Genomic DNA, 68,676 nt, shown 5'->3' on the forward strand with positions numbered 1-68,676 from the left:
TGTACATCTATGTTTTTGCTCTAGCTCTGCTATTTGGGTTTTTTTTTCTCTCTGGGAAGTAAGCTTTTTTGCTGGGTCTCAGGGACTTGGTGGGAAGCCAGGTCCAAAGCAACACATGGTTGCAGCACAGGGCTTGCTGCCGTGCCACCTCCTGGGGTGCTGGGCCTGGGAGGACACAGGGGTCACAGAGTGGGGCACCGTGTGGGGACACAGGGATAACTGTGGCTGCCCAGGTTGGAGAAGAAAAGGTTTTGGGGTGACCTTGCAGCCCCTTCCAGTGCCAAAAAGAGGCTCCAAGGGAGCTGGAGAGGGATTTTGGACGAGGGCCTAGAGTGACAGACAGGGGGGATAGCTTCACACGGGCAGAGGGCAGGGTGACATTGGCAGTGGCCCTGAAATGGGGTGAGAAGGCTCGGGCAGCAGTTTGTCCTTTAGCCAAGGTGGCTTCTCCCGGGGAAAGCCCCAGCCAGGGCTCAGCTTGTCCCACAAGCCTGGGGCCAGGGGTGCTGAGGGGGGAGCGTCCCGCTGCCTGCGGGACATCCCAGGAAGGACACGGTCGGCTCGGCACACTCAGCACCGCGCAGCTGAAGGACACCAGGGCTTTGGGCACATTGTTGCAGCTTTATTCATCCCCAGTCCTTTAGCCAAGGCAAGCTGCACCTCTGCTGGGCTCACGGCCAGCAGCAGCGCAGTGCTCGCAGGAGGCCTCTTGGTCTTTGCTGCACGAAAGGACTCCTCAGAATGGAGGCTGTCCGAGCTGCCAGGGAGCTGACAGAGATGTCCCAGTCTCTCTCCAAGGGCTGAAGTGCTGTGACAGAAAGAAACAGAACCCAGTTAAAACCCCCCATCTGCAGAGAACCTCTGGATTCCCAACAGACCGTGCTCCCCACTCACCGCTCAGGATGTCAGCCTGACTCTCCGTGGTCTGCTCCCTCAGGCGCCGTGTGATGAGTCCTGGGCACAGAGCTCCATTAGCCCCTGCTCCCCAGCCTGCTCCCAGTATCAGGGCCCCCAGTCCTACCCTTCTCCCCCTCAGCAGGGCTGAGCCCAGGAGTCCCCAGAAGCTCAGGGCAGTGGGACTGAGCAAGGCGGCCACCAAGCCCCGCTGTGTGGGCAGGGCTGGCAGAGGGAGGCAAGGCCCTGCCTGGGGTGGCCGGGACTTGAGCAGCCCCAGGACTGCCCCTCGTTGCTGGGGCAGCAGTGGCACAGGGGCCAGGCTGCCCCAGAGGCACTGCAGGGGCTGGCACTCACCGATGAACCTGACGGCCGCCAGGCGCACGTTGGCCTGAGGGTCCTGCAGGTAGGGCAGGCTCTGGTGGATGAAGTCTTCAGCCCTGCTCCTGCTGTTCTGAAGCTGCAGAGAGAACAAGGCATGTCTCTCCAGGGCTGTCACTGGGGCAGTTGGCTGGTGCAGTGCCTCCTGCCAGCACCTCCTGGGATGGAGAGGCCTCCCCTCCTGCTGGCTACAGGGAGGGGACAGGGGCCAGCAGAAGAGCCCTTGGGGCTCTGTTCTTGAGGGCAGCAATAGGGATGCAGCTCCAGGCTCTGCCCAGCTGCAGAGCCCCCAGCCCAGACATGGGATAGGAGCAGCCCTCCCCCAGCCCGGGCCCCTCAGCTTGTCCTTACCAAGCACGCTCCAAGCTCCCACAGCCGCTCTCTCTGCAGCAGGTGCTTGAGCGTCTTCCACTTCAGCAGCTCGGCGGCAGCAAGAAGGGCTTCCCTGGAGGCCTGCAGGACAGCATGAGCTCAGAGATGGCCTGGGGGCCTGGGCAAGGAGACATCTTGGCTTTGTTCCTGGGGGGATCCCACCTTTAGGAATCTGGGATATGCCCTAGCCCAAATGTCTGGGAGCCTTTTGGGGACAACCCTGGGGGACAGGCGTGGAGGTTCAAAGGCCTGGCCTCTGACACAGCCTGTGGGGATGCCCCTGCTCAGGCCGTGGTGGTCAGGGGCTGCTGCCGAGCCCTGCAGGAGCAGGCAGGGCAGGTGCTGCACAGGGCCGTGCCAGCTTCTCTGGCCCTGCTGGCGCTGGCTCCGCACGGACCTTCCCCCGGGCTGTGCTGGGGGAGCGCTGCCCGCTGTCAGCTGCCCTTGCCCCGATGCCCAGGAGCCCTGGGGGTGTCAGCTCAGCCCTCTGTGTGTCAGGGTTCAGCCTTCAAACCTGTACCTTGGCCACGCTGGGGACCTGGTCGCTCATGCGGAAGAGGAGAGGCACCAGTGCTCGCCACACCTCCTTCCTCATCCTCTTCTCATCCCTGCCGACCACCAACTGCAGCAGCTCTGTGAGCATGCGGATGGACAGCTCTCGCAGCTCGCTGCACTCCTGGCAGGAAGCAGGAAAAGGGAGCTTTGCAAACAGCAGCTCCCTGCCCACAGTGTAGAGGGCCCTGATCATGGCTGCAGGGAGGGCAGCGGCTCCGGCCTCACATCCCAGAAGAAGCAGCACTGGGCTGCACGGCCCAGAAGCCATCCCAGGAGAGCCCAGGGGAGCAGAGCTGGCTCCAAGTGCTGCTCGCAGGGCTGGGCTGCAGGGCAGCTGTCATTGCCCAGTGCCCATCTGAGGGGCTCAGGCTCCACATCAGCCTTACCGAGTCAAAGAGGGGCAGGAGCCTCCCCACAAGCTGCACAGCGATGAAGCTGGCCTTGGTCTTCTTCAGCTGACGCAGAACGTTTCGCAAGGCCAGCAGGATCTTCATCTTGGCATCTTCGCTGCCAACTTGCAGGATCTTCATCATGCCCGGCAGGAAGAGTTCAATGTTTCTGGCCTGTAGAGAGAAGAGAATGTCCATTGGGTGAAGAGGGTCGTGCCTGAAAAGCTCCCCAGGCAGCCACCCCAGGCCCTACCATGGCAGGGAGGGCGTTTGGAGCAGTCACCCCACATTGTGAGTCCCAGGCCAGGCCAAGCCACTGCTTTCCACCCAGCCCCAGCCCCCGTTTGCCGACAGGGCTGCCCCTGACACCGCCCTGCTCACCATCTCGGCTCTCTGTGACAGCCCGACGAGCCCTTCCAGCAGCAGCCTGGCCGTCCTCACGTTTGGACAGCCCTGATGGCTCTCGAGGTCGGGCTCCTCAGCCAACTCCTCCCACTCAGCCTTCCTGGAGGATGACTGCAGGAGCAAACAGAGCCGTGAGGGGCCCGCAGAGCCTGCAGGGCTGGTGGGAGGGGACCAGGGCCTTTGGTGGTCACTCACAGCCATGGGCTGGGTGCGGGGGCCTTCTGCGGAGCAGCGGAAGCACTGTCTGTGCAGCAGGTTGGCAAAGCCCTCCAAGATCTTGGCCAGTGTCTCCGGCATGGAGGACATCAGCTCCCACAGCTCCGGCGCAGTGCTGGAAGGCAGAGCACTGTCAGCAGGGCTGCCTCAGCCACAGGGCTGTGGCCTGGAGCAGCCCCCCAGAACCTGCCCCTTGGAGCCCTGGCTGCGCGTCCCCGGGGGCCCTGCCCACGCGGGCAGGACGGGGCTGAGGGCGTGTTCCCCGTGGGGCTGGAGCACCGTGCTGGCTCTGGGCTGGCTGGGCCAGCTTTGGCTGCTGTGAAGCAGGGCTGGAAAGCGTGGGGGGATGGAGGGCCTGACTCTGCAGGCTGTCCTGCAGCGTTCCTTGGCTCTGGCAGCCAGAGAGTCTCGGGGTCCCTCTCCCCACAGGGGACAAGCCCACCCTCAAGGCCATCAGGGCCAGTACCTGTCTCCTTGAAGAGCTGCCTTGCACAGGAGGATGACCACTGTGGTGGGGTACAGGTTGGTCATCAGGTGAAGCAGTGACTCCGCTTTCTCCCGCGCTGCCTGTGTGCTGCAGTATGGCAGGCTCTCAAGGATGCTGCTGACTATCTTGGGCGCCTGCAGGGAATACAGGTGAGGATGGCACTGCCCCCGGAGTGCAGCCATGTGCTCAGTTGCCCTTCCCATTCCTCTCTGCTGCCTTGAGGTGGCTTGGGGGGGCCCAAGTCCCCTGTGCTCGGGAGGGAGGGATGCAGGGAGGAACAAGGCCCAAGAGGGCTGAAGGGCACGACAATGCAGCCACAGCCCACTTACATCTGTCAGCCAGACATCCGGGTCCTCCAAGGCCACATCCAGCAGGCTGCTGGGCACCTGCTGGTCGAGGATGCTGGCATCTCCCAATGCCTCGATGGCCACGAGGATGACATCCGTCCTCTCGTGGGACTGCAGGTATTTTCCAAAGGCCTATGGTAGCAAGGAAGGAAGACACGTCACGCTGAGTGCCCTGATGGTGCTGCTTGGCTGAGCAGCTCGAGCGGCCCTGGTCGGACGTGCCCACCACTGCTGACAGCAGTGCCCACAGCAAAGCTGGCAGCAGTGCCTGCAGTCCCTGCATGGCAGAGGATGAGCAGAGAGGGCCCTCCTGCTGGGGGAGGAGGGCTCATGGGTACAGGCTGCTGGCCCCACCGAGAACCAGGGACTTGCTGGTGGCCAGGAGCACTGGAGCTCCTGCTGGGGCTGAAGCTGCTGCTGGGCCACTGGAGTGCAGCCCTCGTGCTGTCCCTGCTCAAGGATGGCAGGAACCCTCTCCCCAGGGAGCTGAGGGCACGCCAGCTGAGGGTCCTTTGGCCCACACCAGTGCCCTGCTGGTGCCACGGACAGGAGTCCCAGCAAGGGCACAGCTCCTTACCTTGGCACAGTCCCTGGGACTCAGAGAACACAGCACGGAGGTGGTCACAGCTTTCCGGTGGACTTGGTCTGCTCTGTCCTTTAGCCTGGATTCAACTAAACACCAGGGCCAACACACAAGAGTCAGGAAGGCAGAGCAGCTTTGCCAGCAAGCTCATCAAACCTCCTGGCATCTGCTGGCAAGGGGGCAGGACAGGAACAGTCCAGGATTTTGGGAGGGTATCAGGACCAGCTTCTTGTTATAGGCACTGGAGGGACCAGCCAGGGTGGGGGATCTGCTCTTCCCCACCAGGGAAGACGTGGCTTTGGGACAGGGAAGTCAAGAGGGACTTTGGCTGTGGGGCCCACAAACCAGCGGGCTGCAAGATCCTGAAAGGAAGGGGAGGAAGGAGAGCAGCAGCAAACAGATCCTGGCCTTGAGCAGAGCGCTCAGGCTCTGCAGCAAAGGGGCAGCTGGGAAGCTCTGGGAAGCAGTTGGGAGGGGCAAAGGGGGTCAGGAAGCAGATCTCTCAGGAGATGTCTGTGTGCAGAGCAATGAAGCCCAGCACTGCTCTGCCTTTTTTACTTACAGATGAACTCAGCCAGGGCAAAAAGAGCATGGAAAGCTGCACAACTTGTCTGCTCCTCAGAGAACCGGAAAAGGATGAGACGCCCCAGCAGCTTTCCTAGGAATGGGAGCTGGATCTCCCCAGAGCAGACAGGTCCAGCAGTGCCTCTTCTGACGTTGGCATGGGCCTGGATGAGGGAGGCATGAGCAGAAGGGCTGAGGGCACAAAGGTGGTGCCAAAGCCCCCCATCCAAGAGTCTGCCCAGGGCTGGATTCCTGGGGAGATCAGGTTTTGCAGAGCCCTGCGTCCCCGTCTCTCAGAGCAGCCATGTGGGCAGCAGCCCTGGCATGGAGAGCAGCAGGGATGGGGGCATGGCCTGGCTGGAGGGGGCCTGGTCCTTACCTGCAGAGTGGAATAGTCGGACAGCACACAGACCAGCACATCGATCCTTGCCATGGCCCTCTCCCTCACAGCCTCTCTCTTGCATCTGGTGAAGTCCAGCAGCAGCTGGGACAAGAGAAGCAGCGGGTGAACCCTGGGAGCAGACTCCAACACCAGCAGCAGCACAGCTCCACTGCTGGGCCGCACTCGCCCCATCCCTCAAGGCTTCCTCTCCCCTCCAGCAAAGCCTGCAGTGGGGTGTCTGCCCCAGGTCAGGCACAAAGGTCCAGATCCAACCTCATGGCCAAGGAGGAGGGCAGGTGCCACCCTCTGCAGCCCCTGTGCTCCACAAGAGCCTGGGGCCTGCCCCTGCTTCCCCACAGGAGGTGGGCACCCTCCCTGCAGGGCACTCTGCCTGTTCAGCACTGCTCTGGGCACCACTCAGCCAGGAGTGGGCAAACCCTCCCCTCCAGGCTGAGAAACAGCTCTGGGACTCCCCCCATTTTTGCTTGTGCCAGACCTCCAAGATGCCCTGCAGCTCCTCGCTGACTCGAGAGGCAGGAAAGTTGAGCACCATTGTCCTCAGCATGCTGTCCATGGAGTTCAGGGTCTGCAAGGAACACAGAGAGCAATGGCAGTCATTCTGCTGTTCCTTCCAGCCCCAGGAGAGCCATCTGAACCCCCCGTGCCACAGGAGGAGGAGGAGGATGCCCACACTTCCCAGGAGAGACATGGGCATAGACAATCTGCAAGGGCAGAGCAGCCTGTGGCACGGGATGCAGCCAGGCCCACGGGAAGGGGACAGAGGCACGAGGGTGGGAAAGACCCTGCCCTGCCTGGGATCACTGCTCCTGTGGCAGCATGGGCTAGCCAGGGAGCAGGCCAGAGGGGCTGGAGTGCTCTGGAGCTCACCCAGCACTTACCTTGATGTAGAGGGCAAGGTCCCCTTTTGGCATCTCCTTCTCTGCAGGCAGCCAGAAGACACTTGAGAAACACGCACGGAGGAGGCTTTTGGCTTTGCCCTCCAGCGCTGTGTCCACCAAGCTGCAGGGAGAGGGCAGGACACTGGTTGCACACGGGTGCTGGGAGCAGCCCCTCGATGACTCGTGCGGGTGGCATCGGACCTCTGGGCCAGAGGGCCCACGACAGATGGGCAGGTACCTCAATTTCTCCAGAGCCAGCATGGAAAGATGCCGAAGGTCTGTGCGCAGCAGGTCCCTTGGTTCTTCTTCCAGCAGCGCCTGCAGAGCACAACCGGGATGGCACCTGCTGGCAGCTGCCAGCACCCAGGGCCTCCAGTCCCTGACCCGCACAAGCACTGTCCACACAGGCTGCCTGTGCCAGGGGGCTTTGCTCCCTTCGGCACATTGCCCAGAGTGCCCTCACCTTGATGTTCTCTGACAGCTGGTACATGTCACAGAACAGGTCCAGGCCCTGGGTCAGGCCATGCTTCAGGGCGCTTCGGCACAGCACGGAGATGCTCCGAAGAAATGTGGCCTTGTCTCTCTCCTCCTGCCAGCCGGGGGACAGAGACACAAACACGGATTGTGAGTGGGCGGACACAGCCAGCGGGACCGCAGCACTGGGGGTGCAGTGCCCTGCAGGAGAAGCAGCCCTGCCCTGCCAGCACCCCTCCAGCAGCCTGGCAGCACAGCCCCTGCCAGCAGACAGCAGCACAGCCACCCTCCAGCTGGCTGCAGTTACCTTGTTGGGGCTGGTGACAAAGGCCAGGATGGAATCAACAGCTTCCTGCTCCTCCTTGTAGATGGGCAACCAGCTGGCATCTAAGGGGGGGAAGAGCAGGGAGAGCTGCAGAGGGTCCAGCGAGAGGAGGGAGCAAAGGATATCTGCCTTCCACCCAGCTCTCTGCCCACTGCCTTGGCACAGCCTTCCCTTGCAGCTCCTGGCTGGAGGGTGCCTGGCAGAGGAGCTGCCGTGCCCGGGAAAGCCCCAGTGCCCCGGGCTGAGGAAGGCAATGGCAGACAGGCAGGAAAGGCCCAGGCTCCCACAGCACGGCTGCCTCCTGCCAGCCCAGCTGGCCCTCGCTGCCCACAGCCCAGACCCCCTCTGCCCTGTCCTTCTTTGGGAGAGGCTGTGCTGGGGCCACGCTCCAGCCCTGAGCAGTCCCAGCTTTCAGGCAACATCACGGCTGACCCCAGGACCCCCATTGTCAGCTGGCCAGGAAAGTGGGATCCCGGTGTGCTACAGGGTGTGCTGGTGGGCCCCAGCCCTGCCCAGCCCCACAGGGCCCCTCACTCACCCAGCTTCAGGGGCTGCATGGTGGTCACCTCACAGGAGGATGGAAGCTGCAGACCTGGAGAGCGGCTCTCCTGGGAAGAGCTGTCTTCCATCCAGGCCTGCTTGGGGCAGGCGGGGGGTCTCTTCTCCATCCTGTGAATCAAAGAACACAGGGGAGCCTGCCTACGGAGGGCGTCCGAATGGTGGAGTCGAACACCCTCGAGAAAAATGCCGTGGCCAAATCGCCTCAGGCAAAGCGCCTGTAGCAGTACGTTCGGATACATGTCCGGAATAAAGACAAGTGCCAAAAAATACTCAAGCACACAAAATATCTTTTATTACAGTGAGAATAATAATAATAGTAATAAACTTAGCAAGAGGAATTAAAAACTAAAAAGAAGGATACAAAGTAACTATCTTATCGGGTGGCATTAAAACAAATACTACGAACAGCATTTAATACAGTATTAACTAGTGAAAAAGGGATACCAAAAAAGGATCTTAACACAATATTATGGATAACACGATATTGGTTAGTAAAAAGGGAAACTAAAGGAAAAAAAAATACTATAAACATAAAAGGGGAATTAAAGGAACACAAAAAGGATATTAAAAAGTTTGTTCTCTCAGTTGCTTCCTATCAAAAAACTGTGCTTACCCACACAGACAGGCCAGGGCTGTCAGGATCTGCAGCAGCTGGTCGGTACCCATGCTTAGCGGGCGTCCCCGCGGAGCAACACAGTCTCGGTGGTAGGATGAGTATTGCTCAACTCAGCAGCTCCGACACCCCATTTTTATCAGTTCCACATTACACTACGTAGGGCCAGTACGCAGTATAAGGTGATGCCTGAGTGGCAGCCAAACCCCGCCTGTTCATCACCTGATAGCAACAGTCTGTGCATGCCCTGCTGTAGGGCAAGGGGCCAGCGACCCCTGCCCACATAATCTTCCTCCCATCATCATCTTTCTCACCCCTATGTATGACCTCTACCATTGTGTTTCAAGGGTAGATGTATCTATCTTGCAATATGTAGCAAAACCAAGGAAAAACTCAGCTCTGATAATAGGGGATATCAAGCTGACTTGCTAAAAAGCACAATGGACCTTACAAGCCGACTTGTTGAAAAGCACAATGGACCTTACAATTAGCTTCTGCCATAAGTTACATTGTACCATACTCTAGCTAGTTTCACATCCTAATATGACTTCGTTCTCACGCCTCTATGCTCCATTGATCATCTAATTCAAAAATATCCCCCTTACAGCGCCTCAGGCAAAAGGCCTCAGCAAAAGGCCTCAGCCAAAAGGCCAAGGCAAAGTGCCTCAGCCCAAAGGCCTCAGCAAAGTGCCTCAGCCAAAAGGCCTCAGCAAAGTGCCTCAGCCAAAAGGCCAAGGCAAAGTGTCTCAGCCCAAAGGCCGAGGCAAAGTGCCTCAGGCAAAGCGCCTCGACCAAAAGGCCTCGGCCCAAGTGCCTCAGGCAAAAACACTTTGGCAAAGCACCGCAGCCAAACTCCGCGTTCCCACGGGGCCACCAAGGGTCGTGGACAAGACGTGGACTGCAGTCGGGGGCTTCTCGCCAGCACCGCACTCCTCTCCTGTCCGGTCGCCGTCCTGACGGACACTGACCCACCGTGGGCCACGGTCGTGCTGAGCACACCTGCTGCAGTGGGTGTCACAAAGGGCCCCTCTGTGACACGCTGCTGGCCGCTAGCAACAGGTCCCAGTGCTTGTTGACATGGCACCTGCCCCCAGCAATGGGTCCCAGGGAGCCACCACGCAGGTTGGAACAGGCAGGGTGTCCCTGGGGACACAGGTCAGTCTCAGCCCTGGGCGCCCAGTTGCCCTCAGAGTGTCTCCAGGCCCCACTTTGCTCTCATGTCTCCTCGGGACAACTCAAGAAGCTCCATGTTCAGACAGCCCTGCGTGCCCCCAGGACATCCCTTTCCTGTGCCCACACTGCAGAGCCTGGCCTCAGAGCCCTTCAGTCACAGTAAATGCACAACGTTTGCTCAAGCTTAACAGAAACCATGGCTTTTGTCACCTTTTTCTCTTTCTCCCACTGACCAGCAAGAGCTTTGCCCCACTCAACAGCTCTTCCAGCACTGGGTTGCTCAGGAGCCCTCCCAAGGCCTTCGCCGCACCCCAGGCCCCTGCGCGGCACCCCGAGCTGCCCCAGGGGTGGCTGAGTGGCCCTACCAGGCTGGTGGAGTCCTGGGGGGGCTTAGGGCTGAAGTGGGGAGGATGGCACCCAGGGGGATCCAGCTGGAAGGGCCGGGATCCTCAGCATGCTGGGAGCTGTCATCTGCTGGCACAGCCCAGCTGAGCGGCCGCATTGGTCCATCTGAGGGGCCAGGAGCTGTAGTCCTGCTGCTCTTGCCTCAGTTCTGTGTCTCTTCTACAGAATCAGACCAAAGAAACCCCCAGAAGCCCAAAGGGTCCTGGAACAGCCCCTCTCTGACAGCCCCAGAGGTGCCCTGGAGCTGCCTGCCAGCCCAGCTGGCCCTCGCTGCCCACAGCCCAGAGCCCCTCTGCCCTGTCCTTCTTTGGGAGAGGCTGTGCTGGGGCTGAGCTCCAGCCCTGAGCAGTCCCAGCTTTCAGGCAACATCATGGCTGACCCCCGGGACCCCTGTGGGTCAGGAAAAATACACAGTTCAGGGGGGGCAACCCCTACAATAAATAACACAAGTGGTCGTTGTTTTTCTGCTTTGCTCAATCCCGGAAGTCGCTGCTGCAGCGGGCCCGTGTCTAAAGCTGCTCTTTCCAAGTCTCATAGTCCTGGTGTTCACCTACAAAAAATTGATGAATTTAAAAAAAAAGAAAAGATGTGGCAATGCTGTTCATGAAGCCTTCAGCAGTCACCAAGAGTTCTGTTCTGCAGAGATTTCAGCTATTTCCTAAATTCCACACTCCTGGCTTCAGGCCATGACTTGCCAGAGCAGTCCCAGAGCTGACCACTGCCCAGAGATGCCCTGGGGCAGCTCCAGTGCCCAAGTGGGACAAGTGGCCCAGGGTGTGTGGAAGCCCTTTGGAGCAGGAGCTGGTGGGCAGGAAGGGCCCATCTGGGGAGGGGCAGGGAATCCCCCCCTGCAGCCCTGCTGCCCAGGCTGAGGAGGGTCCTCTCCAGCCCAGCAGCACATCGTGTGCCCCTGGGGGCTGGGCTGCCAGGGCTGTTCCCGGGCACTGACTGGTCAAGGTGAGGAGTGTCAGAGACTGAAATGGTTCATGACTGTCCTGGGTTAAAAAGGGTTTTCCCCTGGAGTTGGAAAGTGGTTAACCCCAGGAGGTGGTATTCTTGGTGTTGACCCAATCAGCACCCCTGCAAAATTAAACATATCACAACAGGACGGAAAAGAAGAGATTACGTAGCTGAAAGAAGAGCAGCAGCCATGGTCTGAGACCACGAGGAGAGAGAGGGGTCAGGGAGCCCCGCTGGGGGCCAAGACCCCCCAGCCCCCCGGCTGGGGCTGTAGAAACTCGGAACAGTGTTAAACTGGGCCGAGTACTGTGGCCAAGAGCCGAGGGAGTTTTTCTCCACTGTGAGTGGGCAGCAGGAGCGGCGACAGAGACAGCACCGAACAGAGAACTGTGGCTGAGAGCCAAGAAGACAGTCAGCAGGAGCGAGGTGGTACAGAGCCAAGCTGAGAGACACAGAGATGCCCGACGGAGAGACAGAGCACCAGGCTCAGCAGAGACTGTTTGGGGTGAGCCTGGCTTTATTTCTCCAAACCCTTTGAGACCCCTCTTGGGAGGAGGGGGTGGACTTCCACCTGAAGGGAGTCCTGAAATGCAGCAGCAACTAGAGAGAGAGAGAGAGAAGCTGAGAAGCTCAGAGATGTCCTGGAGCTGGAGCAGGACAGCCAGGAGGAATGTGGAGGGGGGAAGAGGCCTTCCTGCCCCCCTTCCCCATGCTGACAGTTTGAGACGGAGCAAAGGAGCTCTGCTAGAACACTTGGGGCAAAAACTGAACTGAAAGCCCTAAACGTTCTGACTCAGGAGGAACTTGAATCCCCTGAGGAAGGGACTGTCAGGGGTGCCCAGTACCCCGTGATATGACTGTGGAGAGGTGAGCCTTGTCCCTGCTTTCGCAGTCCACGGGAGAGAGACCTTCAGCTGGAGCTGAAGGGCCGAGGGGTGAGAGAAGACCCCTGTGTTGTAATGGAGAGAGAGAGAGAGATTTTCCAGTTCTGACAAATCCAACTGTGACTACTGCCTTGAAGAGGAGAGACACTGCTGCCCTGAAAGTGGAAAGGATCTTTTCATCTTCCCTTCAGAACTTTTATCGGAGGGAAAGGAGGGATTTGATCTAATGTAAATATATTGCTTTTCCATAGGAGAGATAGTTAAAATTGTGTATATAATGTATTATAGTATTTATTTGTGTAAGTAATATACTGTAATATAATTCCTTTCCCCCCGTGCTGAGCTGTGTTTTGTCTGAAAACCCTCTCACACTGTAACAAATTGGGGGGGGGGGGCTAGGACTTGGAAATTGGATTTTTGAGGGTCTCAAACTGCCACAATGATTTATGCATTCTGGGATTGCCAGGGCACTTTTGCAGGTTGGGAAGAGGCAGCTGGACCCATCCCCCCTGCCAGTGCTGCAGAAGGCATCAAGCCCTGAAAAGGCGAGAGGAGCCGTGTTTACCAGGCCCCTCACGGGAACTCTGCGCAGGCCCAGCAGACCTTGGAGGCTCGAGGCACGGCCCGGGACACCATCCATGGATATAATAACTCATAACTTCTTGGAGTGTGGGGGCTTCCCTCCCCCACCCCCAACAGATCAAGACCACCACTTCAACTGACAGACATGGAAGCTGCAACTCCCAAGTTCCATCGCTGGACCCCGTGGGTGGTGACTATAGACATCTTTCCACTCTCAGCTTTGCTTTCCCTTACTCTCCCTCACCCTTATCCTGCCTTTCCCTTATGCATTTTCCCTAAAGGTTACCTTTATGCCATATTGCTGTAGATGAGAGATAGAGATGATAACACCCAAAATGGCAACATACCTGTTTACCTTTGAAATAAAATTGTTCTAAAATAAACCCTACATATATATGTTTTCATACACCAATTATTCGGTCTCATTTCACTCTAATCCACCCCAAGGGATTTATTAATAAGAACCTGGTTACCTCCCCCTTTCTGGGGTGGGTGGTAACAGACCCCTTGTAGCAGGATGTTCTACCTGGAAAAGAATCTGATGGGAGAATGCAAGCACTGCAAGCTCTCTGTGGGGAGTTACTGCTGGTGCCAAAGGGTTGATTTAGTGTTGAATTGTGCCAAACCCAGCCTGGTTCCCCAACCTTCCAACACACATGCTGCTTTTGGAAGCAGAGTTTGACAGATCAGCTGCTCACTGGCCTGGGAATATGTGACTGGAGATCCATCACTGGATAAGCATAAAAGCCCAGGGCCAACTTTGACAGAGTAGATTCTTCCACAGACTTTGTTGAAGTGTGTGCAGCTTCTGCTGTGAAGCAGGGACAGCTCTTGATGGTCACTGTCGAGGGGATAAAAGAAAGAGAGAGATCTGCCTTGATTTATTTCTCTCAGACCCCGCCGGGCCCTCCCCGCTTCCTGCCGGGATCGGACACCTCCAGCGGCCCCGGCCCTGCCGGGCTCCATCAGCCTGAGCAATTGCTGCCAAGGAGGGGCCGGGGGCTTCCTCTTGGCCTTCGTCTCCCTGGCGCTGGGGCTCGGCTTCTACCTGCGCCAGAAGGTGAGGGGGGTCCCAGGGGGTCGTGTGTCCCCCCAGAGCGTCTGTGCCCCCCCGGGGACCCCCCACCCCGCTGTCACCCCCTTTTCTCTCCCCACAGAGCTCCTGAGTCGGCGGCGGCCGCAGTCCCTCCCCGGGGCCTCGGGCCCAGCCTGGACCCCTCCTTTCCCTGTGAGGATTTTGGGGGGTCGTGTGTCCCCCCCTCCCCTGCTGCCACTCCTGATCCCAGGAAAGCTTCCCAGTTCTCCCCAGTCCCGGTTATTGGGGGGCAGTGGGGGAGGGGGGGTGGATAACGAGGGGTGGAGCCGAGTTTGGGGGGGGCAGAACTGGCTTCGGGATGGATCGGGAAGAGGGACTCCCCTGTTTCCCCCCGTGTAACCCCACTCTGGGGGGGCTTTGGGAGGGCACCTGCCCCTCAGTAGGCACCCAGCTCATCCCAAAAGGTGCTGGGAACCCCTCAAAACCTTCTTAGAGCTCCCCGAGGACCCCCAAACACACTCAAAGCCCACCCAGGACCTCACCCAACCCCTTTTCTGGGGGGACTTCTCTGGGCACTGGTGGTGCTGGGAGCCCCCCCAGCTGCATTGGGCGAGGAGCTCTCGGGTGAGCGGGGGGTGGTAAGGGGGAGGTCGGTGGGAAAAGGGGGGGTTAGAGGGGATAAAGGGGTAGTGGGACCCCAAACTGAGTGGGAGGGGAGTAAGACCCCCCAAAAGTGGAGGGGGGGACCATTGAGAATGATGGGAAATAAGTGGGAGAGGTCAGGAGAGTGGGGAAAGAGGAGGGTGGGACCCCCAAACTGAGCATGAGAGGGCTGGGGAGTGTGCAGATGATGTGGAAGGGGTGAGAGAGGGGGGAAAAATGGGGATTGGGACCCCCAGAGTGATCCTAATTGGGACTGGGGATTGAGTGGACTATGAAAAAGTGGGAGGAACAGGGAGAAGGGTAAAAGAGCAGGGGTAGTGTGGTGGGATAAACTGTACCATGGGAGCCTTTGGGCACAGGAGGGCTGGGAAAGGGGGGTGGCCCCTCTGAGCTCCCAACTTTCTGTACGGTGCTGGGGGCTGCTGGATCCAATCTCAGCCTTGGATCATGCCAACAGTTTCAGTTTAGAGAAATTACAGAAGTGTGACTGAATCACTTTGGTCCCCTAGGTTTTATTGATGGCAAATCAGATCTATTGATAAAAAGGAATTTATTTAGGGATACAAATGATCAGACAAAAGATCTTCATCACAACTATTTACTGCACAAAATACACACTAAAACTACCAGGTGTACAGCATAAGATAGGACAGTGCTCTACACTAAAGCAATTGTTGAAGCAATTCTACTCAAGCTGGCACAAAAGCAATAATTCTTAATTAGAGAGGGATGGAACTCCCCCAGACCAACGCTGGTGGGGAGATCTCTGCTCTCAACCTCCAGGAGTGACCTTGGGGGGTCCCCAGCCAAGACAGGAATCGCCACACAGTCCCCAAGAAGGGTTCTGTTGGAAGAAGCTGCCCCTGGGAAAGGGGACTGGCCTCTTCTGGTCGAAAGGGATGGACTGACAGTCACTGGACTCCAGGGGTTGCCTCCCCATCAGGGGCTTCATTCGGGGTGGAAGCAGCAACAGAAGCTCTTCCAGCAGTTGGAGCACTAGGGTTTCTTTTATTGGTGGGTCCTTTGGTGTTTGGTCATGGTAGAGCTGTGGGTGAACCTCTTCCCACACTCCCCACACTTGTAGGGCCTCTCCCCGGTGTGGATGCGCCGGTGGGTGATGAGGGTGAAGTTCCTGTTGAAGCCCTTCCCGCAGTCGGTGCAGTGGAAGGGCCTCTCATCCGTGTGTGTCCGCTCATGCAGGAGGAGACCCGCACTGGTCTGAAACCTCTTCCCACATTCTCCACACTTGTAGGGTCGTTCCCCAGCGTGGATGCACCGATGGGTGAGGAGGTTGGAGATCTGGTTGAAGCCCTTCCCACAGTCAGTGCACCGGAAGGGCCTCTCATCCGTGTGTGTCCGCTCATGCAGGAGGAGATGTGAGCTGGTCTGAAACCTCTTCCCACATTCCAAGCACTTGTAGGGCCGTTCCCCAGTGTGAATGAGCTGGTGGGTGTGGAGGTGGGACCTCTGGCTGAAGCTCTTCCCACATTCCCAACAGGTGTAGGGCCGTTCCCCAGTGTGGATGCGCTCGTGGCGGATCAGGGTGGAGCTGTCCCTGAAGCTCTTCCCACATACCCTACATGTGTAGGGCCGTTCCCCAGTGTGGATGTGCAGGTGCTTGAGGAGGTCAGTGCTCTTCCTGAAGCTCTTCCTACATTCCAAGCACCTGAAGGGCTTCTCCCTGCTGGGAGGCTGCTCAGGGACCACCAGCTCAGAGCTCCCCCTCAAGCTCCGGTCCCCTTCCCGGCACAGGCTGGCTCTTTCCTCCTCAGAGCACCCTGGGCTGGCTTTGGAGCCCCTCCTGCGGGGGGATCTCCGGCCCTTTTCCTCCCCGCTGCCTTCCTGCGCCGGGGAGCCCTTCAAAACGGCCTCTCCCACCAGGGTCTCACGGGGGGATTTGTCCTCCGGGCTCTCCCTCCTCAGCTCGGGGCCTGGGGCAGGAAGCAAGAAGGACAGGCAGGGGATTTGCCTCCGGCCCACAGGGAAGGCCAAGGACATCCCCCCAACTCCGGCCCCGGCAGGACGGCGGCGCCAGCGGGGTTGTCCTGCAGCCGGGGCCATGCTGGGCTGACAGAGCCAGCACAACACCCGCCCAAAGGGACACTGACTTCCTCCTCACCTGCCTGGGGGGCCCAAGGCATCTTCCTCTTCCTCGCAGCCTCCTCCTCCATCCGCCCAAGCTTTGGGAAGGACAAATCCTGATGGGGGGAAAACAAGGGCTGAGCGCGTTGGCTTGGGGGTTCCTCCTGCCCAAGTCCATCTCTAGAACTCACCGGGCATCCAGTGACCATAAAAACCTCCAAAACACCAAGATTCGGTCCAGAAAAACCCAAATCACCAAGATTCACATAAAAATTACTTAGAAATAGCAAGAAGACCCTTAGTCCCTCAAATTGCAAAAAGTTGAAATTTAGCTAAAAATACTCCAAAATATTAAGATTAGCCCAAAAAAATTCTCCCAGAAGTTCCCTGTCATTCATCTCTCCCCTCTGGAATTCAGAAGGTCTCTCCTCTCTGGGATGCTGAGGTCCCACTTAGGGATTCTGGGAGTGTTGGGGGTCCCAAGGGTTCCTTCTCCTGTGACTCTCGCCTTACGGGTCCCACATTCCCAGACATTCCCCCTCTCCAGGTTCTCCACTCTGTTGTCTCAGGGATCCCAGATGTCCCCACTGTCCAGGTTTCCCCTTCTCTGCTCCCCAGTTTCAGGCTCCTGTGTCGCTTCTCTCGCCCCTTTCCCATCGTGGTTGCTCCACTCACCCGACAGCGGCAGGAAGGGCAGGGACAGGGGCAGAGCAGCAACAGGAACAGCAGGAAAAGAAGCACCTCTCCCCCCATCTTGTGGGTGCTCTGGAAAAGGGGGAACTCATCCCAAATATCCTGGGGGGAGCGCAGGGGATCGGGACATACTCAGGCTGCCAGCACAGATTTCCCTGCAAAGTCTGCAGTGAGTCAAGCTCTGGAGAGGAGATTGTGCCGCATGGATGGGATTGCAGAGGCTCCCTCGGGTCCCCAGCAGGAATCACCAACCAGCAATAGACACAAAAGGTCCCTCCAAAGATTTTGGGGGAGTGTCCTGTAGGGAGGGGACAGTGTCACCCCACCAGGGCAGGGCTGGCAAGTGGGAGGCTGCTCCAGGGCTCTGCAGGAGGCCTCGTGCTCTGCTCGGCCCCAGCACTGCCTGGTCCCAACACCCCCGGCTGCCCCCGGCCCTGGGCAGCTCTGCTGCCACAGGCTGTGCCCTCACCGTGGCCCTGCAATGGCCCTGCCTGTCCCTCACCCGTGGCCCTGCCCGTGACCCTGTCCCTTGGCTCTCTCTCTGCCAGCTCAGTGTGGGGCACACGGGCTGGGGGTCCCTCCCAAGCCCCCCGGGCAGCCGGCGTTGGCTGGGGGGATGTGAGGGCTGGGCTTGCTCAGCACAGCCCCGGCCTCGTGCCCAGCGCCTCTTTCCTGACCCACACAAGAGCTTCCCGGCCCCCCCAGGGCTCCCCTGCTGCTGCCTCTGCTCCTGGCCCTGCCTTTGCTGCTCCCTTGGCTGGGGCAGTGGCTGCAGGGGGGGATGGCAGCAGCTTCAGCTCCACGGCACTTCCTGGGGGGAGCTCAGCCCGGGGGGACGGGCAGGGACCTGATGGGGATGGACAGGGGCCCAGCAGGGACAGCCAGGGCCTGCAGGGGAAGGCACAGGGACAACCTGGAACCCCACACTGCCAGGGCTGTCTCTGCTCCTCCTTGCAGGCTCCGTGGCCAGGCACAGTTTGTGTTCCTGGGTGCCCACCATCTCAGCACTTGGAGACGCTCAAATCAGCGCCCGCAGCTCTGCAGCAAAGCCCCAGCTCACCTGGCACACAGGGGATGGACACAGCACCTGCTCGGGGATGGGCACGCACAGCTTCGTCTCTTCTTCCCCACCACAGGGCTCTCCTTCCTCAGCAGCACCTCTGCCTTGCACTTATTCTCAGCCTCACCTCAGGGACAGCTCTGGGCTCACCTCCGCGCCACTTCTCAGCCTCACCTCAGGGCCTGGGCTCAAGGACAGGAACCTGCAGGGAGGGGACATCAGGTGCAAGCTCAGGGCTGCCTGCTTGCACTGGCCTCTGGGCTTCTTTCTCCTTCTACAACCAGCCCACAACTCAGCCTGCTTTTCTAACATCACACATTTACAGACTAACCTTGGAGATAGATATGGACAGACATCTCTATCACCCTGGGGATGGAGCCTCAAGCATGTGCTGCCATAGGAATGGCAATCACAGAATCAGCCACGTTGGAAAAGACCTTTGAGATCATCAAGTCCAACCCTGGATCCAACCCCGCTGTGCTTCCCAGACCATGGCACTGAGGCCACATCCACTCTCACCTTCAACACCTCCAGGGACGCTGACTCCACCCCCTCCCTGCCCAGCCCATTCCAAGGCCTGATGACTCTCTCAGCAAAAAACTGCTTCCTATTATCCAACCTAAACCTCCCCTGGCACAGCTCAAGACCCAGCCCTCTTGTCCTACTGCTGCTTCCTGGCAGAACAGCCCCACCCCCACCTGGCTCCAACCTCCTGGCAGGGACTTGCAGACAGTCAGGAGGTCTCCCCTGAGCCTCCTCTTCTCCAGCCTCAACACCCCCAGCTCCCTCAGCCTCTCCTCACACCACTTGTGCTCCACTCCCTTCCCCAGCCTCGCTGCTCTTCTCTGCACCTGCTCCAGCCCCTCCAGGGCCTTCCTCAACTCAGGGGCCCAGAGCTGGACACAGCACTCCAGGGGTGGCCTCACCAGCGCTCACTCCAGCCCAACAATCCCTTCCCTGCTCCTGCTGACACACTCTTCCTCACACAGGCCACCAGCCATTGGCCCTCTTGGCCACCTGGCCACACTCTGCCTCCTCTTCAGCTTCCTGTCCATCCCCACTCCCAGCTCCCTTTCTGCCTGCCTGCTCTCCAGACACTCTGGCCCCAGCCCGGGGGGCTGACGGGGCTTCTTGTGGCCAAAGGGCAGGACCCGGCCCTTGGCCTGCTGGAACCTCATCCCCTTGCAATCAGCCCATGGATCCAGCTGGGCCAGGTCCCTCTGCAGAGCCCTCCTGCCTTCCAGCACATCAACACACCCCCAGCTTGGGGTCACCTGCACATTTGCTGATGAAATGCCTGGTTCTGCAGCAGCTGCAGATGCTCAAGGGGCAGCAGGACCAAGTCAGGGGTCTGGGGGGGCCTGGGGGCTTTGGGGTCTGCGAGGGTCCTGGAGGAGTTGGGGAGGGGCTTTGGGGATTGGGGGTACAAACCAGGACAGACCAATACAGACCAGTACAGACCAGTGCAGACCAGCACAGAGCAGTACCTCCTCACTGCCCCCCAGATCTCTCCTAGAGCTGGGCCACGTTGTCGTGGGACATCTAAGCCCCCCCCAGTGCCCTTCCAGTACAGCCCAGTGCCCCCAGTACAGCCCACTGTGCTCCTGTCCCAGGGTGCTGGGTGATCCCTCTTTGCAGGGCCTTGGAAGGGATTTGAGGGGGGTTGGTGGGGGAGATTTGGGGAGATCTGGGGTGGGGGGGTTGATGGGGATTTGGGGGATTTTGGGGTGCTTTGGGTGTATTTGGGGGAGTTAAAAGGGGTCTTGGGGGGGTCAAAGGGATCTGTGTGGGGAGGGAATTAAAGGGAAAATGGGGGCTAGGGCACGTTTTGGGAGGTTAATGATGTCTAGGGGGAAAGAGGAGGAACAGCACCATGAGCAGGTGAGTCCTGAGACCCCCCTAGTGTACCCAAGACCCTCTTTGTGACCCTCAAAACCCTCTGGGACTCCCAAAATCCCCCGAGAAACCCCCAAAACTGTTTCAAAGACACATCCCTCAAAGCCCTCCAGGACTTCTCAGTTCCCTCGGAGACTCCAAAACTCCCTCACGGACTCCCAAACCCCTTCAGGGACCTTCATCCTCCTCCCTAAGTCCCCTCACGACATCAACCCCCCTCCGGAGACACCCTAAAAACGCCTCAGGGACCCCTAAAAGCCCCTAAGGGACCACAAAACCACAGAACAGCAGAAGAGCTTTGTGTAAAGGAAGGGAGCAGAGAATCTGAGAAGGAGGAGACCAAGGAAAAACTGAAGCAAAGCAATAAAATCATCCTGGCCCTTGCAGTTTTTCCTTCATCTTTTTCTCCCTTTTCCTTTTTTTAGGGTTCTTTTTTTGGTCGGGTGGTTTTGAATTTTTTTTCCGAAGGAATTTCTCAGGACCCGAATCCAACATCCGGGTTCTTGGGAGGCCTCCCGGGCCCCGCGGCCCCCGACAGGGTTGCAATCCCGCGCTCTGCCTCTGGGGAACCCCCGAACCCCCGCGCTAAACCCTCCCGAGCCCTCCAGCCTTTCCACCCGCAGCCCCCGAGGGGATCCCGAGAGCCCGCTCTCACCCGCTCCCGCCCGGTCTCACAGACAAAAGAAGGCCCCAGCGCCATCGTGACTTCCCGGCAGCCAACGCGGCGCTCTGCACAGACCCCGCTGCAGCCAATCAGCGCGCGGCCACTGCCCCGTCCGCCCGCCTTCTGCCACGCCCACCGCCCTGCGCGGTGCACTCTGGGACTTGTAGTTCTCGCGGGGGTAAGCGGCCATTGGCATGGACTTTTTGGTTTTTCTTTTTTTTCCTCTTTTTTCTTTCTTTATTCTTTCTTCTTTCTATTCCCCCCTTTTTCTTTCCCTTTTTTCTATTTTTCTTCCTTTTTTTTTCATTTCTTTCCTCTTCTTTTTTTCCTCTTTTTCCTCCTTTTTCTCTTTTTTCTTCTTCTTTTTTTTTCTTTTTTTCCCTTTTTCTTTTTTTTTTTTTACATTGTTTTCTATTAGTTGTATTTGCAAGGAAGATTTAAAAAAAACCCAAAACAATCTCCAGGTACATATCTTTAGACAACAGATAATCTGGCATTGTTCCAGGTTCATGAGGATTCCCAAGATCACAAACACTGAGACACAAAGGGTGCTCACACAAAAAACAGCTTTCCCTGCTTTTTTCCACAGGTGAAGCAAGTGTGGAAGGGGTACTTGGCTCCAGGCAAGATGCTTTTACAGCTACTTTAGGCAGTCCAAAGTGGATCTGACTGGCAAATGGGATTATGCCCATACTTTCAAGGAGGATTTCCACAGTACACTGAGGGGAAACATTGAGGGCCATTTCTTCATCTCCTGAAGGGATGAGAAGAGGGGGGAGCAGGTGCTGTGGCCCCAGAGCTTCTCTCTGCTTTGAGGACAGTTCTGTGTTTTCCTCTGTCCATTGAATTCCCAACAAAGAATCAAAAAGCTACAAGAACTCCAGCCTGGAGTGCTCAGGACATGTGGAAGCAGGGGAATTTTTCTTCCCAGCTGGGATTGAGAGTCCAATTTCACACTCCTTTGGAGAGCATTGACTAAGACAGCCCATTTCTGCTCAGGGATCTTCCAGGGGGAACTCAATCCAGGCTCTGGGCAGGTCCCTGCAGGGGCAGCAGCTTCCTCTGCACATTTGAGGGGGTAAAGCTGCTCTAAACCTACACTCCAACTACTCCACAGCAATTTAGGACCTCTGAGGACAGTTCCCCACTGTTTCCACCCCAGCAGAGACCTGAACACATCCTGTGGGCACTGTGTGACCACCCCTGGCATTAACACCCTGCAGGAATGAAGACACTGACTGTAAAGACACTTGTCTACCTGGAAACCTCCACTTTCTTTGCTACTATACAGCAATAACATTTTCTATTCATATTGCAGCTACAGACTTAACAAATAGAATTGCATATATTGTGCTTTAGAAATTAAAATGCATTCCAAAGTCAGGCAATGCTAAACAATGAAAGTCTTGAAACCCTCCCCCCCTCTTTCTGGTTTCAGAACCAGCCCACTTCATCACTCTCTTCACAAAGGGAGAAACTCTCTCTTTCCACCTCTGAAACAAAAATTCCCTCCCCAAAAGTGATCAGAAAGAGTCTGCTTAGGCACTACTGCAAATGGAAGTTGTCTAATAACCATTCCTTCTAACTCAGGAAGAGGAGGAGGAGAAGAAAGTCACAACAAATGTTTGGATTCCTTCCTCTCTGACGTCTTCTCTTCCCTGTCTGACGCTCTGGGACATGTGCAGGGGGGTCAGCATCTCTTCAAAGATGGCTCCTTTCACATCAGAGCCCCTCAAATTGGCTTCCTGGAGGTCACAACCTGACAGGTCACAATTCAGAAGGGGAAAAGAAGTCTCAATGGAATGCACCCAGAACTCTGTTCAAAGCTTTACTTGAAGTCCATTTACCTGAACTCCATTGTAGTCTGAAGCTGGAGAGGTCAGCCAAAAGCCAGCAATCCCCCCAAATTACCAGCTGACTATAGGAGAGAAAGGAATAGGATGGAAAATGAATCCCAACTCACTTCCAAATCAGTTCCTGCCAACGTTGCTCCCCTGAGGTTTCAGTTCTTTAGTTTGGCGTTTCTCAGCGTTGCAACTCGGAGGTTCATTCCTGTCATCTGACTGCCCTCCATGGCCACTCCTTTCAGGCTGGCACCTGGAACACACACAGAAAGGGGTTCTGGGAGGAAAACCAGTCAGAAACATAGCAGCTGCACAGTGGTGCTGCCTCAGAGCTGTGTGAATTGGAGGAGGACAAGGGGATTTGGGGCTGAGATGGTCACAGACTCAGTGCCGCCCTTGTGGGCCCTTCTCAGGGTTGGACAAACCACAGCTGGACCTTTTCTGGGCCATAGAAATGCACAAACACAGGCTTCATCTTAACAGGTCAGCCCTCTCCAGGCTGGCACAGCACAGGCTGGCACGGGCCAGGTTGCAGCGGCTCAGATTGGCCACCTTGAAGTTGATGTAGCAAAGATCCAGGTGGGAAAGATCTGCTCCACTGTAACTGAGATCATGGAAATCCCAAGGAATAAATCCCCCAAAAATGTTACAGAGGGGAAGGGGTAGGTCTGGACACAAAGTTAATATAATTGTGTGCATTAATATTTACAATGTATAAATATTTAAGTAGAAATATATGGATATAAATGTATTAAAATATATCCTGTCTATAAATATAGACAGATACAAGATAGATACAGACACACACAGGTCCTGGGAGGAGCTGAAGACACCCCACCAGGGAAGGGGGCTTATAAAAAGGAGGGAGAGGGACTTTTGATATGGGCCTGGAGGGACAGGACAAGGGGCAATGGTTTTTAGACTGAAAGAGGGCAGGGTTAGATGGGAGACTGGGAAGAAATCCTTCCCTGGGAGGGTGGGGGCAGGCAGGGATGGAATTCCCAGAGAAGCTGTGGCTGCCCCTGGATCCCTGCAAGTGTCCAAGGACAGCTTGGATCAACCTGCTCTAGTGGAAGGTGTCCCTGCCCATGGCAGGGGGTGGAATGAGAAGACCTTTAAGGTCCCTTCCAACCCAAACCAGTCCATGATTCTATACAGACAAATACACACAAGACCATTTATTTTACTGCTTCAGACTAATGAAATCTAAATGCAAAGCTCTCAAAAATTGTCCTTGGTTCATTTTATATTTAAACAAATGTAAGGGGGGTACTTTTGAATTAGATGATCAATGGAGCATAGAGGCGTGAGAAAGGAATCATATTAGGATGTGAAACTAGCCAGAGTATGGTACAATGTAACTTCATGGCACAAGCTAATTGTAAGGTCCATTGTGCTTTTTAGCAAGTCAGCCTGATATCCCCTATTATCAGAGCTGAGTTCTTCCTTGGTTTTGCTACATATTGCAAGATAGATACATATACCCTTGAAACACAATGGTAGAGGTCATACATAGGGGTGAGAAAGATGATGATGGGAGGAAGATTCTGTGGGCAGGGGTCGCTGGCCCCTTGCCCTACAGCAGGGCATGCAGACTGTTGCCATTAGGTAATGATTTAGGTGGTGTTTGGCTGCCACTCAGGCATCACCTTATCCTGGGTACTGGCCCTACGTGGTGTAATGTAGAGCTGATAAAATGGGGTGTCAGGACTGCTGGGGTGAGCGATCCTCATCCTGCCATGGAGACTGTGTTGTTCCATGGGGACGCCCGCTAAGCACGGGCACCGACCAGCTGCTGCAGATCCTGGCAGCCCTGGCCTGTCTGTGTGGGTAAGCACAGTTTATTGACAGGAAGCAACTGAGAGAACAAACTTTTTAATGTCCTTTTAGTGTTCCTTTAATTCCCCTTTTATGTTTATGGTATTTTTCCTTTAGTTTCCCTTTTTACTAACCAATACCGTGTTATCCATAATATTGTGTTAAGATCCTTTTTTGGTATCCCTTTCACTAGTTAATACTGTATTAAATGCTGTTCGTAGTATTTGTTTTAATGCCACCCGATAAGGTAGTTATTTTGTATCCTTTTTAGTTTTTAATTCCTCTTGCTAAGTTTATTACTATTATTATTATTCTCACTGTAATAAAAGATATTTTGTGCGTTTGAATATTTCTGGCACTTGTCTTTATTCCGGACATGTATCCAAACGAACTGTTACACACACACAGCTTCTACTGAGAAGCTTCTGTCCTGTCAGGACAGTCAAACTGAACAAACGTGTTTTCTTGCTGCTGAACTTTACAAATGAAAAAAAACAAGTTACTGTTCTATGCCCAAGGTTCTGGATCCTGCCCCATGTATAACTTTAGCAGCTCTCCAGATGGAAGGGGATACCACAGCATTGGTGTTACTAGGAGTGACTTTGTGCATCCCCAGACATGGAGCTGTAGCTCACTAGACAGTGAGCAGCTTACCTGTTTTTCCCCATGCCCAGTTTCCTAAAACTGAGGAAAGAAAAGCAAGTATTTGTTTAGGCAGCACCACAAACCAGAGGCTGGATGGATAAAAAAGTAATTTAATAAGCCTCGCTCTCAGGAAATGCTTAATAGACAGAAACACTCCTTTAGAGGAGCAGCTAATTCACAGAAGCATCAAAGAACTTCAATCAGACATTCACTCCACAGGGACAAGGCAAGGTTTTCCTTCTCTTCATCTGAGGTGAGGTTAAGCTCTTTAACATGAACAGTGCTGCTCCTCCAAATCTGCTTCAGTGCTTCCAAGTATGACAAAGGAAAGCGCAGCCCGTGAGTCTGCTGGGGAAGAAGAAACAGAAAACAAATCCTTCAGCTGAGAGCAGTGTCCTTATTGCACAGCAGTGTGTGAGGCTGTGGGGAGGGAGCAGCAGCAATGTGCTCCCTTCCCACATGGCACTGGGGTCACTGAGAGCATTCTCCAGAAGACTCGGTTTTACCCAGGCCTGTTTTATCTTCGTAGGGAAAATGCTGAACTCTATTCCGTGTTCCAGCACGCTTTTTGAGGTGGGGATGTTTACAGCATTTGGCTTTCTCCTGTGGTTTACACATGGAAGAATTAAATAGCCTTAAACTTACACTCTTGCCTAGCCCTACCCATTATTTTTGGAAGCTCACAGAAGTTTATTTCTAGCTGCCACACGCAGTCCTTGGATATAGTTTGACACAAGCACAGAGGAGCTCCATTCCCAGGCCTGGAGTCTTCAAGGGCAAGAAGGAATATTCTGGGATCTGCACATGTTGTTCAGGTGCCAGTGTACAGCCTCAGCTCTGGAGGACCAGTGAGATTTACTTCCAAAGAAAAATAAGTGCCAGGCAAAAAGCCTGGCTGTAATTACCGAGACAAGGACAGACTGTGCCCTGTTTTGCCATTCGAGTATTTCGGATCACAGAGCTAAGACACAGCATCTCACTGCCAAAAAAGCAGAAATAAAGGTTCCAAAGCTCAAAGCCATGCTTAGGAAGGATTTATGACCCAGCAAAAGCACACTGTACCTGCGAGCAGGAACAGAGACAACCTGAAAAGTACATTTCAGAACAAGGTAGGTCTTTACTCACAGTGCTGACCCACCCTACCCTAAAATGAACACCCCTGCAGTGTGTTCCATTGGATACAGAATCTAACACGGGTTTAGCATGGCAGTGATCCCTAGGGAATATCTGCTGGCCTATCCAGTAGCCTCAGTAGAGGATGTGCTAAGGACACACCAGTAAGAGCTGGTTTTAGTTGCTCCAGTAGCTTTGCTCACTGGGCCATAAGGCATGCACCAGAAATCCTGTTAACATCTCGAGTGTTTAATTAAGCATGAGATCACATTGCTCAGTTCCACTGTTGAACTGCCTCTGTGGTGCAGCCTCAGCTCCTCTGGGCACTGCAGGGCTGGGCAGAAAGGCTCTGGGTGCTGAGGATCACGGCAGAACCCAGGCCCTGCTGCCATTCTGGGCAAGCTCATCTCATGCAGCAAAACTCACCATGGAAAGATAAGTTTTGGGGTGTCTGCAGGAACAAACCTGGGCCGTGCCATCCTCACTGGCAGTGTCATCTGTCCCCATCATGGGAGTGTCTCTCCTGTTCCTTAAGGAATGATACACATAAACCATCTCCCTGCGGATTTCATCCTAAAAGACAGCAGGGAGGAAACAGTTCCATGTGATCCACAGCCTCAGACTCATCTCACTGCACTTGCCAATGCTCCTTAATTCTGGAGTCACTCTTACAAGAAAGCATGAAAGTCACCCTCCCAAATGAATTTTCCAACAGCCACCTCCGACAGCAATAAGGGACTCTCCAAAACACCTCTGAAAATTTATTTACAATCATCTTCTGCCTTAAAACTGCCCCTGCTAGAGTCCCAGGAGTGATGCTGTACAGAAAACAGGCCACTTAAGGGAAAGTATTAATGAACAGGTGTGCATCAACACATTTCCAGTCTGATACTGATCTGTTTCTTAAAAATCACATGCCCATCCTCAGTCCTTGGTCAGAGCTGTGCAAAGCAATTCAGAACTCTCTGGGCAGGTTACACATGGAATTTGTGGACACAGGTCTTCCATGTGTCCTGTCATCCTGGGTTGATCTGTGTGACATCAGAAGGCAAGGTGGTCCAAAAATTAGGGGGAAAAAGTCTCCAAAACCTACACAGTCTCAATATGGACACAAGCAAGATGGAGGAAAAAATCAGAAACTTATGGTGTGTTTTTCTTGGGAAACATTCAATTCCTCCAAACAAACCCCAAACTGTACAAGATAATCTTTGCTGTGTGTCCCACCCCCCTTTTTTTTTTTTAAAGTGAGATAAAAAGCACTTCTACAATTTCATACTAAAAAACCTTCATGGATGAGAAGCAGTATAAACACAGCATAATGCAAGATGCATGGATCAATGTTGTGGAACAACTTAGTAGTGCCCCTGGCACCTGCTTGGATACAGAGATAACCCAGAAGTGAAGACTAAATGCAGCCACAGCAGCAGCTGCAACCAGCAGAATTCCCTCTCTTGAGAAAACCTATTTTTATAAATTATTCCTGTTCTTAAATACAAAGAATAGAAAAAACCCCCTATTATCAAGACCTGTAGAGGCCATTTAGCTGCTGTAATGATCTACCCCATCAAACCTGAGACAAAAGCCATGTACCTCCCATACAGAATCATAGGCTGAATTTAGTTTTGAAGCCCCTCCTCCAGAAGGTTGGAATGTGCCATATCACTCAACAAACAACCCCACAGTATCCTAACAAACCCTAATGGGATGCAGGATCCAGCTCAGTGTAACTGCATGACCCTTATAGACCTTTTGCACAGGAGAGCAACAACTCACATGCCTCACATGCACTCCCCAGCCCACCCCAAATGTACAGGGGTGGCTTCACTGTACCCACAGCATTCTCTTGATCTGGTTCCACGGAGATGAGAGTGTGATCTCTGAACTGCAGTCTGATTTTGCTGTCTATTTTTGGCACTTTCCCACCTAAGAAAAATAAATCCTCCTTCGAAAGGAAGAAAACCAGACAAACGGTTAAACTGAGCCCCCCTCTGCTCTCCCCACTCTCTCAAGGCTGGACTGTTTGTTAAGCTCTGTTTCAACACCCACATGTCCTCAAACTTGTTGTGGAGGGGGCAAGGAGAAAGAGATTTTTTAATTCTCTCCCCTTTCCTGTCTGCAAATAACTATAATAAATAGCAAGCTAGAGCCCAGGGAAAACTGCTACCAGTTAAATGCTCTCGGGATACAGTTTATCACAGCTGCCAGTTCCAGTCTCGGATAATCTTTATTCCACTCTAAGGGAGTGTCATCTCTCCCACCAGACACGGGGAGCAAACACACACGTGGGGCCTCACGGCACATGAAGCTGATGCTGGACTGTGATCTGGCAGAGTTCAGGCACACGGTGTGACTCTTGGGGTCGGTGCTGTGCCGGGCAAAGGCTCGGACTCGACGCTCCTCGTGGGTCCCTTCCACCTCAGCCTGTTCTGTGACGGTGCGATGAGTTCCCTCTCTTCCAACACTTTTGTTCTTTTTAGGGCTCCTCGCTGCCCGGGGCCCGAAGCCCGCCTCCCGCGCGCCTGCTTCCCTGCCCGTTTTGGCGGCCGCAGCCGGGCGCTGAGTGCCCGCTCCCCGGGCGGGCCCGGCCGCTGCTCCAGGAGTGGGGGGGCAGCGCCGGCGCCTCGAGGATTCCCGGGATTCCCTGGCCGGTTTCCAGGCAACGCTCCCCGCGCGCTCCTCGCTCCAGGGCCGAACGTGCGCAGCCAATGGGAGGCGGCGGAGTGGGCGGGGCGAGGCGGGGCTTGGGCGGGGCGGGGGCGGGGCCGAGAGGGGCGGTTGGTGGGGTTTGGGTGGGAGCGGGCGGGGCGGGGCCGGGAGCGGGAGCGCTGCCGCTGAGCGGCCCCCGGGCAGAGACCCCGGGCAGAGACCCCGGGCAGCGGCCCCGAGACCCCCGGCGAGTGGCCCCCGGTGCGCGACCCCGGGGGAGGGACCCCCCGTGCGCGGCCCCCGGCGAGTGGCCGCTGGTGAGCGACCCCCGGTGAGCGACCCCCAGTAAGTGACACCCGGTGAGCGACTCGCGGGGAAGAAGCCGCGGTAAGTGACCCCTGCGGAGGGACCCCCGGTTAGCGGCCCCGAGGGAGAGACCCCTGACAAGTGACCCCCGGGCAGGAATCCCCGGTGCGCGGCCCCCGGGGGTGTCGGGCCGGGGCTGGGCGCGTTCCTTCCCCGTGCAGAGCCGAGCGGGGCCGTGGCGGGAGCGGGTCCGGAGCGGAGCCGGCCGGGGGGGCAGAGGGGAGCCCTGAGCCGCCTTCTGCCGAGGGGGCTGCTGGAAAGGAGCCTGCGCTGGGAGGAGCGGGGGACGTGGCCCGAGGCTGAGGCAGGGGAGCTTCAGGTCAGCTCCTGGAGAAAGGTTTCTCGCTGTGTTTTTCGGGGGGGGGGCTCGGGCACTGCCATGGGTTGCCCAGGCAGAGCCAGCACCCCGGCAGGTGTTTCAGAGGCGCCTGCATCTGGCCATGGCTGACACGCTTTAGTGGTTTGGGGGTTGCTGGGGGAGTGCTGGGCTGACAGTTGGACTTGATGGAATCATGGAACAACGTGCTGAGTTGGGTGGGTCCCACCGGCACCGTGGGGTCCAGCTCCTGAGTTTTAGGCACCACTAAAGGAACTGAATCTGGATCGAGCTGTTTGGCTCCAAAAACTCTTCTGCCCCTAGTCTACACTGCCAAGTGAAACAAAACAGACCGTGCAAAATAGAGGCCTGTGTTCCCCCCAAAGGGAAGGCAGGCAGTTACAAACCGGGAGAATAAAGCAAAGCTCAGAGCTTACATTCATGGTCCCCACAGTTGTATGACACATCAAAGCAGTCCGCTGTTACCCATGTAGAACTGTCATCAGGAACCCCAAACTTTCTTGTGTGTATTTGTATAGATATGTATATATACACATACCTATGTATAGATACCTATTTGTGTGTATCTCTGTAAGATTCTGTATCTTTGGATGTGATATTGGCATGCTGTTGTTGTGTGGCAACAAGTGGACTTAAAAGGTTACAAGACTTTAGGAGATCGCCTTTCTGCTTGTGGGTTCTGGTTTTTAAAGAAGGTAACAAGAAAAGAACTCTTTAGCCAAATATCAGTTAAGGGCTCCTCGCTGCCCGGGGCCCGGAGCCCGCCTCCCGCGCGCCTGCTTCCCTGCCCGTTTTGGCGGCCGCAGCCGGGCGCTGAGTGCCCGCTCCCCGGGCGGGCCCGGCCGCTGCTCCAGGAGTGGGGGGGCAGCGCCGGCGCCTCGAGGATTCCCGGGATTCCCTGGCCGGTTTCCAGGCAACGCTCCCCGCGCGCTCCTCGCTCCAGGGCCGAACGTGCGCAGCCAATGGGAGGCGGCGGAGTGGGCGGGGCGAGGCGGGGCTTGGGCGGGGCGGGGGCGGGGCCGAGAGGGGCGGTTGGTGGGGTTTGGGTGGGAGCGGGCGGGGCGGGGCCGGGAGCGGGAGCGCTGCCGCTGAGCGGCCCCCGGGCAGAGACCCCGGGCAGCGGCCCCAAGACCCCCGGCGAGTGGCCCCCGGTGCGCGGCCCCGGGGGAGGGACCCCCCGTGCGCGGCCCCCGGTGAGCGACCCCCGGTGAGCGACGCCCAGTAAGTGACACCCGGTGAGCGACTCGCGGGGGAGAAGCCCCGGTAAGTGACCCCTGCGGACGGACCCCGGTGAGCGGCCCCGAGGGAGAGACCCCTGGCAAGTGACCCCCGGACAGGGACCCCCGGTGCGCGGCCCCCGGGGGTGTCGGGCCGGGGCCGGGCGCGTTCCTTCCCCGTGCAGAGCCGAGCGGGGCCGTGGCGGGAGCGGGGCCGGAGCGGAGCCGGCCGGGGGGGCAGAGGGGAGCCCTGAGCCGCCTTCTGCCGAGGGGGCTGCTGGAAAGGAGCCTGCGCTGGGAGGAGCGGGGGAATGGCCCGAGGCTGAGGCAGGGGAGCTTCAGGTCAGCTCCTGGACAAAGGTTTCTGTTTTTCGGGGGGGCTCGGGCACTGCCATGAGTTGCCCAGGCGGAGGCAGCACCCCGGCAGGTGTTTCAGAGGCGCCTGCATCTGGCCATGGCTGACACGCTTTAGTGGTTTGGGGGTTGCTGGGGCGGTGCTGGGCTGACAGTTGGACTTTATGGAATCATGGAACAACGTGCTGAGTTGGGTGGGTCCCACCGGCACCGTGGGGTCCAGCTCCTGAGTTTTAGGCACCACTAAAGGAACTGAATCTGGATCGAGCTGTTTGGCTCCAAAAACTCTTCTGCCCCTAGTCTACACTGCCAAGTGAAACAAAACAGACCGTGCAAAATAGAGGCCTGTGTTCCCCCCAAAGGGAAGGTAGGCAGTTACAAACCGGGACAGTAAATCAAAGCTCAGAGCTTACATTCATGGTCCCCACAGTTGTATGACACATCAAAGCAGTCCGCTGTTACCCATGTAGAACTGTCATCAGGAACCCCAAACTTTCTTGTGTGTATTTGTATAGATATGTATATATACACATACCTATGTATAGATACCTATTTGTGTGTATCTCTGTAAGATTCTGTATCTTTGGATGTGATATTGGCATGCTGTTGTTGTGTGGCAACAAGTGGACTTAAAAGGTTACAAGACTTTAGGAGATCGCCTTTCTGCTTGTGGGTTCTGTTTTTTAAAGAAGGTAACAAGAAAAGAACTCTTTAGCCAAATATCAGTTAAGGGCTCCTCGCTGCCCGGGGCCCGGGGCCCGCCTCCCGCGCGCCTGCTTCCCTGCCCGTTTTGGCGGCCGCAGCCGGGCGCTGAGTGCCCGCTCCCCGGGCGGGCCCGGCCGCTGCTCCAGGAGTGGGGGGGCAGCGCCGGCGCCTCGAGGATTCCCGGGATTCCCTGGCCGGTTTCCAGGCAACGCTCCCCGCGCGCTCCTCGCTCCAGGGCCGAACGTGCGCAGCCAATGGGAGGCGGCGGAGTGGGCGGGGCGAGGCGGGGCTTGGGCGGGGCGGGGGCGGGGCCGAGAGGGGCGGTTGGTGGGGTTTGGGTGGGAGCGGGCGGGGCGGGGCCGGGAGCGGGAGCGCTGCCGCTGAGCGGCCCCCGGGCAGAGACCCCGGGCAGCGGCCCCAAGACCCCCGGCGAGTGGTCCCCGGTGCGCGGCCCCGGGGGAGGGACCCCCCGTGCGCGGCCCCCCGTGAGCGACCCCCAGTAAGTGACACCCGGTGAGCGACTCGCGGGGAAGAAGCCCCGGTAAGTGACCCCTGCGGAGGGACCCCCGGTGAATGACCCGCGGTGAACAACCCCTGGCAAGTGACCCCCGGGGAGGGAACCCCGGTGAATGACCCGCGGTGAACAACCCCTGGCAAGTGACCCCGGGGAGGGAGCCCCGGTAAGTCACCCCCGAGGAGGGACCCCCGGGCAGTGAGCCCCGGGGACAGTCCCCCGGTGCGCGGCCCCCGGGGGTGTCGGGCCGGGGCCGGGCGCGTTCCTTCCCCGTGCAGAGCCGAGCGGGGCCGTGGCGGGAGCGGGGCCGGAGCGGAGCCGGCCGGGGGGGCAGAGGGGAGCCCTGAGCCGCCTTCTGCCGAGGGGGCTGCTGGAAAGGAGCCCGCGCTGGGAGGAGCGGGGGACGTGGCCCGAGGCTGAGGCAGGGGAGCTTCAGGTCAGCTCCTGGACAAAGGTTTCTCGCTGTGTTTTTCGGGGGGGCTCGGGCACTGCCATGGGTTGCCCAGGCGGATCCAGCACCCCGGCAGGTGTTTCAGAGGCGCCTGCATCTGGCCATGGCTGACACGCTTTAGTGGTTTGGGGGTTGCTGGGGCAGTGCTGGGCTGACAGTTGGACTTGATGGAATCATGGAACGTGCTGAGTTGGGAGGGTCCCACCGGCACCGTGGAGTCCAGCTCCTGAGTTTTAGGCACCACTAAAGGAACTGAATCTGGATCGAGCTGTTTGGCTCCAAAAACTCTTCTGCCCCTAGTCTACACTGCCAAGTGAAACAAAACAGACCGTGCAAAATAGAGGCCTGTGTTCCCCCCAAAGGGAAGGCAGGCAGTTACAAACCGGGACAATAAAGCAAAGCTCAGAGCATACATTCATGGTTCCCACAGTTGTATGACACATCAAACCAGTCCGCTGTTCATTACCCGTGTAGAACTCTCATCAGGAACCCCAAACTTTCTTGTGTGTATTTGTATAGATATGTATAGATATGTATAGGTAGATAGATATACATACATAGATATGTATAGGTCTATATTTGTGTGTATCTCTGTAAGATTCTGTATCTTTGGATGTGATATTGGCATGCTATTGTTGTGTGGCAACAAGTGGACTTAAAAGGTTGCAATACTTCAGGAGATCACCTTTCTGCTTATGGGTCCTATTTTTTAAAGAAGGTAACAAGAAAAGAACTCTTTAGCCAAATATAACTTAAGACATTAATCAGACCAAATGTATTGATTTTTATTTCCAATTGTACAACAAGTCATTCAACTATTTGCATACTCCAAAACTGGGTTGGAAACTTCTCCCTCAGAAATAAGAAAAACTGTTTTCCAAGGCTGTTACTGACAGCCATGGCAGAGTTTCCAATAACAACTCCCCATTCTTGAAATGCAAAGCCTGAAAAATGAAACAAGCGTTAACCTGGAATTCTTGTTGCCAGCGCTGATCTGGACAGAAGTTATTAGAGAGTGGAGCAAAGCTAGCACCACAAACAACCTTGGGCTCTGCATTCGTTGGTCATGGCAACAAAGTTTTGCTTTTCAACCCATCTGCTAAGGAAACCTTGCCAGAACTGTGAGCTTAGAACACTACTTTTCTTAAGAAGTTAGGAGGCCTTAATCCAGTGTACACAGATGAGACCCTGAAATAGGAGAGAGGCCAGTTGCTGATGATCAGTGCAGATGAGGAATCAGCTCTGCTGAGTAGACTTCAAGCTTTGTGATTTTTACAAGTGGACTATTTCAAATCTGTTGTAGAAGAAACAGTCTTTTCTGTTTGATCAACTTTCCACTTTCAGAATACTGGAGTTTATCCCTAAAATTCAGCCTGTAGTTTCAAAAGATAAAAATCCTTCGAGGAAACCTTTCAGCCTCAGTAGCCAATTGCAATGTGCCCAGGGAAGTTCAGCAACAGCACCATTCATTAAATGAACTGTTCTGGACCAGCCATCCCAGAGAGATTGAGCTCCAGTGCCAAACCCCATAGAGTGCCAAGTGCCATAAGAGCTGATTTTTGGCTTCACTGAGATTCTCTCTGGTTTCACTGGGTGTAGCTGGCACATCTGGAGCAAAGGGTGTGGGCAAAAGTACATCCTTAAAAGGGTCCAGTACAAATCATGTCACAAGATTATCAATTTCTCTAATTGAGGAAGGCAATTAGATACAGAACTGAATTTTTCTACCTCCTCTTTCCACACTGCTGCTGAATTCCTTCAACATGCCCTGTGAGCAGTCCCAGAGCTCTGTGCTTCACACCATAAGGGACTTGCTTAACAGGGAACAAACACCTCAGAGACAAAAGGTGCCACCACAGAAAGGTCTTGGTGCCCAAGAAGTGCCCAGGCTGCCCCAAAAACTGCGCCTCAAAACTAAAGCTTCCAGACTTTTTTTTCCTGGTGGAAAGAGCTCCCGATTCCCTTTTTTCAGCCCCGCTCTGCAATGGCCGGTCCCACCTTTTAAAAAATTGAATCCAAATGAAGATTCCTGCCAGACAAAAGGTGCCATCACAGAAAGGTCTTCCTGCCCAAGAAGTGCCCAGGCTGCCCCAAAAACTGCACCTGAAAACAAAAGCTTCCAGACTTGTTTTCCTTAGAGAAAGAGCTGCTGTTCCCTTTTTTCAACCCTGCTCTGCAATGGCCGGTCCCACCTTTTAAAAATATCTATCCAAATGAAGATTCCTGCCAGACAAAAGGTGCCACCACAGAAAGTTCTTGCTGCCCAAGAAGTACCCAGGCTGCCCCAACATCTGCACCAGAAACCAAAGCTTCCCGACTTTTTTTCCTGGTGGAAAGAGCTGCTTTTCCCTTTTTTCAAACCTGCGCTGCAATGGCTGGTCCCACCTTATAAAAATATCTATCCAAATGAAGATTCCTGCCAGACAAAAGGTGCCACCACAGGAAGCTCTTTACTGCCCAAGAAGTGCTCAGGCTGCCCCAAAAACTGCACCTCAAAGCCAAAAGAATGCAGACTTTTTTTCCTGGTGGGAAAGAGCTGCTCTTCCCTTTTTTCAGGCCTGCGCTGAAAGGGCTTGTCCCACCTTTTAAAAAACTGAATCCAACTGAAGATTCCTGCCAGACAAAAGGTGCCACCACAGAAAACTCTTCCTGCCCAAGAAGTGCCCAGGCTGCCCAACAACTGCACCAGAAGCCAAAGCTTCCAGACTTTTTTCCCTGTGGAAAGAGCTGCTGTTCCCTTTTTTCAGCCCTGCTCTGCAATGGCCGGTCCCACCTTTTGAAAATATCTATCCAACTGAAGATTCCTGCCAGACAAAAGGTGCCACCACAGAAAGTCCTTCCTGCCCAAGAAGTGTCCAGGCTGCCCAACAACTGCACCTGAAGCCAAAGGATCCAGACTTTTTTCCCTGTGGAAAGAGCTGCTGTTCCCTTTTTTCAGGTCTGCGCTGCAATGGCCGGTCCCACCTCCTGGAAAACATAATGTAAATGAACATTCGTGCCAGACAAAAGGTGCCACCACAGAAAGCTATTTGATGCCCAAGAACTCCCCAGGCTGCCCCATAAAATGCACCTCAAAGCCAAAGGTTCCAGACTTTTTTTCCTGGTGGGAAAGAGCTGCTCTTCCCTTTTTTCAGGCCTGCGCTGAAAGGGCTTGTCCCACCTTTTAAAAAACTGAATCCAACTGAAGATTCCTGCCAGACAAAAGGTGCCACCACAGAAAGTCCTTCCTGCCCAAGAAGTGCCCAGGCTGCCCAACAACTGCACCTGAAGCCAAAGGATCCAGACTTTTTTTCCTGGAGGAAAGAGCTGCTGTTCCTTTTTTTCAGCTCAGCGCTGCAATGGCTGTTCCCAACTCCTGAAAAATTGAATCCAAATGAAGATTCCTGCCAGACAAAAAGTGGCACCACAGAAAGGTCTTCCTGCCCAAGAAGTGCCCAGGCTGTCCCAACATCTGCACCAGAAACCAAAGCTTCCAGACTTTTTTTCCTGGAGGAAAGAGCTGCTGTTCCCTTTTTTCAGCCCAGCGATGCAATTGCTGGTCCCAACTCCTGAAAAATTGAATCCAAATGAAGATTCCTGCCAGACAAAAGGTGCCACCAGAGAAAGGTCTTCCTGCCCAAGAAGAACCCAGGCTGCCCAACAACTGCACCTGAAACCAAAGCTTCCAGACTTTTTTCCTGGAGGAAAGAGCTGGTGTTCCCTTTTTTCAGGTCTGTGCTGCAATGGCCGGTCCCACCTCCTGGAAAACATAATGTAAATGAACATTCGTTCCAGACAAAAGGTGCCACCACAGAAAGCTCTTTGATGCCCAAGAAGTCTTCAGGCTACCCAAACAACTGCACCTCAAAGCCAAAGGTTCTAGACTTTTTTTCCTGGTGGAAAGAGCTGCTGTTCCCTTTTTTCTGCCCTGCGCTGCAATGGCCGGTCCCACCTTTTAAAAATATCTATCCAAATGAAGATTCCTGCCAGACAAAAGGTGCCACCACAGAAAGGTCTTCCTGCCCAAGACGTGCCCAGGCTGCCCCAACATCTGCACCAGAAACCAAAGCTTCCAGACTTTTTTTCCTGGTGGAAAGAGCTGCTCTTCCCTTTTTTAAGGCCTGCGCTGAAAGGGCTTGTCCCACCTTTTAAAAAACTGAATCCAACTGAAGATTCCTGCCAGACAAAAGGTGCCACCACAGAAAGTCCTTCCTGCCCAAGAAGTGTCCAGGCTGCCCAACAACTGCACCTGAAGCCAAAGGATCCAGACTTTTTTTCCTGGAGGAAAGAGCTGCTGTTCCCTTTTTTCAGCCCAGCGCTGCAATGGCTGGTCCCAACTCCTGAAAAATTGAATCCAAATGAAGATTCCTGCCAGACAAAAGGTGCCACCACAGAAAGGTATTTGATGCCCAAGAACTCCCCAGGCTGCCCCATAAACTGCACCTCAAAGCCAAAGGATCCAGACTTTTTTTCCTGGTGGAAAGAGCTGCTCTTCCCTTTTTTCAGGCCTGCGCTGAAAGGGCTTGTCCCACGTTTTAAAAAACTGAATCCAACTGAAGATTCCTGCCAGACAAAAGGTGCCACCACAGAAAACTCTTGCTGCCCAAGAAGTACCCAGGCTGCCCAACAACTGCACCAGAAGCCAAATCTTCCAGACTTTTTTCCCTGTGGAAAGAGCTGCTGTTCCCTTTTTTCAGCCCTGCTCTGCAATGGCCGGTCCCACCTTTTGAAAAATTGAATCCAACTGAAGATTCCTGCCAGACAAAAGGTACCACCACAGAAAGTCCTTCCTGCCCAAGAAGTGTCCTGGCTGCCCAACAACTGCACCTGAATCCAAAGGATCCAGACTTTTTTTCCTGGAGGAAAGAGCTGGTGTTCCCTTTTTTCAGGTCTGCGCTGCAATGGCCGGTCCCACCTCCTGGAAAACATAATGTAAATGAACATTCGTGCCAGACAAAAGGTGCCACCACAGAAAGCTCTTTGATGCCCAAGAAGTCTTCAGGCTACCCAAACAACTGCACCTCAAAGCCAAATGTTCTAGACTTTTTTTCCTGGTAGAAAGAGCTGCTGTTCCCTTTTTTCAGGTCTGCGCTGCAATGGCCGGTCCCACCTCCTGGAAAACATAATGTAAATGAAGATTCCTGCCTGACAAAAGGTGCCACCACAGGAAGCTCTTTACTGCCCAAGAAGTGCTCAGGCTGCCCCACAAACTGCACCTCCAAGCCAAAGGATCCAGACTTTTTTTCCTGGTGGGAAAGAGCTTCTCTTCCCTTTTCTCAGGCCTGCGCTGAAAGGGCTTGTCCCACCTTTTAAAAAACTGAATCCAACTGAAGATTCCTGCCAGACAAAAGGTGCCACCACAGAAAACTCTTGCTGCCCAAGGAGTGCCCAGACTGCCCAACAACTGCGCCAGAAGCCAAAGCTTCCAGACTTTTTTCCCTGTGGAAAGAACTGCTGTTCCCTTTTTTCTGCCCTGCTGCAATGGCCGGTCCTTCCTCCTGGAAAATTGAATCCAAATATAGATTCCTGCCAGACAAAAGGTGCCACCAGAGCAAGGTCTTCCTGCCCACGAAGTGCCCAGGCTGCCCCAACATCTGCACCAGAAACCAAAGCTTCCAGACTTTTTTCCCTGTGGAAAGAGCTGCTCTTCCCTTTTTCCAGGCCTGCGCTGAAAGGACTTGTCCCACATTTTAAAAAACTGAATCCAACTGAAGATTCCTGCCAGACAAAAGGTGCCACCACAGAAAACTCTTCCTGCCCAAGGAGTGCCCAGACTGCCCAACAACTGCGCCAGAAGCCAAAGCTTCCAGACTTTTTTCCCTGTGGAAAGAGCTGCTGTTCCCTTTTTTCAGCCTTGCTCTGCAATGGCCGGTCCCACATTTTGAAAAATTGAATCCAACTGAAGATTCCTGCCAGACAAAAGGTGCCACCACAGAAAGGTCTTCCTGCCCAAGAAGTGCCCAGGCTGCCCCAACATCTGCACCAGAAACCAAAGCTTCCAGACTTTTTTTCCTGGAGGAAAGAGCTGCTGTTCCCTTTTTTCAGGCCTGCGCTGCAATGGCTGGTTCCACCTTTTAAAAATATCTCTCCAAATGAAGATTCCTGCCAGACAAAAGGTGCCACCACAGAAAGCTATTTGATACCCCAGAACTCCCCAGCCTGCCCAACAACTGCACCTCAAAGCCAAAGCTTCCAGACTTTTTTTCCTGGAGGAAAGAGCTGCTGTTCCCTTTTTTCAGGTCTGCACTGCAATGGCCGGTCCCACCTCCTGGAAAACATAATGTAAATGAACATTCGTGCCAGACAAAAGGTGCCACCACAGAAAGCTCTTTGATGCCCAAGAAGTCTTCAGGCTACCCAAACAACTGCACCTCAAAGCCAAAGGTTCTAGACTTTTTTTCCTGGTGGAAAGAGTTGCTGTTCCCTTTTTTCTGCCCTGCGCTGAAAGGGCTTGTCCCACCTTTTAAAAAACTGAATCCAACTGAAGATTCCTGCCAGACAAAAGGTGCCACCACAGAAAACTATTTGATGCCCAAGAAGTGCCCAGCCTGCCCAACAACTGCACCTCGAAGCCAAAGCTTCCAGACTTTTTTTCCTGGTAGAAAGAGCTGCTGTTCCCTTTTTTCAGCCCAGCGCTGCAATGACCGGTCCCACCTTTTAAAAATATCTATCCAACTGAAGATTCCTGCCAGACAAAAGGTGCCACCGCAGAAAGTCCTTCCTGCCCAAGAAGTGCCCAGGCTGCCCAACAACTGCACCTGAAGCTAAAGGATCCAGACTTTTTTTCCTGGAGGAAAGAGCTGCTGTTCCCTTTTTTCAGGTCTGCGCTGCAATGTCCGGTCCCACCTCCTGGAAAACATAATGTAAATGAACATTCGTGCCAGACAAAAGGTGCCACCACAGAAAGCTCTTTGATGCCCAAGAAGTCTTCAGGCTACCCAAACAACTGCACCTCAAAGCCAAAGGTTCTAGACTTTTTTTCCTGGTGGAAAGAGCTGCTGTTCCCTTTTTTCTGCCCTGCGCTGCAATGGCCGGTCCCACCTTTTAAAAATATCTATCCAAATGAAGATTCCTGCCAGACAAAAGGTGCCACCACAGAAAGGTCTTCCTGCCCAAGAAGTGCCCAGGCTGCCCCAACATCTGCACCAGAAACCAAAGCTTCCACACTTTTTTTCCTGGTGGAAAGAGCTGCTCTTCCCTTTTTTCAGGCCTGCGCTGAAAGGGCTTGTCCCACCTTTTAAAAAACTGAATCCAACTGAAGATTCCTGCCAGACAAAAGGTGCCACCACAGAAAACTCTTCCTGCCCAAGAAGTGCCCAGGCTGCCCAACAACTGCACCAGAAGCCAAAGGATCCAGACTTTTTTTCCTGGAGGAAAGAGCTGCTGTTCCCTTTTTTCTGCCCTGCGCTGCAATGGCCGGTCCCACCTTTTAAAAATATCTATCCAAATGAAGATTCCTGCCAGACAAAAGGTGCCACCACAGAAAGGTCTTCCTGCCGAAGAAGTGCCCAGGCTGCCCCAACATCTGCACCAGAAACCAAAGCTTCCAGACTTTTTTTCCTGGTGGAAAGGGCTGCTGTTCCCTTTTTTCAGGCCTGCTCTGCAATGGCTGGTCCCACCTTTTAAAAATATCTATCCAAATGAAGATTCCTGCCTGACAAAAGGTGCCACCACAGGAAGGTCTTGGTGCCCAAGAAGTGCCCAGGCTGCCCCACAAACTGCACCTCAAAACCAAAGGATACAGACTTTTTTTCCTGGTGGGAAAGAGCTGCTCTTCCCTTTTTTCAGGCCTGCGCTGAAAAGGCTTGTCCCACCTTTTAAAAAACTGAATCCAACTGATGATTCCTGCCAGACACAAGGTGCCACCACAGAAAGCTATTTGATGCCCAAGAACTCCCCAGCCTGCTCAACAACTGCACCTCAAAGCCAAAGCTTCCAGACTTTTTCGCCTGGTAGAAAGAGCTGCTGTTCCCTTTTTTCAGCCCAGCGCTGCAATGACCGGTCCCACCTCCTGGAAAATTTACTCCAGCTGAAGATTCCTGCAAGACACAAGGTACCACCACAGAAAACTCTTGCTGCCCAAGAAGTGCCCAGGCTGCCCAACAACTGCACCTGAAGCCAAAGCTTCCAGACTTTTTTTCCTGGTAGAAAGAGCTGCTGTTCCCTTTTTTCAGCTCAGCGCTGCAATGGCTGGTCCCAACTCCTGAAAAATTGAATCCAAATGAAGATTCCTGCCAGACAATAGGTGCCACCACAGAAAGGTCTTCCTGCCCAAGAAGAGCCCAGGCTGCACAACAACTGCACCTGAAGCCAAAGCTTCCAGACTTTTTTCTTGGAGGAAAGAGCTGCTGTTCCCTTTTTTCAGGTCTGCGCTGAAATGGCCAGTCCCACCTCCTGGAAAACATAATGTAAATGAACATTCGTGCCAGACAAAAGGTGCCACCACAGAAAGCTCTTTGATGCCCAAGAAGTCTTCAGGCTACCCAAACAACTGCACCTCAAAGCCAAAGGTTCTAGACTTTTTTTCCTGGTGGAAAGAGCTGCTGTTCCCTTTTTTCTGCCCTGCGCTGCAATGGCCAATCCCACCTTTTAAAAATATCTATCCAAATGAAGATTCCTGCCAGACAAAAGGTGCCACCACAGAAAGGTCTTCCTGCCCAAGAAGTGCCCAGGCTGCCCCAACATCTGCACCAGAAACCAAAGCTTCCCGACTTTTTTTCCTGGTGGAAAGAGCTGCTCTTCCCTTTTTTCAGGCCTGCGCTGAAAGGGCTTGTCCCACTTTTTAAAAAACTGAATCCAACTGAAGATTCCTGCCAGACAAAAGGTGCCACCACAGAAAGTCCTTCCTGCCCAAGAAGTGCCCAGGCTGCCCAACAACTGCACCTGAAGCCAAAGGATCCAGACTTTTTTTCCTGGAGGAAAGAGCTGCTGTTCCCTTTTTTCAGCCCAGCGCTGCAATGGCCGGTCCCACCTCCTGGAAAACATAATGTAAATGAACATTCGTTCCAGACAAAAGGTGCCACCACAGAAAGCTCTTTGATGCCCAAGTAGTCTTCAGGCTACCCAAACAACTGCACCTCAAAGCCAAAGGTTCTAGACTTTTTTTCCTGGTGGAAAGAGCTGCTGTTCCCTTTTTTCAAACCTGCGCTGCATTGGCATGTCCCACCTTTTAAAAATATCTATCCAAATGAAGATTCCTGCCAGACAAAAGGTGCCACCACAGAAAGCTATTTGATGCCCAAGAACTCCCCAGGCTGCCCCATAAACTGCACCTCAAAACCAAAGGTTCTAGACTTTTTTTCCTGGTGGAAAGAGCTGCTCTTCCCTTTTTTCAGGCCTGCGCTGAAAGGGCTTGTCCCACGTTTTAAAAAACTGAATCCAACTGAAGATTCCTGCCAGACAAAAGGTGCCACCACAGAAAACTCTTCCTGCCCAAGAAGTACCCAGGCTGCCCAACAACTGCACCAGAAGCCAAATCTTCCAGACTTTTTTCCCTGTGGAAATAGCTGCTGTTCCCTTTTTTCAGCCCTGCTCTGCAATGGCCGGTCCCACCTTTTGAAAAATTGAATCCAACTGAAGATTCCTGCCAGACAAAAGGTGCCACCACAGAAAGTCCTTCCTGCCCAAGAAGTGCCCAGGCTGCCCAACAACTGCACCTGAAGCCAAAGGATCCAGACTTTTTTTCCTGGAGGAAAGAGCTGCTGTTCCCTTTTTTCAGGTCTGCGCTGCAATGGCCGGTCCCACCTCCTGGAAAACATAATGTAAATGAACATTCGTGCCAGACAAAAGGTGCCACCACAGAAAGCTCTTTGATGCCCAAGAAGTCTTCAGGCTACCCAAACAACTGCACCTCAAAGCCAAAGGTTCTAGACTTTTTTTCCTGGTGGAAAGAGCTGCTGTTCCCTTTTTTCTGCCCTGCGCTGCAATGGCCAATCCCACCTTTTAAAAATATCTATCCAAATGAAGATTCCTGCCTGACAAAAGGTGCCACCACAGGAATCTCTTACTGCCCAAGAAGTGCTCAGGCTGCCCCACAAACTGCACCTCAAAACCAAAGGATCCAGACTTTTTTTCCTGGTGGGAAAGAGCTGCTCTTCCCTTTTTTCAGGCCTGCGCTGAAAAGGCTTGTCCCACGTTTTAAAAAACTGAATCCAACTGAAGATTCCTGCCAGACAAAAGGTGCCACCACAGAAAGGTATTTGATGCCCAGGAACTCCCCAGCCTGCCCAACAACTGCACCTCAAATCCAAAGCTTCCAGACTTTTTTTCCTGGTGGAAAGAGCTGCTGTTCCCTTTTTTCAGGCCTGCGCTGAAAGGGCTTGTCCCACGTTTTAAAAAACTGAATCCAACTGAAGATTCCTGCCAGACAAAGGTGCCACCACAGAAAGCTATTTGATGCCCAAGAACTCCCAAGCCTGCCCAACAACTGCACCTCGAAGCCAAAGCTTCCAGACTTTTTTTCCTGGTAGAAAGAGCTGCTGTTCCCTTTTTTCAGCCCAACGCTGCAATGACCGGTCCCACCTCCTGGAAAATTTACTCCAGCTGAAGATTCCTGCAAGACACAAGGTGCCACCACAGAAAACTCTTGCTGCCCAAGAAGTGCCCAGGCTGCCCAACAACTGCACCTGAAGCCAAAGCTTCCAGACTTTTTTTCCTGGAGGAAAGAGCTGCTGTTCCTTTTTTTCAGCTCAGCGCTGCAATGGCTGTTCCCAACTCCTGAAAAATTGAATCCAAATGAAGATTCCTGCCAGACAAAAGGTGCCACCACAGAAAGGTCTTCCTGCCCAAGAAGTGCCCAGGCTGTCCCAACATCTGCACCAGAAACCAAAGCTTCCAGACTTTTTTTCCCGGTAGAAAGAGCTGCTGTTCCCTTTTTTCAGCCCAGCGATGCAATTGCTGGTCCCAACTCCTGAAAAATTGAATCCAAATGAAGATTCCTGCCAGACAAAAGGTGCCACCAGAGAAAGGTCTTCCTGCCCAAGAAGAACCCAGGCTGCCCAACAACTGCACCTGAAACCAAAGCTTCCAGACTTTTTTCCTGGAGGAAAGAGCTGGTGTTCCCTTTTTTCAGGTCTGCGCTGCAATGGCCAGTCCCACCTCCTGGAAAAGATAATGTAAATGAACATTCGTTCCAGACAAAAGGTGCCACCACAGAAAGCTCTTTGATGCCCAAGAAGTCTTCAGGCTACCCAAACAACTGCACCTCAAAGCCAAAGGTTCTAGACTTTTTTTCCTGGTGGAAAGAGCTGCTCTTCCCTTTTTTTAAGGCCTGCGCTGAAAGGGCTTGTCCCACCTTTTAAAAAACTGAATCCAACTGAAGATTCCTGCCAGACAAAAGGTGCCACCACAGAAAGTCCTTCCTGCCCAAGAAGTGTCCAGGCTGCCCAACAACTGCACCTGAAGCCAAAGGATCCAGACTTTTTTTCCTGGAGGAAAGAGCTGCTGTTCCCTTTTTTCAGCCCAGCGCTGCAATGGCTGGTCCCAACTCCTGAAAAATTGAATCCAAATGAAGATTCCTGCCAGACAAAAGGTGCCACCACAGAAAGGTATTTGATGCCCAAGAACTCCCCAGGCTGCCCCATAAACTGCACCTGAAAGCCAAAGCTTTCAGATTTTTTTTCCTGGTAGAAAGAGCTGCTGTTCCCTTTTTTCAGCCCTGCTCTGCAATGGCCGGTCCCACCTTTTGAAAAATTGAATCCAACTGATGATTCCTACCAGACAAAAGGTGCCACCACAGAAAGCTATTTGATGCCCAAGAACTCCCCAGCCTGCCCAACAACTGCACCTCGAAGCCAAAGCTTTCAGATTTTTTTTCCTGGTAGAAAGAGCTGCTGTTCCCTTTTTTCAGCCCAGCGCTGCAATGACCGGTCCCACCTCCTGGAAAATTTACTCCAGCTGAAGATTCCTGCAAGACACAAGGTGCCACCACTGAAAACTCTTGCTGCCCAAGATGTGCCCAGGCTGCCCAACAACTGCACCTCAAAGCCAAAGCTTCCAGACTTTTTTCCTGGAGGAAAGAGCTGCTGTTCCCTTTTTTCAGGTCTGCGCTGCAATGGCCGGTCCCACCTCCTGGAAAACATAATGTAAATGAACATTCGTGCCTGACAAAAGGTGCCACCACAGAAAGCTCTTTGATGCCCAAGAAGTCTTCAGGCTACCCAAACAACTGCACCTCAAAGCCAAAGGTTCTAGACTTTTTTTCCTGGTGGAAAGAGCTGCTGTTCCCTTTTTTCTGCCCTGCTGCAATGGCCGGTCCTTCCTCCTGGAAAATTGAATCCAAATGAAGATTCCTGCCAGACAATAGGTGCCACCACAGAAAGGTCTTCCTGCCCAAGAAGAGCCCAGGCTGCCCAACAACTGCACCTGAAGCCAAAGCTTCCAGACTTTTTTTCCTGGTGGAAAGAGCTGCTCTTCCCTTTTTTCAGGCCTGCGCTGAAAGGGCTTGTGCCACCTTTTAAAAAACTGAATCCAACTGAAGATTCCTGCCAGACAAAAGGTGCCACCACAGAAAGTCCTTCCTGCCCAAGAAGTGCCCAGGCTGCCCAACAACTGTACCTGAAGCCAAAGGATCCAGACTTTTTTTCCTGGAGGAAAGAGCTGCTGTTCCCTTTTTTCAGCCCAGCGCTGCAATGGCCGGTCCCACCTCCTGGAAAACATAATGTAAATGAACATTCGTGCCAGACAAAAGGTGCCACCACAGAAAGCTCTTTGATGCCCAAGAACTCCCCAGGCTGCCTCATAAACTGCACCTGAAAGCCAAAGGTTCTAGACTTTTTTTCCTGGTGGAAAGAGCTGCTCTTCCCTTTTTTCAGCCCTGCTCTGCAATGGCCGGTCCCACCTTTTGAAAAATTGAATCCAACTGAAGATTCCTGCCAGACAAAAGGTGCCACCACAGAAAGCTATTTGATGCCCAAGAACTCCCCAGCCTGCCCAACAACTGCACCTCAAAGCCAAAGCTTCCAGACTTTTTTTCCTGGTGGAAAGAGCTGCTCTTCCCTTTTTTCAGGCCTGCGCTAAATGGGCTTGTCCCACCTTTTAAAAAACTGAATCCAACTGAAGATTCCTTCCAGACACAAGGTGCCACCACAGAAAACTCTTCCTGCCCAAGAGGTGCCCAGGCTGCCTCACACACTGCACCTGAAGTCAAAGGATCCAGACTTTTTTTCCTGGTGGAAAGAACTGCTGTTCCCTTTTTTCTGCTCTGCGCTGCAATGACCAGTCCTACCTCCTAAAAAATTTAATTCAAATGAAGAATCCTGCCAGACAAAAGGTGCCACCACAGAAAGGTCTTCCTGCCCAAGAGGTGCCCTGGTTGCCCCAACAAACTGCACCTGAAGCCAAAGCTTTCAGATTTTTTTTCCCAGTAGAAAAGAGCTGCTGTTTTTTTTTTTTCAGGCCTGCGCTTCAATGGCTTCTCCCATTTCCTGAAAACTTAACTCCGAATGAAGATTATTGCCAGACGAAAGGTGCCGCCACAGAAAACTCTTCCTGCCCAAGAAGTGCCCAGGCTGCCCAAAAACTGCACCTGAAGCCAAAGGATCCAGACTTTTTTTCCTGGTGGAAAGAGCTGCTGTTCCCTTTTTTCAGGCCTGCGCTGCAATGGCCGGTCCCGCCGCCTGGAAAATTGAATCCAAATGAAGATTCCTCCTAGATAAAAGGTGCCACCACAGGAATCTCTTGCTGCCCAAGAAGTGCCCAGGCTGCCCCACCAACTACACCTGAAAACCAAAGCTTCCAGACTTTTTTTTCCTGGTGGAAAGAGCTGCTGTTCCCTTTTTTCAGCCCTGTGCTGCAATGGCTGGTCCCACCTCCTGAAAAATTGAATCCAAATGAAGATTCCTGCCAGACAAAAGGTACCACCACAGAAAGCTCTTTGCTGCCCAAGAAGTTCCCAGGTTGCCCCACAAACTGTACCTCGAAGCCAAAGCTTCCAGACTTTTTTTCCTGGTAGAAAGAGCTGCTGTTCCCTTTCTTCAGCTCAGCGCTGTAATGGCTGGTCCCACCTCCTGAAAAATTGAATCCAAATGAAGATTACTGCCAGACAAAAGCTGCCACCAGAGAAAGGTTTTCCTGCCCAAGAAGTGCCCAGGCTGCACAACAACTGCACCTGAAGCCAAAGCTTCCAGACTTTTTTCCTGGAGGAAACAGCTGCTGTTCCCTTTTTTCAGGTCTGCGCTGCAATGACCGGTCCCACCTCCTGGAAAACATAATGTAAATGAACATTCGTTCCAGACAAAAGGTGCCACCACAGAAAACTCTTCCTGCCCAAGAAGTGCCCAGGCTGCCTAACAACTGCACCTGAAGCCAAAGCTTCCAGGCTTCTTTTCCTGGTGGAAAGAGTTGCTGTTCCCCTTTTTCTGCCCTGCACTGAAATGACTTGTCCCACTTTTTAAAAAATTGAATCCAACTGAAGATTCCTGCCAGACAAAAGGTGCCACCACAGAAAGGTCTTGATGCCCAAGAAGTACCAAGGTGCCCAAAAATTTCACCAGAAACCAAAGCTTCCTGCCTTTTTTCCTGGTGGAAAGAGCTGTTGTTCCCTTTTTTCAGGCCTGCGCTGCAATGTCTTGTCCCACCTCCTGAAAAATTTACTCCAAATGAAGATTCCTGCCAGACAAAAGGTGCCACCGCAGAAAACCCTTCCTTCCCAGGAAGTACCCAGGCTGCCCCACAAGCTGCACCTGAAGTCAAAGCTTCCAGACTTTTTTTCCTGGTGGAAAGAGCTGCTGTTCCTTTTTTTCAGGCCTGCGCTGCAATGACCGGTCCCACCTCCTGGAAAATTCAATGTAAATGAAGATTCCTGCCAGACAAAAGGTGCCACCACAGAAAACTCTTGCTGCCCAAGAAGTGCCCAGGCTGCCCCACCAACTACACCTGAAGCCAAAGCTTCCATGCTTTTTTCCTGATAGAAAGAGCTGCTGTTCCCTTTTTTCAGGCCTGCTCTGCAATACCTGGTCCCACCTCTTGGAAAATTAGATAGAAATGAACATTCCTGCCAGACAAATGTGCCACCGCAGAAAGCTCTTTGATGCCCAAAAAGTGCCCAGGCTGCCCGAACAACTGCACCTCAAAGCAGAAGGTTTCAGACTTTTTATCCCAGTGGAAAGAGCTGCTGTTCCCTTTTTTCAGCCCTGTGCTGCAATGCCCGGTCCCACCTTTTAAAAAATTCAATCCAAATGAAGATTCCTGACAGAGAAAAGGTACCACCACAGAAAGCTCTTTGCTGCCCAAGAAGTTCCCAGGCTGCCCCACAAACTGTATCTCAAAGCCAAAGCTTCCAGACTTTTTTTCCTGATGGAAAGAGCTGCTGTTCCCTTTTTTTAACCCTGCGCTGCAATGGCCGTTCCCACCTCCTGGAAAATTCAATGTAAATGAAGATTCCTGCCAGAGAAATGGTGCCACCACAGAAAGGTCTTCCTGCCCAAGAAGTGCCCAGTCTGCCCCACAAACTGCACCTGAAGCCAAAGCTTCCAGACTTTTTTTCTTGGTGGAAAGGGCTGCTGTTCCCTTTTTTCAGCCCTGCTCTGCAATGGCCGGTCCCACCTCCTGAAAAGCTGAATCCAGCTAAAGATTCCTACCACAGAAATGGTGCCACCACAGAAAGGTCTTTTCCTGCCCAAGAAGTGCCCAGGCTGCCCCAACAACTGCACCTGAAGGCAAAGGATCCAAACTTTTTTTCCTGGTGGAAAGAGCTGCTGTTCCCTTTTTTTAGCTCTGGTCTGCAATGGTCGGTCCCACTTCCTGAAAAATTGAATCCAACTGTCGATTCCTGCCAGACAAAAGGTGCCACCACAGAAAGTTTGAGTTCCAACTATCTGATACAGTTCTGAGCCTCCGGTCTGTTCAGGTAGTCTCTCCAGAGTCCAGGAAAGAAAGTTTACTTTCTTTAAAGTTTGTCCTTGGGGTATCTGAAAGAAAGTATACAAGCTAGATCTTACAACATCTCCATCAGGGTTCATCTGTTGGCTGTACTCTTTTAATCCTCATATGCAAATCTCCGGGGCTTGATGTTACTTTCCACTCAGTCCTTTACTGGTCCTTTCCCCCTTGACGCCTGGGTCCACCCTCGCTCAGCTGTTGGCACGGCAGTATCTGTGGGGAGAAGAACAACAAAAGGCCCCTCCCATCGTGGAGTTAAAGAGGTCTCTTTCCATGTTTTAATTAACACCTTGTCACCTGGCCGGAATTTGTGAATGGATATATCTAGAGGTGGTCTTTGAGTTACAAGTCCCTTTTTCCTTAATCTGTAAACACGGTCCCTGTTTTTCCATTCAACAACTGCAGAGATCTTAATAGAGCATATAACTCACACACTTGGGCTGACCATGTATTACTCAAGGATCCAGATTCCCTAACTTGAAAGGTAATTTCATCCACTATGGCATAACCAGATCTTCTCTTCCCATCTACAACTCTAGATGAACCATCGATATAAAGGTTTTCACCTGTATCTAACTCTTCTTCTTCAAGATATTCTCTAATTTTAGTTTGGAGGCTTATGACCTGTGTGCAATCATGTACTACACTCCCTTGGGGTTCACCATACAGAAACTGAGCTGGGTTTTGCAAGTGTGTTAGTTCTAATTTGGAAGTATTAAGCAGAATACTTTCATACTTTAATAACCAGCTATCAGTTAACCATTTTTCTGCCCTCTGTTTCAATACTCCTCGGATATCATGTGGAGTATACACCTTCAGTTCTCCTCCAAAGGTTACTTTAGTTGCCTCTTCCACTAATAGTGCAGTAGCTACTATCGCTTGTAAACAGGTGGGCCAACCTCTACTAACTGGATCTAGAATTTTAGAATAGTACCCCACAGGTTTTTTGTGCTCAGCCCATTTCTGCGTTAAGACCCCGTAAGCTGTTCCATTTTCAACATTTACAAACAAATAGAAAGGTTTTCTAATGTCTGGAAGACTAAGCACAGGGGCATTTATCAGATCTTCTTTTAATCTTTCTAGCCTGCTCTCATCCTCATCACTCCACTTCACCAGTCCTTCTTTAACTAGCTTCTCATACAAGAATTTTACTTTGTTACTGTAGTTCTCTATCCACTGTCTGCAGTATCCTAAGAGACCTAGAATTTGCCTAATTTGTCTTTTATTCTTGGGTATAGACAAGGGCAGTATTCCTTTCACTTTATCAGGATCCAGTCTTTTACATCCCTTACTTAACCAATGCCCTAGATATTTTACTTTCTCTTCTGTAAATTGTAGTTTGGAGTTGGACACTTTCAGACCCTTTTCACCCAGGAAATTCAGGAGTCTGATATTCTCATCTCTCACAGTTTCAGCATCTTTTCCAGCTATTAGCAGATCATCAACATAATGTACCAAAACTGTTCCTTCACAAGGTTTGAAGGACTCTAATAGCTGTTCCAGGGCTTGCCCAAACAAGTTTGGAGACTCTGTAAACCCCTGGGGCAAGACTGTCCACCTCAGTTGTTGTTTTCTATGAGTGTCTGGGTCTTCCCACTCGAAGGCGAAGTAATTTCTACTCTCCACCTTAAGGGGACAGGTCCAAAAAGCGTCTTTCAGGTCTGTCACACTGTACCATTGATGTTCTGGGGAAATTTGGTTTAGTAAGGTGTAAGGGTTAGCGACTACTGGGAACCTTGTCACTGTTTGTTTATTTACCTCCCTCAGATCTTGTACCAGTCGGTAGGTCCCATCAGGCTTTTTCACAGGTAGGATGGGCGTGTTATGGGGAGACATGCAAGGTTCTAGCAATCCCTGTGCCAACAGTCTCTCTATAGTAGGCTTAAGGCCGATTCTTCCTTCATGAGGGTTTGAGTATTGTTTTACTCTAATAGGTTTGTCTGGATCCTTCACAGATATTTCAAAGGGCTCAATATTCAATTTTCCTACGGTCTCAGGGGTATACCACACTTCTGGACTGATCCTTTTTTCATCCTCAGCCATAAGGGCATAGATTTTCACCTTCAACTTTTGCTCTGATACAAAATCTTTGGTGACTGAAGCCCTACCATGATGCACATGGCAGTCTTTTAGATCCAAACAAATCAGTGCACACCCTCAAAATGCAGTAATAGCACTCACAAATGGAAACACAAATGCCCTCTCCAGATCTGTTTCAAAGCATTTTAGCAAGTAAATAGAGCAACAGAAGCAAATTCCAAAGTATACAGGTTCAATAGACATGTTTGTGTCTGTTAACAGCAGAGAGATTCCAGTGTTATGTATTTACCTTATGTGAAGACTGGGCCTGCTGCCTACAAACATGGTATAAATACAGTTAAGTTTAGGAATCAGAAGCACCACAGCAAAACTACAACTCAGACCACTGTATAAAAGCAGGCAGTAAAAACTTAATTACCAGTAGCATTATGTTGCCTATATTGTTCAATGGGAACTCTGTCATCAAGAGGTAGATTGGCTTGTGAGCACTGGATTAAAGAGCTCTGAAATGAAGAGTAAAATATAAGTACTCTGTAGAAACATCAAGGAAAAAAAATCTGTTTTTAACACATTTTAAAATGAGAGGTACTAATGCACGGTACTGTATTAGAACATCTTTAAGTAACAATTTGATAAACATAGATTTGGGATCAAATCAGAACCTCAATATGATGTCTTTATGTATAGTTCTCTGTATGACTATATGAACTCAAAATACAGGTCCTACAACCTGATTTACATGTGCACATGAGCAAAACATGAAAATGCAAATATATTGTTTGTCCTGAGTATCTCTCCAGGTGTCTATTTATAGATTTGGTTCTTTTTCAATATTTTTTATTCCAAAATGCTTTCAAATCTTTGCATGTGTATGTGTTCTCTCATATAAAAATCACTCATAAGGAATCCCTATACATGTGTCATTTGATGGGGTCACTTTTCTGTGTTAAGGTCCCTGGAATACACCCTCCTTAAAATATGACAGCTGATCCATCTGGAAACTCACCAAAGGACAGGTGAGCTTCATTTCTACTTTCCTTCATGATCTCCTAAGATTTGATATTCAGGGGCTGAAACCTGATGGTCCTTCCTTCTGTCCTGATCTGTCTCCTCCAAGCCCTCCTTTTCCTGTTCATGTGGCTTCCACTACCTTGTTAGCTTGTCATCCCCCCCCAGCTTTACAGCCCCAAATAACACGTTTTTCCTCTCCCCCTGTGAGCCATCACTACTTTTCTCTCAACCCTCTTCCATCCAAGCCAGCAGCTCTCTTCCCTGCCAGTGCTGCTGCTTGGAGAACCAGAAATCCTGGACTGTCCTTTGCATGTTGATAAACAAAGCAGTGGCTTCTTCCCCTGGGGGCTGAAAGTGTCACCTCCCCCAGACTGGGGCCTGGAATTCCAACCACATTCCTGACCTTGGGTTTCACAGTTACCCATCAGTTTGGGGGAAGGGAAAAGAAAAAAGGTGAAGAGATTACAGCAGCAAGTGAACTGGGGCTAAGTGTACCTTCATTTTCTCAAGCTGCTCTGGAGAAATAAATAAAAACAGTACTATGGGGGGGGGGGAAAAGCTCAAGCCAGGTATCAGTTTACTGAATTTGATCAGGGAATACAGAAGAAGAACATGCCTGCAAACACACATCTGCACTAACTTATCAAACTGTACAGTGCAAAATCTTCCCACAAATAGTCTGTAAAAAACAGTGGGAATGGAATCAGAGAGGGGAAGTTAAAAATCCTCAGCAGTGCCTGTCCCAGTCAAGGGGCATTACTGAGCAGCACCTACATTTCCATGGCTCTCTGGGCAGGGAATTTTTCCTGTGTGCCAAACAGCACATCTTGAAGCTTCTTCCCATTGAAATACTAGAGACATTTCAGGGCATCTGAACAGCCACATTCTTAAAGTACAACTACCTCAAGGCAAGGGAAGAAGTGAGATTCAGTGGCACTTGGCAGAAGCTGCCCAGTGCATTGTGTCAAATGGGTATTTACCAAAAGGAGCAACAAGCTCAAGCCATCAGGGAAAGAGCCAGATGATGAAAGGGTGTTAGCTGCTGAGAATTTCTTTGGGAAGTAGACTGTTACCTTGAGATAGAAATTTGCAATATACCATGGAACCTTATTCAAAGTCCAGCTGCAAAATACCTTCTTGTTAAGAGTGTGGAAATAAATCCTAAAGTGTCATGAAATATGTGATTTTCTCTTTATTCCTAATCACTAATTAAAGAAACGTAACTCAGAAGTGATCTCACTCTGTGCTCCAGTGACATTAACATTAGAACAATGTTGTCAATGTCTACTCATCTCTTGTGCTCCTTACTGGAAGGCACTTGGTGCACCCCTGGATATCCTTCTGATGAGGTAAAAAAATTACCCTTCTAAACTTCCCGATTTTCCTCACCTGTTTGGACACAGTTGGACAAACTGGACCAAGTTAGTACTTGAAAACCACCTGCTGGATTTAGCATTAATTACTCCTTGTTTTGATCTGAGGGAAAAAGGCTCACACAACACAGTCTCTGTGGACCCAACAGAGAAAACATCCCCAGGGTCTTGTTAGAGCACAAACCTGCAAACAGGGATGACAGGTCAGAGAATCACAGAATCATCAAGGTTGGAAGAGACCTTCCAGATCTTCTAGTCCAACTGTCAACCCAGCACCACCAGAATCACCCCTAAACCCCATCCCAAAGTGCTACATCCAGATGCCACCTGAATGTTTCCAGAGACTCCACCACCTCCCTGGGCTGCTTGTTCCAATGCCTGAACACTCTCTCAGTGGAAAAAGGGTTTTTGAATATCTAATATGAACCTTGCCTGATGCAATTTAAGGCCATTTCCTCTCTTCCTGTCACTAAAGGCTTTCCAGAAGACACCGACCCCCACCCCACTAAAACCTCCTTTCAGGTCATTGCAGAGAGCAATGAGGTCCCCCCTGAGCCTCCCCTTCTCCAGACTCCACAAGCCCAGTTCCCTCAGCCATCCCTCAGCAGACATGTTTTCCAGAGCCTTCCCCAGCTCCGGTCCCTTCTCTGGACACGCTCCAGCCCCTCAAGGGCCTTTTGGCATGAGGGGCCAGAACTGGACACAGCACTCCAGGTGGGGCCTCCCTGTTGGAGGCGATAAGGAGGAAAGAGAAAAATATGAGGCATGGAGACGCATTTACAACCCTTAAATGGACTTTTAATACCGGACTTGACCCTTAATACCAATAATGACACTCACTGGATATGTCTGTTGTACCCCAGTTGTTCCCCAGTTTGATGTTATGATGTTATACAGTTCTATGTACCCCTGTTGTTGTTTTAAAATTTATCCACCATATTGTCCCCTTCTTCTTCCCTCAGTTTTCCCGCCTTTTCCCCTGTTTTCCCGCTCCTCTGCCTGCCATTGGCTAGGTTTTGGTGCAGTGCAGAGGTAGCTCCCATTGGTCCTTTCCATGATTACGCACAAACTCCTCCCCTCCTTACCCGATCATCCAATCACCCTCTTTCCTGAAGCTGTCAATCCCATGCTCCTCCCATGCTCCTCCCAGTTCTGGAACCTTCCCCAGACCAACCCTATTTAAGTCCCTGAGCTGCTTAATAAATTGGCATTGCTTCACCGGACCTTCGACCGTGTCTGAACCCTCATTCGCAGTGCTGTGACCCTATTCCTTACCCCAGCGGGTTGCGGCAAGTGGCGCCCAACGTGGGGCACAGTCGAAGGTCCCTTGTATCAAGGGAACTCCTGTGACTCCACTTGGGATCAGGCAGCGTCAAGAGGGACGCCTGCTCCGCCGACCCTCCCTCGTGCAGCCGACGGCTACAGGCTTCGACAGTCGTGTGGGCCACGCACCGGACAGGTGAGCCACGAGGGACATCCCTGACACCTTCCCCTTACTCCACACCCCGTAACTTATTTCACCGAGAGGAATAACATCGGAGAGTGTTCCCAAGTACCACCATGGGCTTAACGCTCTCCACCTCTCAGAAATTCGTTTATAGACGCCTCAAGGACTTTGTCATCGAGCACGGCCACCCGCTCGATAAAAAATCGGCCAAAGCATTAGCGAGGTGGCTGGACCGCCAGGGCTGTGCCATAAACGATAACATTACAATGGACAAATGGCAAGCCCTAGGATACCAACTGTGGCGGGACTCTGAACGAGGCAACAAATTGGCCAAGCAAGCGTTAATCGCTTGGAGGCTCGTTCTGATGGTGCTACAGCACCAAATGATGAACGCGAACACCAGCCTCACTAAAGACACACTTAAGGACACTAAAATCGATATGGACAATGAGGGCACACAAAATGGCGGGGAGACGGACACTGACACCACTCAACAAGATGGCGGGAGGGAGCGCGGAAGAAGGACGCGTCGATCACGAAATGGCGTCGAGGAGGGACCCCAGCGTCGCCCAGAGAGAAGGGGGGAGGGTGAAGAGCGCGAAAAGTCAGCGCGGGAAAAGAAAAGGCGGGCCCCTGTAGCTCCACCCCGTGGGCCGCCCCTCTCTCCTCCCACTCGTGGCGCGAGAAGTCCCTCCCCCGACGCGCCTTCGGACACGCCCACTTCCGTCACCCCAGTCTCCTCCCCGGATGTGTCGCCCTTACGGCACCGGCAGGAAGTAGTGGGCGGGGCAAGGGCAAAGGCCAAGCCTTCCTTCCGGGAATATGGCCGCGCCCGTAGGGCCCATAACACCAGGGCCTACCCCGCTCACCGAGATTCAGACAATGACTATGGGTGGGCACCGCGTTCCCCGGAAAGGCAACCATCCGTGCCTGATATCTGGGAGGCCTTCCGGGAGGAAGCTGCGCGGGCCCAGGATGTGGAATTTTTAAGGGCATTCCCGGTTTACTACGAGGAGGGGAAACCCCCCGAGTGGAGACCGGTGTCCTATCCCATGCTTAAGGATATTAAAAAGGCAATCGTAGAGTACGGGTTGGGGGCCCCATTTACAATCGGCCTCTTGGAATCCTTCTTTCTTGCCTACACCTTAATCCCCTATGACATTCGGGCCGTCATAGGAGGGCTTTTTACTACCGTTCAGGCCTCAGTCTTTGAGACTGAATGGAAAAAACGTATCGTTGCATTTGTCAACGAAAAAATGGAAAGAAGGGGGATTCCAACAAGGCAGGCCGTTGATATGCTTTATGGGGAGGGGAACTACTCCAGCAGAGGGGATCAGACCAGATTAGACCCCAAATTATTAAACACAACTAAAGAATTGGCTTTAGAAGCAGTGAAAAGAGTGGCGGACGCGTACGTGCAAGCGCCCTCTTTTACACTGATCAATCAGGGAGTTAAAGAGCCTTTCGTAGATTTTATTACGAGGCTTAAAGAAGCGATCGCTCGGCAAGTCCATCAAAAAGAATCTCAAGAAATTTTATTTAACAAATTAGTGATTGAAAAAGCAAATGAGGACTGCCAGAGAGTTTTGAAAATGCTCAAAGATCCAACTCTGCTGGAGATGATAGAGGCTTGCAAGAATGTAGGTTCCAATGCCCAGAAAGCAAGAATCATGGCCGCTGCATTTTCAGGGCCCCAACACTGTTTCGAGTGTGGGGAAAAAGGTCATTATCGTAAGCACTGCCCCAAATTTAGGTCGGAGCCTAACCTAAACCTGCCGAATACATTGTGCAGAAGGTGTGGGAAGGGTCGCCATTGGACCTCCAACTGTAGGTCCAAAACCAACATCAATGGCGAACCCCTTTCCCCAAAACAATCCCCACGGCTCCAAAAGCGAGTTACATTTTCATCAATGCCAGACCTTAGACAGTGTGCATGTGAGCACTCGGGAAACGGGGAGCTGAGCGCCAGGGGGGGCGCGATGACACAAGTTGCCCCCCACTCCATCTTGCGCCAGCCACGCCCAGCTACCCCGTAGTCCGACGGCCACCAGCGGACCCTGTTCCCCTTCGGGAACAGTGTAAACCCCTACCTTGGATTGTCCTACAAGCTATTCATCCATCTACACATTTAAGCTCATATGAACAGCTCGCAAGGGTCGTTCCATCCAACCCTGTAGACCCTGACTTGACATATTTAATTACATCTCACCTTTCAGCAGTCGGTAAAGGGATTGTAGTTGTACCCACACTCCTGACGGGCTTGACACCTAATAATATTGCCATCTGTCTAACTGTGCATCTTCCCCCCGTACAGCTGGAGGACCGCTTCCCCGTAGCGAAGATGGTCTCCACCGAAGACCTGCTGTGCGTTCTCTCGGCCGATGAGGAAGAGAGTCAGGCAGCGGAAAGGGAGGTCCTGTGGACCACCACCGTAAAAACATCACGCCCACTCCTAACCTGTTTTATTTACTTTTCGCAGCCGAGGAAACCGCAGCGGGTCAAGGTGGAGGGCCTACTCGACACGGGGGCGGATGTAACCATAATTGCCTCCAGAGACTGGCCGCACGCGTGGCCAGCTCAGTCAGCCTACATTCAAGTGAGCGGCGTGGGGGGAACACAGTACCCCGTCAGGAGTCGGGAGGTTTTAACGATCTACGGGCCGGAGGGTAGACCAGCGTCCCTTCAACCGTATGTATTAAACATTCCAATTACTTTGTGGGGACGGGACGCTATGGAGCAGTGGGAGCTCAAATTGGGCACCCTGACTCCAGAACAAAATTTTTAGGGGGGGTCACTGAAGTAAAGCAGCTCCCCAGACTGAGCTGGAAAACCGACACGCCAGTCTGGGTGGATCAGTGGCCCCTACCAACAAAAAAGCTGCAAATTCTTAATAATTTGGTCAATCAGGAACTCGAAAAAGGACACTTGGAGTCTTCCACCAGTCCCTGGAACACTCCAGTGTTCGTGATCCAAAAATCCTCAGGTTCCTGGAGATTTCTCCAGGACCTGCGCAAAGTTAATGAAGTCCTTGAGCCAATGGGAGCCCTCCAGCAGGGAATGCCTTCACCATCCATGCTCCCTGCTGAATGGCCCCTAGTGGTGATTGATATAAAGGACTGCTTTTTTCACATATTCCTCAATCCGGCTGATTCGGCTCGATTCGCTTTCTCTGTCCCTGCAATCAACTCTTGTGAACCTCACCGCAGGTTCCAGTGGCGTGTGCTTCCCCAGGGGATGAAAAACTCCCCAACGCTCTGCCAAATGTTCGTGGCAGAGGCGTTGAGGCCAATTCGGCTACAATACCCGCAGTCAATCATCTTCCATTATATGGATGATGTATTGATCTGCGCAAAAACTCAATTGGCAGTCGATGAGACACTAAATTCTACGATTTTGGCCCTAAAGAACAAAGGATTGGAGATCTCCCCTGAGAAAGTGCAGAGGGAAGCACCTTGGAGGTATCTCGGACTCCAAATTAATGCAAAAAATATCAGACCCCAGTCAGTAGAAATTGACAAAAATGTCCGAACTTTAAACGACCTCCAAAAGCTACTGGGTGCGATCAATTGGATCCGGCCTGTGTTGGGGATCACAACAGGAGATTTGCACCCCTTATTTGAGCTGCTACGAGGAGACGCTGACCTGTCCTCCCCCCGGCATTTAACATCAGATGCCATCAGATCCCTTACCACTGTTGAAAAGAAAATTTCTGAGAGACAGGCATGTAGGAGGATGGAGGGACTGCCATCCTCCTTAGTGGTGTTAAAAGAACAAAGACAACCGTTGGCCCTTCTGGGTCAGTTTTCTGGCGACTACCGAGACTTTTGCTTGTGGGAGTGGATGTTCCTCCCTCATCAATTCGGAAAAACCATCACCACTATAACTGAAATGATTGGAAAGATAATATTTAAAGGTCGCACTAGGTGTTTAGAACTTAGTGGGGAAGAACCAAATTTCATCTACCTCCCACTGACTTCTGAACACCTAGATCAACTGCTGCAGACCTCCATTGACTTTCAAATAGCCATCGGGGGTTACCCGGGAGAAATTCGGCTGCATCTCCCGGCGTGCCCATTTATACAAAGATTAGTACATATACCAATCAGGCTCAAAATTATGCAATCGGATATTCCAATTCCAAATGCAAAAACAATTTTTACCGATGGCTCGGGGAGAACCGGGAACGCTGTAATAGTGTGGAAGGAAAACAATGATTGGCACCAAGATATCCACAAAGTTCAAGGTTCTCCTCAGATCGTGGAACTCTCAGCAGTTGTACGCGCCTTCCAAATTTTTAGTGGTGAGTCAATTAACATTGTTTCTGATTCGGCGTATGTAGTGGGTGTGGTAAAGAGAATCGAAAATTCCTATTTAAAAGATGTCACTAATCAGAATCTGTTTCAATTGCTAACTAAATTATTGTTTCTAATAGAAAGACGCGAATTCGGCTATTACGTCGTCCACACCCGCTCGCACACTACTCTACCCGGTCCTGTGGCGGAGGGGAACCAACTTGCTGACCATCTAGCAGGTATGGTTGTAACCCCCAATTTATATCAACAAGCGAAACTCTCGCATGAGTTTTTCCACCAGAATGCGCGATCGCTACAAAAACAATTCGGACTCAAATTATCTCAAGCAAAAGAAATCTTAAAGGCTTGCGCTGACTGCCAAACACTTACACCTGTTGTCCCAGAGGGGACAAACCCAAGAGGCTTGTCACCCCTAGAGATATGGCAGTCAGACGTGACCCATGTGGCTGAGTTTGGGAGACTAAAGTATGTACACGTGTCTATTGACACATTCTCAAAAATGATTGTAGCCACCGCGCATGCTGGAGAGAGGAGTAGCCATGTCAAAAAACACTTCCTGTCTGCATTCGCAAGGATGGGAGTCCCAAAACAGATTAAGACGGATAATGGACCCTCCTATGTGTCTGCAGACACGAAGAAGTTTTTTGAACAGTGGGGGATACAACATACCACAGGAATCCCCCACAACCCCACAGGGCAAGGTATTGTAGAACGTGCACACCAAAACATAAAGAACATGCTTAAAAAACAGAAAGGGGGGAGTATTGGCCTCTCCCCCCAAGAAAAATTAGAGAAAGTTATGTACGTTCTTAACTTTCTCAACATGATGGAGGATACAGAAACTCGCACAAGTAAAAGTCCTGTGGACCGCCATTTCAGGACCACAACATCGGTCCTATCCGATCAAAAAGCGAAAGTATTGTACCGGGACCCACTAATGGAGAAATGGACGGGCCCTTTCCCCTTAATCACCTGGGGGAAGGGCTACGCTTGTATTGCAGGTCCTGACGGGCCAAAGTGGGTCCCTGCCCGGCGCGTGAAAATCTTCCGGGAGCCAGCAACGACTACCAATTAAAAGAAGACACCTACAACACAACGAGAAACGACGATGCTGCAGATACCACACCTCATATGGATCTTCCTCCTGGCTACAACCGTCCATCGAGTGAATAACATCCCGCTTCAAGGATGGATGAACCAACCCGATCAAAATTTATGGGTAACGCTGGCCAAGGCTACAGGCACTGACACTCTATGCCTAGCCTTGACCAGCGCAGGCAGTCCCTTCAAGACTTGCCTAGTAGGGATCCCCATCTCTCCATCTGAATGGCCCGCGTTTGTATCACAAACGCGGGTCCGGGGACCCCTACCTCTAAACTCCCCCAACATGGCACAAGCCATATCAGCGCTCTCCTTCGTAGACATCCCTTTTCAAGAAATAGATCTTTTAGGTTCGCTTCCCGCTACCGCTTGCATTATTTTTCACCGCTATACCCAACCCATTCTGTTTACCCCTCTTAATGTAACTGCAACCAAGCCCATTTATAAAGGGACACACTCTCCGTGGTGCAATGGCTCAGTGGCCACCACCGTACCCACTGAGCACGTCCCACGGAACATGAGGCTCCCTAAGGGATTTTTCCTACTGTGTGGAGATCGGGCATGGCCTGGGATTAGAGCCTACCCGGAGGGAGGTCCCTGCACAATAGGAAAACTCGCCTTATTCAATCCAGCTAAATTCTATTTTGAAAATCAATTAGTGCACCAAAAAGAAAGAGCCAAAAGGTCCCTTTCATTTTCCATGGGCGCTCCCCTTCGTTTCCCTAATGCTAAGCCCGCGATTCCCAAACCTGCTGCTCCTAAAACACTACCTAAGTTCGATGTAACACCCCAGCCGATTCGGACTCTAGATTTTCTCCCTGCACCACATCTGAATCTTGGTAAGACCCAGTATTGGCCCACTCCTCTGCCCTTCCCAGAGGATTGCGATTCCAATATTCATATCTGGTCCAGGGTAAAAAACTTCTGGGCGTCTTTCCCTATCCCTGGGATAGGGACAGCGCATGCCCTCTCTCTCCTAACGCACCTTGGATGCTGGTTGACCAAGGAGGCGAATGCTACCACCCAGGCGATAGAGGGCTTGCTCGAAGACACCCAGAAGTTAAAAGAGGTGTCTTTGCAAAATCGGGCCGCCATAGATTTCCTTCTCCTGGCACACGGTCACGGGTGCCAGGAATTCGAGGGCATGTGTTGCATGAATTTTTCGGACCACTCCGAGTCTATACATCAAAGTATCAACCAGCTTAAGGGATTGGTCCGGGAAATTCATCAAGACAGAGGAGGCGGCCTCGATAGCCTCTTCGATTGGATCCAGTTGCCAAATTTTCCCCCTTGGACTAAAAAACTTATTATGCTTGGTGCTTTATTTCTTTTCGGTTCGGTCTCTATTTGTGTTTTTTTTACCATGTTTGATTGTTTGTCTACGAAGGATGCTGCTAAAGACCATCGAAGCCAACATCGCAGCCGCTGCTGAAAGAAATAAAGAAGGGGGAGATGTTGGAGGCGATAAGGAGGAAAGAGAAAAATATGAGGCATGGAGACGCATTTACAACCCTTAAATGGACTTTTAATACCGGACTTGACCCTTAATACCAATAATGACACTCACTGGATATGTCTGTTGTACCCCAGTTGTTCCCCAGTTTGATGTTATGATGTTATACAGTTCTATGTACCCCTGTTGTTGTTTTAAAATTTATCCACCATATTGTCCCCTTCTTCTTCCCTCAGTTTTCCCGCCTTTTCCCCTGTTTTCCCGCTCCTCTGCCTGCCATTGGCTAGGTTTTGGTGCAGTGCAGAGGTAGCTCCCATTGGTCCTTTCCATGATTACGCACAAACTCCTCCCCTCCTTACCCGATCATCCAATCACCCTCTTTCCTGAAGCTGTCAATCCCATGCTCCTCCCATGCTCCTCCCAGTTCTGGAACCTTCCCCAGACCAACCCTATTTAAGTCCCTGAGCTGCTTAATAAATTGGCATTGCTTCACCGGACCTTCGACCGTGTCTGAACCCTCATTCGCAGTGCTGTGACCCTATTCCTTACCCCAGCGGGTTGCGGCACCTCCCCAGTGCCCAGCACAGAGGGGCAATCAGTTCTCTGCTCCTGCTGGCCACACTCTTCTCCACAAAGGCCACCATGCCCTTGGCCTTCTTGCCCCCCTGGGCACACTCTGCCTCATATCCAGCCCCTGTCAAGCAGCACCCCCAAGTCCCTTCCTGCTGAGCAGCTCTCCAGCCCCTCTGCCCCCAGCCTGGAGCGTTCCAGGGGGTTGTTGGGACCCAAGGGCAGGCCCTGACACTTGGCCTCATTGATCTAGCCTTTCCAGATCCCTCTGCAGAGCCTTCCTGCCCTCCAGCACATCCACACTCACACCCAGATCAGTCAGTCTCCCAAACAGGACAAAGTCTGACCACCAGCAGTCCAGGCTGTCAGTTCTGCTGCCCCCTCCTTCCTCCACCCAGAATGGAAAACTCCATCATTTTGGGGTCTCTCTGCCCGTCAGCTCCGACCACCACATCCCCCACCAGTCACAGAATCATGGAATGGTTTGGTTTGGAAGGGACCTTAAAGAGCATCTCAGTCCAACCCCCTTCCACTAGATCCAGAGCTCAGAGCCCCATCCAGCCTGGCCTTGAACACTTCCAGGGATGGGGCAGCCAGAACTTCTCTGAGCAACCTGTACCAGGATCTCACTACCATCGCAGTCCAGAAATTCTTCCTAATATCCCATCTAACCCTTCCCTTTCTCAGTGTGAAGCCATTCCCCTTGTCCTGTCACTCCAGGCCCTTGTCCAAAGTCTCTCTCCATCTTTCTGGTTGGCTCCCTTCAGGCACTGCAAGGCCACAATTAGGTCATTCCAAAGCCTTCTTTTCTTCAGCCTGAACAATTCTAATTCTCTCAGCCTTTCCTCACAGCAGAGCTGCTCCATCCCTCTGATCACCTTGATGGTCTCCTCTGGAGTCGCTCCAACAGGTCCATGTCCTTCCTGTGCTGGAGCCCAGAGCTGGAGGCAGCTCTGCAGGGGTGACAACATTACAGCCCTGTGTGTTCCAGCAAGGACACTGTGGAACCTCCTGGAACCAAGGGGTCATTGTGAAAATCCAAGGCTTCATGAAATCAGAGGAACCCTGGGACACTGTGGAACCTCATGGAACCAAGGGTTCATTGTGCCATGAAGGGCCTCATGGAACCAAGGGAGCCCTGAGACATTTCGGGCCCTCATAGAATCAGGGGCCATTGTGACACTGTGGAACCTCGGGGACTCAAAGGCCACTGTGACCCTGCAGGGCTCATGGAACCAAAGAATTCCTGGGACACTGTATTATCTCATGGAACCAAGGGGCCACTGTTTTATGTGTGGCCTCCTAGAACCAAAGGAGTCCTGAGACATTTTGCAAACTCATGGAATCAAGGGTCCATTATCACACTGCAGAGCCTTACGAAGCCAAATGGACCCTGTGACTCTGTGGAACCTCATGGAATCCAGTGGCCATTCCCACACTGTAAAACCTCATGGATACTCTCAGGTTCCCATTATTAAAAGACGTCTCTGCCCAAATTCAGCTGCAAGGGAGACCATGTGCCAAAGTCAGCAGTCCAGGTCTGATTTAACAGTAAATAGGAGGGAGAGAGAAAGAAAGAAAGAAAGAAAAAGAGAGAGAGAGAGGGGAAGGGGGTGGTGGGAAGACAGTGAGAGAGAGACAGAGATGAAGTCAATGTATCACACCATGTAGATCCCTGAGGCTCCCACCTGTCCTTCTTCACCCTGCTCTGCTCGGTGGAGGGTCCCCAAGTTGTGCTTCTGGGCTATCACTTTTATACAGTCCAAGCCCTGGGTATTCAGGGGGGTAGATGCTGTTCCCACAGCTTGGGCTGGCACATCTACAAGGACTTGCTTCCTTTCCCACAGCTTGCCACGGTGGGAGTTTTGCCCAGTGTGCTTCCAGTCTGCAGGTGGGAATCTTTGTCTGGATGGGTTCCCCAGACCTGCCTTACCAACCCTGGCTTCCTGTTGGGGTTGTCTGCTCTTTCCCACACTCTGCACAGTGCAGTTCTGTCCTGGGGGCTACTTCCAAAGCTTCACCTCCCTTTAGGCCTTGGAATTAAAGGCCTTCCTTTTTGCCACCAGTGCTTGTGTGTTGTGGTGCCTTATGGGATTTTCCTGCTTTGACAGTGTTTTGAGACAGTTCATTGTGCCCTTCAAGTCCTTCCATGTGCACACACACACACCACTCTCACCAGTGTCTGGCCCTCCAAAGAACACAAGCCCTGATGATTTGTAGCTCCCACTCCAGTGGTTGGCACTTGGAGCTCCCTCCTTACCCAGAACTCAGAGCTCCCTTGTGCCAGAAAGTTTAAAGAGATTGTGCCTCATTCTGCCAAGACAACCCTTGGAAAAAGGTGTCCCTCTGTGTTTCCTGGGATAAGAGCACTCTATTGTCATCTTCCAAAACCTTGGAGAGGTCCCAGAGATCTCCCAGGAGGGAATTTGGGGCCTCAGGCACAGGACCCGTATATAGAGGCTGAGGACTCAGGGGTCAGTGATGTGGAAATTGAGGACAGTAGAGGAGTAGGCTGAGAGGTCTGGAAGGGGGGTGTGAGAGCTGGTGGAGCTTTTCTTCATGGCAGAAAAGAGCCTAAGAAAGAAGTAGTGCCACCAAGGGCAGCTGGGGTGGCCTAGACTGGTGACAAGAAGTAAGAAATTTCCCTCCAAGGTCAGTGTTGTGGTGCAATATGTCACAAAGAAGGAGTCTGGATGAGCCCAAGGCTTTGTGTGTGCAGGAAGAGCCAGGGAGGACGCAGAGATGTCAGTGCAGGAAGGTGCCAGCCAGGTGGGGCAGCCGGGGGGATGACGACAGCCTGCAGGGAAAGGGGCAGGGCATGGACACCGTAGGACAACCTGGGCTGGAAAGGAGACAGGGATGGGGAGAAGCTGAAAGGCCCTGACAGAGCCACCTTCTGCAGGCCTTTGGCCAGGGCTGCTGTCTGTGCCCCTGATGCCAGGAGGAGGGGAGTGCCCCTTGCAGCCCTGGGGCCTCATGGCCTCCTTGTCCCTGCTCAGCAGCCTGGCAGGTGCCACCCCATGGTCCTGCCCTTGGCATTGCACATCCCACATCCCAGTGCCCCAGGAAGAGCCCTGAGGAATGAGGCAGGGACAGGATGTCCCTTCCCAGGGGCTGGGGGTAAGGGCTTGGTCCTCTGGATTAAGGAAACAAGTCAAGGTTTATTCAGCATCAGAGCCACCTTTCCCTTGCTTTTCCATCCTTGTCATCACTGTCTGCAGTTTTCTGCTCTAACTGGAACCTGGGGACACGTTCTCAGTTATGCCCCTCAGTGAGACTCATTAGCACTAAAGGAAACTTTAGTGTTTCAATCTCACTTTGACTTTTTGAGAAGTTGTTTGAACTTCCTCTCAGGGACTGAGTCTCTTGTAAACAACATCAAACCCCCCGAGGGTCATGAAATGCCTGGGGCTGTTGCTGTGCTGCTGAGCTGGGCAGGGCTCCTGACACACAGGGAGCTCCTGGCAACCCAGAAGAGCTTCAAAGAGACAGCTCTGCTGGTGAGCAGCTCCTCTGCACAGCCCAGCAGGGCTGAGGGCACTGCCAGGGCAGCTCAGGGACACCAGCAGGGCACAGACACAGCTTCAAGGGGATCAGCACTGGTAGGATGGCTGAGAGCTCCCTGCAGGAGGAATCTTGGCAGGGTGCACACGGTGAGTCTGTGGCTGCAGGGCAGTGCAGGGGCAGCTCCTGGAGGCATCTCCTAAAGCTGGCCCAGCCCCAGCTGATGGGATGGGTGAGCAGGGGCTGTTTTGGGGCACTTTGGAAGAGCTGTGAAGCCGGGGGTGCAGCCAGGGGTGCCCAGGGCTGTGGGGCAGAGCAGGGTCCTGCAGCCCAGGGTGCTGTGCTGGGCAGGGACTCTGCTGCCTGCCAGGGGCAGCTCTCAGCCGGCCCAGGGAGCTGCTGCCAGGGCTGGGGGAGAAGGGCTGTGGGCAAGGAGCAAACCTGGCAGCTGAGGGAGGATCTTTTCCATGTCTTGCTATTGCAGGATCAGACCTGCTCACAGCTCCACACCACTACAGGATATTGAATGGAGAAATTTTTGCAAGTTCAGAAAAGACAGGGGCTACAGGAAAGAAATTAGTCCTGAGGTGTGTTTCCTGCTTAGGCATTGTAGCAGAGACATTGTTCTCTCAGTTCTGGAGGCTGCACTGAAATTTAAACTCTTTTACTCTCAGAGGTGAATATTTCAGGCAGGATCAGAAATGAGCACAGGATCCTGGGCAGTGCTGAGCCTTCCCTTGGGGGTGGGCACTCTCTTGTCCCAGCCCTTGGCTTCTCTGCAGGAGGGGTCCTGTCCTGCTCTGTCCAGCACAGCTGCATCTCTGGGCTGGCACAGGGGACACTTCACAGAGCTGCCCTTTCAAGCAGCACTGCCCTGCTCTCAGGACAGATCTTGGTGGGGTTTTTAAAGATGAATCTGTGTGTGTAGTCATCTTCAAGGCAGCCCAAGGGAAAGTGCAGGGCAGATGGGAAACAGGCTGAGAGGCACTGCAGCTCTCCTGGCTCTGGAATAAACAAGGGAGAGCTCAGCCCTTCTGCCTGTCCTGTCTCAATACTCGTCAGATTTGTAATCAGAAAAATTTGCCCTTAAATAACCAGATGTTATGATTGTAACCAAACAACCCATTCAAAATTATTTTAAGGATACTCTCTGCCTTTCTTCTGCAGCCCAAATTGCTCCAGGACAACAGTACAGGAATTGAACTTTTCCATTAAAGGTGGGTTCCATGTGACAACCCCTGTGATCATGAGAGCTGTCCCAAACCAGCTCCATGTCTGCACTGCAGCAGAGCAAAGCTGAGTCCTTGGCAGCACATGGCCAGAGCTCCTGCTCCTCACAGCACCCTCAGAGAGCACAAACCAGAAATGAAATGCCTTGACTTGGAGGGGATTTCCCTAAAATCTGCACTGGCTTTGCTGAGAGGGGGCTGTCTTAATTGTTCGCTTTATTTTCCTTTTTTGAACAGACTCTGTCCTAAGGAGCAGCAAATGTCCAACAGCAGCTCCATGGCCCAGTTCCTCCTCCTGGCATTCGCAGACAGGCGGGAGCTGCAGCTCCTGCACTTCTGGCTCTTCCTGGCCATCTCCCTGGCTGCCCTCCTGGCCAACGGCCTCATCCTCAGCGCCGTAGCCTGTGACCACCACCTGCACACCCCCATGGGCTTCTTCCTGCTCAACCTCTCCCTCACAGACCTGGGCTGCATCTGCACCACTGTCCCCAAAGCCATGCACAACTCCCTCCAGAACACCACAACCATCTCCTACACAGGATGTGCTGCACAGCTCTTTTTCTTTGTCTTCTTCATGTTATCAGAGTACTGTCTCCTCACCATCATGTGCTACGACCGCTACGTTGCCATCTGCAAACCCCTGCACTACGGGACCCTCCTGGGCAGCAGAGCTTGTGCCCACATGGCAGCAGCTGCCTGGGCCACTGGCTTTCTCACTGCTCTGCTGCACACAGCCAATACATTTTCCCTGCCCCTGTGCCAGGGCAATGCCCTGGGCCAGTTCTTCTGTGAAATCCCACACATCCTCAAACTCTCCTGCTCACACTCAGGCTACCGCAGGGAAATTGGGCTCATTGGGGTTGGTGTCTGTTTGGTGTTTGGTTCTTTAATTTTCATTGTTTTCTCCTATGTGCAGATCTTCAGGGCTGTGCTGAGGATCCCCTCTCAGCAGGGACAGCACAAAGCCTTTTCCACGTGCCTCCCTCACCTGGTCGTGGTCTCCCTGTTCCTCAGCACTGGCATGTTTTCTGACCTGAAGCCCCCCTCCATCTCCTCCCCATCCCTAGATCTGATTGTGTCAGTTCTGTACTCGGTGGTTCCTCCAGCACTGAACCCCCTCATCTACAGCCTCAGGAACCAGGAGCTCAAGGATGCCATAAGGAAAATGATGACTGGATGCTTTTCAGGAGCAACAACCTGCCTCTTTTCTTCTGCAGAACACTCACTGTGTAATCTTTTACTGGCCCAGCCTGCCTTCTAAAGCTTTTGAGAGTGCCAGTGGGGGGTGGTTTCTAACTTTTTTTCTCTTTTAATGTTGTTAACACAGAAATTTATTCTTCATCTCATACCTAATTCACTCTCTAATTCTTTCTTTTGACCCACAATTATTTAAATGAGGGATCATTCTCTGTGTGCATTTAAACAAAGTAAAAGTTCCTGCAGCAACTTCTTTGTCAAACATCTTGCCTTTGTTATTCTGTACATGAGGAACCAAAATCTCTGAGTAGAATAAAGGACTTGAATTCTTTTTTCCAGATTCTCCCTCCAAGAACTTCCCTGAAGCTGGAGGGCAGTGCCTGGGTGCAGAGGAGAAGGGCTAAAGAGTCCTGGTTCAGGAGCACTGCCAGGGAGCAGCAGCTCTTGGCCTTTTCAGAGATGCTGTTTTTCCACTGCCTCCCTCTCCTTTCTGCTCCTTGCCCAAGGCTGAGTGCTCTGACAGCTCAGTCACTGCTGTGTGTCAGTCCTGTGACCATGGGCTGTGACTCCTCTCTGTGCCCCAGGAGCTGCTGTGCCCTTCAGGGGGGCTGGGGCTGTGGGGGGAGTGCCCAGAGCTCTGCAGCACCCTGGGCTGGGCACTGCTGTGGGGCCAGACCAGACTGGGCTGCTCCACCCGTTGACCTCTATAATGAAATCACTTGTAATTTTCTCCTGCAGAACCATGAGAATGTGTGTTGTGTCCTGAGCACTAGACTGGACCTGTGGGATATTGAAAAGGGTTTGGTGTCAGGGATATTGAGAAGGCTGGGCAGTGTCACTGGGAGACCTCTCCCAAACACTTGGAAAGGCCAGAGCCAGCCCAGAGCTTCCTGGGGCCTTGGCAAAGGCAGACATGGAACCAGTCTGCAAACAGGGCAGCAAGGAGGGTTGGGAGAGTTCCAGATTGCTCAGGCTTAGCAGGGAAGGGGATATGACAAGTCTTCCTGCAGCCATTCCCAGGCATG

At 52.6% G+C, this 68,676-nt stretch overlaps 3 protein-coding genes and 1 long non-coding RNA gene across 6 annotated transcripts; all 4 read right to left on the reverse strand.

Annotated features, from left to right (window-relative positions):
• Positions 1-649: 649 nt before the first annotated feature.
• LOC127464454 (uncharacterized) lies at positions 650-6,964 on the reverse strand. The gene is made up of 17 exons (XM_051774792.1): positions 6,938-6,964; positions 6,713-6,792; positions 6,475-6,595; positions 6,072-6,161; positions 5,573-5,677; positions 5,192-5,357; positions 4,624-4,718; positions 4,029-4,178; positions 3,679-3,833; positions 3,192-3,327; positions 2,973-3,107; positions 2,589-2,765; positions 2,168-2,323; positions 1,627-1,728; positions 1,252-1,354; positions 895-954; positions 650-808 (listed from the first exon to the last, which is right to left on the reverse strand). The coding sequence occupies exons 1-17, from the start codon at positions 6,962-6,964 to the stop codon at positions 672-674; spliced, it is 1,995 nt and encodes a 664-aa protein (XP_051630752.1). The 3' UTR covers positions 650-671.
• An 839-nt stretch (positions 6,965-7,803) lies between these two features.
• Positions 7,804-20,587, reverse strand: LOC127464455 (zinc finger protein 239-like). Its single transcript, XM_051774793.1, has 4 exons — positions 20,537-20,587; positions 16,270-16,348; positions 15,259-16,081; positions 7,804-7,942 (listed from the first exon to the last, which is right to left on the reverse strand). The coding sequence occupies exons 1-4, from the start codon at positions 20,579-20,581 to the stop codon at positions 7,804-7,806; spliced, it is 1,086 nt and encodes a 361-aa protein (XP_051630753.1). The 5' UTR covers positions 20,582-20,587.
• Positions 20,588-24,976: 4,389 nt separating this feature from the next.
• Positions 24,977-27,878, reverse strand: LOC127464456 (ribosomal oxygenase 2-like). 3 transcript variants are annotated; one of them, XR_007901367.1, is made up of 3 exons: positions 27,800-27,878; positions 26,431-26,538; positions 24,977-25,200 (listed from the first exon to the last, which is right to left on the reverse strand). XR_007901367.1 is itself a non-coding variant. In XM_051774795.1 (3 exons), the coding sequence occupies exons 1-3, from the start codon at positions 27,802-27,804 to the stop codon at positions 25,039-25,041; spliced, it is 276 nt and encodes a 91-aa protein (XP_051630755.1). In that variant the 5' UTR covers positions 27,805-27,841; the 3' UTR covers positions 24,977-25,038. The 3 variants fall into 3 exon arrangements, 2 of the variants coding, with proteins under 2 accessions (XP_051630755.1, XP_051630754.1); XM_051774795.1 differs by having other exon boundaries at positions 24,977-25,197; positions 27,796-27,841; XM_051774794.1 differs by having other exon boundaries at positions 27,796-27,841.
• A 17,753-nt stretch (positions 27,879-45,631) lies between these two features.
• Positions 45,632-48,027, reverse strand: LOC127464457 (uncharacterized). The gene is made up of 4 exons (XR_007901368.1): positions 47,981-48,027; positions 47,207-47,402; positions 46,060-46,246; positions 45,632-45,671 (listed from the first exon to the last, which is right to left on the reverse strand). It is a non-coding gene; the product is annotated as an uncharacterized LOC127464457 (long non-coding RNA).
• Positions 48,028-68,676: the final 20,649 nt, after the last annotated feature.

The sequence above is a fragment of the Manacus candei genome, unplaced genomic scaffold (assembly GCF_025592945.1).
Source record: "Manacus candei isolate 608988 ecotype Guabito, Panama unplaced genomic scaffold, ASM2559294v1 h1tg000225l, whole genome shotgun sequence".
Classification (NCBI taxonomy): domain Eukaryota; kingdom Metazoa; phylum Chordata; class Aves; order Passeriformes; family Pipridae; genus Manacus; species Manacus candei.

Bases quoted from the DNA above. Each gene is read 5' to 3' on its own strand.
- LOC127464456 (XM_051774794.1), bottom strand. The intron at 25,201-26,430 runs GTTTGTTCCTGC...CTTCTTCCCCAG, and splicing joins GTGAGGATGGCACGGCCCAG to CAGACTCACGGGCTGCGCTT.
- LOC127464454 (XM_051774792.1), bottom strand. From the start codon at position 6,964: ATGTACCAGCTGTCAGAGAACATCAAG. The intron at 5,358-5,572 runs GTAAGGACCAGG...TCCCTCATCCAG, and splicing joins CCGACTATTCCACTCTGCAG to GCCCATGCCAACGTCAGAAG. The intron at 809-894 runs GTGAGTGGGGAG...TTTCTGTCACAG, and splicing joins TCAGGCTGACATCCTGAGCG to CACTTCAGCCCTTGGAGAGA.
- LOC127464455 (XM_051774793.1), bottom strand. From the start codon at position 20,581: ATGGCGCTGGGGCCTTCTTTTGTCTGTGAGACCGGGCGGGAGCGG. The intron at 16,082-16,269 runs GTGAGGAGGAAG...TTCCTGCCCCAG, and splicing joins GCCTTGGGCCCCCCAGGCAG to GCCCCGAGCTGAGGAGGGAG. The intron at 7,943-15,258 runs GCGCATCCACAC...TTTGATTCACAG, and splicing joins TTCACCCTCATCACCCACCG to GATGGAGAAGAGACCCCCCG.